We start from the raw sequence: 72089 nt of genomic DNA, 5'->3' as shown, positions 1-72089 counted from the left end.
AAACCGGGTAGTGAAGAATTTAGCCAAATAATGTTATAATGACAATAACTAAGACAATGCAAGTTGATAATAACGGCAATTAAAGAAGATAAAGAAGACACAAATTTAACATGATTCGGTCAAGGTGACCTACGTCCACAAGCGGAGATGAGCAATTAAACTATACCAACAAGAGTACAAAAGAGAGTACAAAATTAGAGTAAATATTCTAATAAGTCCCAAATACCCCAAGAGAATAACCTCACAAGATTACTCCAAAGAAAGGGTTTACACAAGTGTTTCCCAACACTCACTCTCTTACAAAAATACTCTATAATGAAATAAAGGAGGAGAAAGAAAGACAAGAGTGAAAAGCTCTTGAATTGGTGTGTTTACAAATGAGGAGAAACTCCTCGATTTATAACAAGAAATCTTTGGCCTAATAGTGGATATTATGTCATGGCAAATGTCATGAAAATTTGGCCCCCACTTGAGAAGAAGCCAAATTAATGGCCATATTACATGTTTCTTGATGTCCAACCAAGAGCTCAGTTTGTCTCTTAGTTCTGAAATCCACTCACATTTGCCAAAGATATGTTTGTGTCTCTACCTGTGCCTGATCACAGAGGCAGCATTGTTGATCATCTACAGGTATCATTGGCCGAGATAATCTCTCCTTAGTTAGCAGTTTACTTTGACATGCTAACCAAACCACAATTCTTATTATAGGAAGCATAACTGAGCTCCACATTAGATCAGCTTCCCATAGTCTAGGCAAAGGCCTCACCATCACTTGCTATCTCTAAATTTGTCTACTTTTCAGGAATAACTTTTTTTTCCCGCTGACTTACAAATCTGTTCTCATCAATATACAATCAAAATAGCGTTTGGGAATCTACTTTAGTTCAAAAGTATATACAGGTTCTTGAAAAAGTCAATTTTGTTTTCGTTTTTGTACCCGCTTTCATTTGAATATACTAAATTTTTAGTAACAGCGTTTAACTGAATAGGTCATCCCCTTATATGAAACTGCGATACTAGTTTGTCATGGTGGCACTTTTCTTATATACTATCTGGTGGATCATCCTTTCCTGCATAAATCATGAAAAATGTTCAGAATGATAGTAGCCATCCCATCTTTTCTGAAGTTAATTTGACTTATTCATGAAGAATGATCAGAGGTAATCAAATTTTGGTCCCTGATCAATCATATGACCAACCATTAAATAGTAACAGAAAAAGGAAAGAAAGAGTGAGAGCCTTATTATAACATATGCAATGATTACGGGTCATTACAATACAATGTATGAGTTTAACATGATTGTATATCCAGCAACCAATATATTTCGGAGAAATGTTAGAAGAAATTCACAGCCTTTGTGCAAGTTACTCAAAGCTGAAGTGCCAAGTCAGTGTCTACAGGAGCTAACGAACGATATGATGATTGATTGTTGTAAAGGAAAGATGGCATGGTCTGCAGAATGTTTGGGTTCTCCTGAAGAGACAGTGATGGATTCACTTCCCTGCCCATCTTATAGTAATTTCCCTGACCATACAAGGACCTTTCCCTGTAATCTCTCTGCAATCTTGATGCCTCTGACATTTTATTTTGCCTTATTGGATTCATTTGATTTAGCTGAGCTTTCAAGAATGCCATATCAAAAATGAACCTGGAGCTTGTTCTTGCTGGAAATGGCACTACAGGCATTGTCTTGTTCAGTTCCAACTTCAAAGATTGGCTAACTGGCCCAAGAAAACTAAGGTTGCTACCCGAGCTGCTGCCAACATTTTCGTTTTTATCACAAATGACTACTTTCTTTTCAGTCTTTGACCCAAAGCTGTTATTTTTGGTTTGATCTGGAATAGTCCCAGTTAAATTGGACTGAGCTGGAGAAGACTGTGCAATCTTGCTTTGTGATCGTGTGATGCGTGATGATGTGGAATTGGTATTCTTCTTGTTTCTCCACTTCAACTCAGATAGACTTGAATGAGATTGTTCTAGAGCTAGTACAACTGGCAGAACTTTGATTTCTTCCACCTTACTGCTTCTGCCAATTTTCTTCATGGCTGAAGAATTTGTATCTCCTGATTTCCCATTAGTGCAGATATGAGAACCCAAGTTATTGTCTTTACTCTTGCCTCCATTTTGAGTTTTCTTGGCTGCTTCTTCTGTTACTTTATGAACATTCCTTTTGTAGCACAAAATTGATGTGCTTTTCTTCTCTGAATTTTCTGTACGAGGAAGGGGGCCTTTCTGACTGCTCATTCCAGCTATTTTGCTAGTCTCGTCTTCCCTTGCACCATTAGTCAGATCGATCTTATCACTGGTGCTTTTGAGCACTGAGCCAAATCCTCCGACAGGACTAGAGAGTTTCTGAGATGAAGTAAAAACTCCAGTATCAGATTGACTTTGTACGGTGGCAAAGGCAGCGAATCCTAAGCACGTTGGAGGCTGAACTCCATAGTTTAGACTTATATTTGTGTGAGAAGAAAGGAATGAATGGTTTCCTTGCAATTTCCGGTTGGCAACCATTTGTGCTGTTGGTCCTAAATCTATGACAAAGGACATCAAGCTCTCTCGGTAACTACCATCCCTGTTCTACAAATGACAAATTCAATTATTATTGTAATGCACTTATATTTTTGTCATGTATGTTGTAGCTTAGTACAAAATACATGACAAAAAAGTACACTCTCCAAATAAACTGCATGTCAGAGGGGCCAAAGTCTTTGATTTGTGGGCTCCAAAGGAAGCAGGACGGAGAAAATAACTTACAAGAATTAGTGACTGAGGATTCTTGTTACACATAAAAGAGTCGGTCTCATGGTAAGACGAAGGCCTGCAAGTTTCATATGTAGAACGACGACTAGCATCTAGAGAAGACAACCTTTGGCCATGTCTGTTACCTGTTTAAAGACAGTGAAGCAATAGGAATCAGAATTGTACTACTTGTCCAATTTGAGTACTTATCAAGAGTATAATTTCCGCAGTCAACTCAACTGGTAATAAAAGAAATAAATGTATAAAGCTCAGAGAACACAAGTGTCTTACCTAATAAGAATGCACTGTCAATCGGAGCAGCTCCATTGGTAAATGAAGGTCCTTCTTTGCTGCTTCTCCTAAATGTTGATGAAACACTTTGGCCAAGTCCGATATTTTTGGAAGAATCATCAAGGGCACCATCTGGTATTACACCTCTAGAATGTTTTTCCTTGGCTTCATTTTTCAGTCTCCTCATCGATCTTAGTCTGGTCCACGGAAATTCCACTTCAAAGTTTCCGGGATTAGTTTTTAGAAGATGAAATACTTTCTTAGCTAGTTCATATATAGCACGAGCCTGTAAATCATTAGAATCTGTCACAAATTGTTGGTCCTCTTGATACTTCTAAAAATCAAAATTGTTTGAGACATAGGCAGATGCTTTAAGGGTAATATCCAAATACCTGTCTGAAATAGACAGTACCAGAGGAGTTGAAATGCATCGCATTCTTTGAAATCAGAAATGCATCATGCTGCAGAATCATGAGTTTGAAAAGATGATTAAGGGACAAGCACAATAGAGTTCTGACTTCAAAACTGAGAGCTGCACATTTTCAAGTAGTCAAAATTATTCAGACCAAAGGTCATGTTCCTTAATCTATGATCATAATTCATAACAATGAACACATGCAGTTGATCAGAGAAAATCTGAAAACAGAAAGTTAAACTGCAGATTGTTTCATAAAAAATAAATAGTCAATCAAGTGTCAAAGAAGAAAAAATGACAGAGTGATGTAATAAGAGAAATGGAAATTTAGGGGAAAAAGCAGACCTTAAACTGTTCAAGATTCTGATACATTCCTTCGTGAAGTTTAGCCCTCATTGTACCAAAATCCATAGGCTCTCTAATGATTTCATAGTAATTTTCCACCTTACAAGACGCAGAAAATCTAATCAAATTTTACTCTGTAAGAAGACGTGACCTTCAAGATGTGAAGTCATTCATAAAATCAAACCTCAGTGGGATCAACTGGTTCAGCAAATATTTCATGGGTATCCCTCCTAACATCAAAAAAGAAAAATAAACCAACAAAGTATTACAATGTGAAATAACCATTTATGGTTTCCTTTATTGTACGCTTAATGATGTATGTGGGAATATTGAACTGAGTCAAATGAATACTGACCTTTGCAGCACGTCCAGAATAAGTTCTAGTATACGCTTTTCGGGCAACTTTGTTGGTTTACCTGATAAAAATGGTAGAATCCCAAGTTTGAATGGGAAAATTGAAAATCCAACAAGTTTACATTGCAAGATCATTAAGGTCAGATCAGAGTATACATAAACTTTTCAATACAATAAGTAAATATTAATGTTAAATGCATAACATGTCTGCTTTGAAGAAAAAAGACTTACTGGATGAATTTTCATGATGTGGCTCGCCCTCCTCCTGCAAAAACATTTAAATGAGAGGAAGTAAAAGTTCAATTACATAGTGAAACATCCACAATGGTAAATCTAACCTCAGCAACGCCCTTGTGTTTAGTTGAAACAGAAATACAAATATCTCCAACATCATGGAACTTTCTCTTGATACTTGCCCTTGTGCAGGAAGTTGGTCCTTCAGAATGAGAATGATCCTTCTTCTTTTTCCACCTTTGCATTTTCCTAAACAAAATTCATTATTACTATACCATATCACTTGAGAAAGTGATACTTGGTCAATAATCCAAAACTCATCTGGACATGACACAGAATTTAGGACGCTCTACTATGGAAAGGACCTGGATAATTAATATATAAACATTAAGCAAAAGAAATATACGCAGCATTAATGGATACTGCTCTAAATCTGGTTAAAAAGGATTTAGAATGATTGATCATTGGGTGTTACAAGTTAATTGCCCGCAGCAGTTATGACTAATATTAGGATCTCTGAAAGGAGAAAGGAGTTGAAACAGAAACGCAGCCATACAAAGCTTATTGAATGAAAATCAGATGAAATATATCAAATAAAATCGTTTATTATACATGAGTAAGTGTCAATTTGCTAATAATGCATTACTACAGTTGGAGAGATCATTTCTATTTAAATTTCTTAATGATACATTACTATAGTTGGAGAGATTGTATTTTATTAATTGTATATTGCTACTCTTAAGTAGAACCAGATCTGCAATAAAGCAGCATCTGTATACCTAAGGCTACTAATTACTTTCCAAATTACAGCAATGGTTCAATATTTATCGATGTATGTCAGTTATATGCAGCTTTACGTTAGGGTTCTTTAAACGTAACTGTTCCATTTCAACCAAATGAGTTTATTTGTTCTTTTACTAGTCATTGGAATTCTCTGTAACATGCTCATTTATATCCGTTTACCAAGTAAAATTTCACTATGTATTTATTTCTCAAGATTAGTTACCAGAAAAAGAAATGTGGGATAAGAAAACAGGCCCTACATTTTAAGATCATGATCAAGGTCAAGGTTACCAAGTTTACAAACCTGACTTGTCGACCATCATAAATGTTTTGTTGGAAAACTAGAGCTGAGCTAAATTTGGATGCTCTTTTCCTTCTTCCATTAGAATTGGTAATATCTTGCTTCATAAGAAAATACAAACCTTTTGAAACCAAAGGGGAATTTCCTCACAATTTGTAATGAACTGGTCGGTCATTTTGTGTATTTGAGTCTCGTTCCCCCTATTTGATGCTTCCCGTATGTGTATTTGTTGTTATGTGACTTGTGGGGATGGTTGGTTTGGTTTCGGGGAGGTTTTGGAGTGAATTGGAACACTTAATTCCTTGGTTGAAAACTTAAGTTGTAAGAGTTGACCGAGGGTTGACTTTTATGTAAACGATCCCGGAATGGTATTTTGAGGGTTCGGTAGGTTCGTATGGTGATTTTGGACTTAGGCGTATGTCCGGATTTAGGTTCGGAGGTTCCTAGGTTATTTTGGCTTGAATTGGCGAAAGTTAGAAATTTGAAGGTTGGAAGGTTCATAGGTTTGACCGGGAGTTGGCTTTGATGATATCGAGTTCGGATTTTAGTTCAAGGAGTTGGAATAGGTCCGTTGTGTCATTTTGGACTTGTATGCAAAATTTGAGGTCATTCCGAGTTGTTTAGGCATGCTCGGCGTAAGTTTTGAATTTAAAATTTTGAATTAGTTCATTAAGTTTGGATTGAAGTGTGATTCGTGGTTTTGATATTATTTTGTATGATTGGAGGCCTCGAGTAGGTCCATGTTAAGTTTTAGGACTGGTTGGTGTGATTGGACGGGGTCCCTGGGGTGGACTTGGGTGTGTTTCGGATAGGTTTCAAACCATTTTCCTTTGTTTTGGATTACTGAATTTGTGGTGTCTGGTTTTCTTCATCACGATCGCGACAAGGCACTCGCGTTCGCGGAGGGTTAGTGTGAGCTGCGCAGTCGCCCTTCATCGCATTCACGGTTGGGCGCCACATTCGCGAAGCAACTGGGAGCTAGGAGAGTTTGGCCTACGCGTTTGCAAGGTCCAGGTGGCGTTCGTGTAGGGTCGGGTGAGTTCTTCATCGCGTTCGCGAGTGTATGGTCGTGAATGCGAAGGGTATTTGGAGGATGTCATCATTTTATGCTTCTCGTACGCGAGGCATGCGCCGCATTCGCGAAGGGTATGCCTGGACAGACTCTTAAGTACTCTATTTCGAGTTTTAGTCCTTTTATCACATATTGAGATTGAGAGCTCGGATTTGGGCGATTTTGAGGGAATATTTACGATTTGGATTGGGGTAAGTATTTTTTATTCGGATTTGTTTATTATTCATGATTACAACCTTGATTTTAGTGTTTGACTGGTGAATCTAGGTGAAGAAATTAGGAATTTTGGTAAAAACTTTTCTAAATAAAATTTGAGGATTTGAACCCGGATTCGGAGTCGGAATTGGATGAAACATGTATGGTTGGACTAGTATTCGAATGCGTATTTGGAATGTGTGACTTTTATCGGGTTCCGGAAGGCCAGCTCGGGTTGACTTTTTGACTATTTGATAAAGGTCGAAGTTTTATTGTTTGAGATTGTTTTCTATGGCTTTAGATGTTATTGAGTTATTTTAGCTAGATTCAAGCCGTTCGAAGGTTGATTCACGCGGGAAGGGATTTCTAGAGTACTGATTTGGCTTGCTTGAGGTAAGTATCTTACCTAAACTTAGTTTAGGCACTATTTTTCTGAGTTATTAATGATAGCTACGTGCTATGGGTGGCGCACTTGTGAAGAGTTGAGCTCATGTGCATGCACCAGGGTATTATCCATGCTCGGGGTAGTGCTTAGGCTATGATATGCCTTGAATTGATTGCTAAGCTTTATGTTGTTATGTTTCTTATGCTTGTACCCCTTTTGTGATCTATTTGAACCATGTTTAAGATTACATATAGGTTAATCTCCTCATTGAACATGATAATTGCTACTTTCGTGATGTAATTGCCCGATTTGAGAAATGGTAGCACACTTTGTACATGCATACACCTTAGCATGCCACTTATACTAGTCCATGAGAATAAAACTTGACATCAATTGTTCATCTACATGTAATCTTGTACATCTAATTACTGTGTGATATGGATTGGACTGGTAGCACGTGAGTTGTCCATGCGGTTGAGATATCATAGCACGTGAGTTGTCCATGCGGTTGAGTTATGATAACACGTGAGTTGTCCATGCGGTTGATATTATTAGCAAGTGAGTTGTCCATACGGATCCGAGATATGATAGCACGCGAGTTGTCCGTGCGGTTGATATTATTAGCACGTGAGTTGTCCGTACGATTGAGATATAATAGCATGTGAATTGTCTGTGCGGTTGATATATATGGCACGTGATTTGTCTGTGTAGCATGCGGATAAGGATCTATCCTCCTAGGGTCACCCTCTCATGTTTCTCTTATTGATGGTGTACACACGGTATGAGAATAAACTAATTAGTGGTTTGATTCAATTATTGTATTTTTTCTCTACTTGCAAATTTCCTTGGTTGTATACTTATTTTATGAGCATATCTTCTCTATATGCTGGATTGTTAACTGATACAGAGTTTAGCATATTATCTCTTGTATATCGAGGTGACTTTATCTGTGTTTTCATGATTTGATGATATTATTGTTGTGTACTTGTAGAAATTCATGAGCTGAGAAGGTAATTAGCGAGTATCGTTGATAATTCTTGCCTCTATTACCTCACCGAGGTTAGTTATGGTACTTGCTGTGTACATGGGATCGGTTGTACTCATACTACACTCTGCACTTAATTGTGCAGATCCAAATGTTAGACCGAGCCGTGAGTTAATGTGATTCATGTTGTGCATTTGCCGAGAGACGAGGTAGAGTTGCATTTTGGCCGTAGACTTTGGTGTCTCTTTACATTTCAGTTGTTGTTGTTATTACTTTTAGACATTGTTTTCATTTGTACTTCGGACTTGTACTTCTATGTTAGAGCTTATGACTCTGTATTACTAGTTCTAGGGGATTATATGTATTGATGCAGTTATTTATGTTATCGGCTTTAGACTTGTACTATTTTCATTATTTTTGTTATCTTGTGCGGCTTTTATTATGTTCGGCTTGCCTAGCAAGTGAGTTAGGCGTCATCATGACCGATTGGTGGTTTTGGGTCGTGACAAGTTGGTATTAGAGCCCTAGGTTCATAAGTTCTACGGGTCATGAGCAAGTTTAATAGAGTCTTGTGGATCAGTACGGATACATTTGTACTTATCTTTGAGAGGCTTCCAAACTGTTAGGAAAACTTCACTTTCTTGCATTCTTGTTGTGCGAATTTGTTAATTTTGAAGTTTGAAACTTTACTCTTTTATTCTATCATAGATGGTGAAGACACGTTCAACCAGATCGGACGAGCAGGTACCAGTGCCACCAGTTAGGGCCGCAAGAGGCCTGGCCTGAGGTGGCACTCGCACTACAGCTAGAGCAGCACATGTGGAGCCACTAGTTGCTCTAGTAGAGGAGTAAGTTCCGGATATTGTTGAGCCTGTAGGACCAGCTCAAAAACCGGCGGTGCCTATTGCTATACCTGATCTTCCGGAGACTTTGGCTCAAATCTTGAGTGTGTACACGAGCTTGGCTCATATGGGTATAATACCAGTTGCACCAGCTACCTCACAAGTTGAGGACAAGCCCAGGCTCCTGCCGCCTGTACACTGGAGTAGCTAGCTCAAGGTTACCAGACACCAGGGGGTTTTCGAGTGCACCCAATTGTTTCGGTGCAGGCCGGGGCTGGACCATCTTTGACAGATGAGGAGCAGAAGAGGTTAGAGTGATTTCATAGACTTCGTCTTCCCAAGTTTAGTGGAGGAGAGTCAGAGGATGCTAAGGGTTTTCTTGATTAGTGTCATTGGATTCTTGGCATATCAGGTCTTGTGGACTCCAGTGGAGTTGACTATACTACTTTTCAGTTGACGGGGCCAGCCTACAGGTGGTGGCAGACCTATGAGTCAGGCAGACTAGCTGGCACAACACCACTTGCAAAGCATCATTTCTCTTCCTAAAGAAGTTTGTTTCACAGAGTCATATAGAGGAGTTGCGTAGGGAGTTTGAGCATCTACGCTAGGAGTGTATGACTGTGACCCAGTACGATACGATATTCGCGAAGTTGGCACGTCATATAGTATGTTTGGTCCCTACTGAGAGGGAGAAGATCAAGAGGTTCATTGATGGCCTCAATTATGGTCTACGATATGGTTTGGTTCGAGAGGCTGAGATAGATGCTGGGTTCGACTAGGTGGTTGAGATTGTTAGGCATTTGGAGAATGCCCGCAAGCTTGAGCGAGAGGAGCGGGAGGACAAAAGGCCATGTGGTTTAGGTGGTTTTGGTGCTGCCTCATTTGGAGGCCACACAAATCACAACAGAGGTCGTCCTTTTAGGCTCGCTCAGGCAACTCAGCAGATTCCTCATGGTTCATGAGTTAGCCACAATTTATACAATGCTCGCCCAATTTAGTCATCATTCAGTGTGCTACCGGCAGAGAGTTCTTATCATGCTCCATCTGCGCAGGGTACCACATGCAGTTATTCGGGTTATCAGGGTCAGCAGCCTTGTCTGAGGAAGGGTTGTTTCGAGTGTGGAGGCTTGAGTCATCTCAAGAGGGATCGCCCCAGACTTCTGAGTAGAGTCCCACAGTAGAGCACACAGCCTATGGTTTTAGTACCAGTAGCTACACCACTCGCACAACCAGCTAGGGGTGGGGCTCAGTTGGTTCGAGGTTGTCCTAGAAGGGGAGGTCAGTCAGGTGATGGACATGCCCGTTGCTATGATTTTTTAGCCAAGCCAGAGGCAGTTGCTTCTGACGTCGTGATCACATGTATTGTTTCAGTGTGCCACAGGGATGCTTTATTATTATTTGACCATGGTTCTACTTATTCTTATGTGTTATACTATTTTTCTCATTATTTGAATATGCCTTGTGATTCTCTAGATATTCGTGTTCATGTATCTACACCGGTGGGTGATTCTATTATGGTGGATCGTGTATATCGATCTTGTGTAGTTATCATTGGGGGTTACGAGACTAGAGTTGGTCTTTTGTTGCTCGGTATGGATGATTTGAGGTAATTTTGGGTATGGATTGGCAATGTCGGGGTTGCCTAGGTTGGAGTGGATAGATTCGCCTGGTCACACTCCCAGTAGAGTAATTTCATTTTTGAAGGCTCAACAAATGATTAGGAAGGAGTTTTTGGCATATTTTTCCTTCGTGAGAGATGTTAGCGTTGATACTCCTACTATTGAGTCAGTTTCAGGAGTTACATTCGTAACTTAATGTAATGTTATGTTCACGCAGTGATATTCTATCTTGTAGTGAGGGAGTTCTCAGATGTGTTTCCTGCAAACCTGTCGAGCATGCCACCTGACAGGAATATTGATTTTGGTATTGATTTGGTGTCGGACACTCAGCCCATCTCAATTCCACCATATCGCATGGCACCAGCAGAGCTGAAGAAATTGAAGGAACAGTTACAGGAGTTGCTTGATAAGGGTTTCATCAGGCGTAGTATTCCACCTTAGGGTGCAGCAGTACTATTTGTGAAGAAGAAAAATGGTTCTATGAGAATGTACATTGACTATAGCTTTCAGAAGCTCAAGACTGCCTTGACTATAGCTCCAGTTTTGGTTTTGCCATTGGGATCGTATTCTTATACAGTCTATTGTGATGCCACGAGTTGGCATTGGGTATGTGTTGATGCAGGATGGTAGGGTGATTGCTTATGCTTCGCGTCAATTGAATCCCTATGAGAAGAACTACCCAGTACACGGTTTGGAGTTAGCAGCCATTGTTCACGCGCTCAAGATTTGGAGGCATTATATCTATGGTGTGTCTTGGGAGGTGTTCATAGATCATAGGAGTCTCCAATATCTATTTAGGCAGAAGGATTTGAACTTGAGGCAATGAAGGTGGTTAGAGCTATTGAAAGACTATGATATCACCATTCTTTATCACCCTGGGAAGGCCAATGTGGTGGCCGATAATTTGAGTAGCAAGGCGGACAGCATGGGTAGGCTTGCTTCCATTCCAGCTGGGGAGAGGCCATTAACTTTTGATGTTCAGGCCTTGGCCAATAGGTTCGTGAGGTTAGATATTTAGGAGGCCAGGAGGGTTCTTGCTTGTCTTGTATCACGGTCGTCCTTGTTTGAGCGCATCAATGTGCGTCAGTATGATTATCCCCACTTGTTTGTCCTGAGGGACACGGTGCAACGCCATGATGCTAAGGAGGTTACTATTGGTGATGATGTGGTATTGAGGCTTCAAGGCCGGATTTATGTGCCTAATATGGATGGGTTTGCGAGAGTTGATACTTAAGGAGGTCCATAATTCGTGGTATTCCATGCATTTCGGTGCCCAAAGATGTACCGGGATTTGAGGCAGCATTATTGGTGACGGAGGATGAAGAAGTATATTGTTGAATATGTTGCACAGTGCTTGAATTGTCAGCAGGTTAAGTACGAGCATCAGAGGCCTGGTGGTTTGATTAGGAGGATAATTATTCTAGAATGAAAGTGGGAGCGTATCACTATGGATTTTGTAGTTAGGTTGCCATAGATCTTGAGGAGATTTGATGCGGTGTGGGTCATTGTGGACATACTGACCAAGTCTACACACTTTATTCTAGTCATAACTACCTACTCTTCAAAGCAACTGGCTCAGATTTATCTTCGAGAGATTGTTCGCTTTCATGGTGTGCCTGTGTCGATTATCTCGGATCAAGGCACTCGGTTTACATCACATTTTTGGAGAGCAATGCAGCATGAATTGAGCACACAGGTCGATCTGAGTACGACATTCCATCTCAGACTGACGGGCAGTCTGAGCGTACTATTCAAATATTGGAGGATATGTTACGAGCCTGTGTCATTGATTTCTAGGGTTAGTGAGATCACTTTTTATGGTTAGCAGAGTTTGCCTACAACAAAATCTACCAAACGAGTATCCAGATGGCTCCTTAAGAGGCCTTATATGGGAGGCGACGTCGTTCTCTAGTTGGTTGGTTTGATCCTAGGGAGGCTAGGTTGTTGGGCACTAATTTGGTTCGTGATACTTTGGTGAAGGTGAAATTTATTCAGAAGCATCTTCGTACATCACAATCCAGGCAGAAGGGTTATGTGGATAGGAAGTCTTGTGATGTGGAATTCATGGTGGGTGAGAGGTTTCAACTTAGAGTTTCGCCCATGAAGGGTGTGATGAGGTAAGGGCAAGTTGAGCCCTCGATATATTTGTTACACCCTATACTTCTGTGATGTCGTATATTGCGTAAATGACTTGCTAAGCATGATTTAAATGAGTTTAATGTCATCATATGACTATATATGATGTTTGGATATAGAATATAAAGTTCAGGAAAAATCAGATTTAAGTTGTGGAAAAACCGACTAAGGATTTGCCTTGCAATGAAGCTTTTTGAGCAATTAATTTCGTGTGTTATTATGAGGTATTTTGGGGACATATTATATACCTAATTTAAGGTCTTGGAATGTAGTTTCCAACTCTCTTGACCGTTTGTTCATACGACATCTGGATAAAGAGATATCAGCGTCGGAAGAAGGGCCGATGAAGCACACATGTGGTTGACTTTTCGACCTTAGTATAAATAGAAGACTTAATATTCTTTTTCCTATTTTTCCAAAAAATTCATGCACAAGAAAAGATTCCATAGATCTCCAATAAGTTTCCTAGGGTTTTGAAGCAAGTCCATCATCCGCATATCAACACGATCCTTACGTCATAGGTAAGACTTTGCCGTCCTCCTTTCTCCTTATAACTCGAGTTTTGGAAAGAGCTTAGTGGCTAAGAAATCTTGTAACCTATGTATTTTAGCTATACAAGCATAAGGAAGGGTGTGGATCAAAGGGAACAAGGTTTGGAAGCAAGAACACAAGAGGTATGTAGGGTTTTCGTTTCGTTTTCGTCATGATTTGGTTTGGCTATGTACTAGCCTTTCTTCTTGATCTTTTAAGAGTTATTCAAGGGAAATTACAGAATATGGAGTCTGCACACACCCCAAGTTAGAGCGGTTGATTTATATTGAGGGATGGATCTTCCCTGGACATGGATCTTGTCCGAAGCATTTATACCTGGGGATGGATCTTCCCTACGGGCTGGATTGGCCCTACTCGGTACTGAGTGACTGATGGTCAGTTAATGAATATATTCCGGGATGGATCTTGCTTGGGCCGGATTGGCCATATACAGTACTGAGTGATTGAGCATGATGAGTGGAAAATGTGAGACGGTGAGATTGAGTACTCTGAGCGTGTGAGTACATGAGTTCATCTCTGAGATATATTGCATTGACATGCACACATGAAATACATGCATAGAGATGTATTTTTCCTCATGTTGTACGATATCACGTCATTCATGACTTCTCACACATGTTGACATATGGGCATAGAGATGTATTTTACACATGCTATCTGGAAATAAAAAAATAGAACATCTTATCTATTGTTGAAAGTATTTTTGAAAATAATTACTATTTTCAAAACTTACTCACTTTTTTGGCAACTTCGGTAAACGACTTGGGTTTTCACTAATATACTTGAAAGGCAGAACTATTTTCAAAAATCAGGATTAAGCAGAGCATTCTATCTCTTAGTTACTTCTTTTATTACTTGCTTTACGTTGTAATTGCTTTACGTTGTTGGCTATTGGTGTTGGACCCGACGTACCTACGTTCCGATTGTAGCTGCCTCTTGTTCATGGTAGCCTTATATTCATAAAAATATGTTTATGTACATTTCGAACAAGTGATGCATTTATTTCATACCAGCTTTGTAAATTCTCATCTTAGAAGCTCATGATTTGTACTACCAGTCCTTGGGAAATGTATAAGATTCAGATAATTTCTTTTACTTAATTGTATTATTAAATATTATTGGAATTGGATAGTTATTAGTTGGCTTACCTAGCGGGTTAGGTTAGGTGCCATCACGACTAGTTAGATTTTGGGTCGTGACAAAGACACTCTACTCCAAGCAGTTAAGCAAAGTTAAAATTATACAATTTAAAGTACTTATGCAACAGTCAAAAACTGAGCCTAAGCGTCACAACTAAAGCACTCACCATTCACAAGGCATAACCAAGTCAAGAGATATTGCTTTCGATTAAAATCATAGTGCAAGGGTTCCTATACCTAAAAAAATAAAAACTAACTACACCAGGTTCAAACAAAACCCTTGTAAAAGAACCGCGACACAAAGAAAAACCAAGGGGAAATTATTACACTACCTAACAAAAGAAAATATTTTTGTCTTTTTCTTTCGACTTTAATACCTCAAGAAACCCATCGAATGATAACCATCGTCGGTAAAAGTCAAAAAATTTTAATTTTTTTATTTGGTTTTTCTCATTTTAAATCTAACTACTAAAACAACAAAACTAAATTACTAACATAGATACATACAACATACAATTTTTCCCACCCCACACTTTAAGTTGTGGCATGTCCCCATGACACACAATTAAAATTTTTAAGGTAGAGGAAACTTCCCCGAGTTTTCAGTCGGGGTCTGAGTCGAAGTCGGGCTTCATTCCACGCGCCCGAACCAATGCACATATCCATGCAGACAGCTTCTTCTCAGCCTTCTTGGGGTACACCCCACACTTATCTTTCTCAATCACTGGGACCTTCTCTTTCGAGCTTTTCACTCTCCACTCTACACGTGCAACTAGCTTCTCCTTTCTCACCCCCATCTCAACATTCATCTCGAAAGCCACCGTCTCATCACCCACTCTAAGCATGAGCTTTCTATCATGTATGTCTAATATTGCTCTACCCGTCGCTAAGAATGGTCTTCCTAAAATAAGGGGTCCTCTTTATTCTCCTCCATCTTCACCACTATGAAATCTACAGAAAATACAAACTTATCTACCTGAACTAAGACATCTTCCACTATCCCCTCCGGCATTATAGTTGTTTGGTCTGCCAGCTGCAAAGATATTGGTGCAGACCTTATCTCTCCAAGCTCATTCTCCAGTTTCATGTAAATAGACAAAGGCATTAAATTAATTGAGGCACCAGAATCACACAAAGACTTATCAAAATTAAGAGTGCCTAACGAGCAAGGTATAGTAAAACTGCCTGGTCTCCACACTTTTGTGGGAGTTTATTTTGCAAGATCGCGCTGCAATGCTCTATGAGCTTGACCACTAAGGCTTTTTATATCTTCCTCTTCTTCATCAGGATTTCCTTCAAGAACTTAGCATAAGCTTGCATTTGGGAGAGAAACTCAGTAAATGGAAAATTTACATTAACTTGTTTCAACATATACAGAAATCTCTCAAATTACTTGTCCATCTTCTCTCTATAAAGCTTTTGGGGAAAAGGTAAAGCAAGCATGTGCTTGCTCACATCATTGGATTCATCCCTTCTTGAATTCTCTTGCTTCTTCTTTTTCTCAGCTCCCTTCTTGCCTTTCGTCTTCTCAGTCTTTTTATCATCTTCAATTTTCAGCTCTTTCCCACTTTCTTTTTCAAGCGCAGCTTCTTTGTGAATTTGAGTGGGATCTTTTAACACTTTTCTGCTTCTCAAAGTTGCAACATTTACCATTTCTTTGGGATTCTTTTCAGTATTAGCTGGTAGAGTACCTGAGATTCTCTCAGATAATATAGTTACAATTTATCTCGCTTGTCTCTCCAAGTTACGCAAACCTATCCCAAGTTCTTTGATAACTGCACCATGAGCATCCAATCTCTCATTAGTATTGACAATAAAGGATTTCATCAGATCTTCTAACCCAGACTGAATTGGCTATTGAGGCTGAAACAACGGCCTAGGCTGATTCCCAAAACTAGGAGCTCCTTGAAATCTAGAGTTATTTTGTTTCCATGCATTTGCTGTACCCCAGGTGAACTCCATGAAAAATCTGGTTGCTTATGACCCATTGCATTAAAGTTATAATTACCCACAGCATTAGCTTCCTCAGTTGAGGCTTGACACTCATGAGTAGGGTGTCCTCTTCCACATACATCACATGCTGCGTGATTCTCACTTTCTGTAGAAGCTAAGGTCAGCTTCCTTATCTACTTCATCATGGCATCAAGTTGTACCCACAAAGATGTGTTAGCATCACCTTGGTGAACACCATTTGATCTTTTTCTTTCAGCAATTTCAAAGGGCCACTGATTTGCATCTTCAGACAATTCATCGAGAATAGTGACTATCTTCTCTGGTGCCTTCTTCATCAACGGACCTCCAGCTGTGTTGCTCAATGTTCTACATGAAGCCGATGTCAATCCATCCCAAAAATATTGGAGTTGCATCCAGAGTTAAATTCTGCTATGTTGACACTTTCGCACTACCTCCTTAAACCTCTCCCAAGCTTCAAACACCGTTTCAGTCTCACTCTGGCAGAAGTTATGGATTTCGCTTCTAAACTTGCCCATTTTAGCTGAGGAGAAATATTTAGCAAATAATCTTTTGGTCATCTCCTCACATATTCTAATCGATTCTTGGGGCAAGCATCGAAGCCAGTGCTTTGCATCATCTTTAAGTGTGAAGGGGAATACCCTTAGGTAAACTGCATCTTGTGACACACCATTGTATTGAAAGGTGTTCATAATCTCTTCGAAGTCCATTAGATGATTGTTTGGATCTTCGTTCATCTTTCCTCTAAGAACGCAGCTATTTTGAAGTGTTTGGAGCAACCTTTGCTTCGGCTCAAAATTATTAGCTGCCACTGGAGGTGGCCTCACACTTGACAGGCCTTGGTTGTAGACCGGTCTAGAATAATTACCAAGTGGTCTCCCTTGGTCGGGAGCTATGTTTTTGAACTGATCTGCACCCACAAGCTGATTCTGAGCCATTCTTCGAGCCCTCTCCTCCTCATAAGCAATTTGTGCATCTCTAAGTATTGCTTCTTCAGCATCCCTTGTAGCTTACTCTCTGAGTTGGGCTGCCTCTCTTGTAGCCTAATCAACATTATCATCATCTCCGACCATATCTTCCTTGGTTGAGGATTGCCTAACCTTATTTACTTTCTCTGCGAGATTTCTTTCCTTCCTCAACTATCGCAGTTGTTTCTTGATTTCTGGTTTGTATGGTTGCAATTCCTTACCAGAAGGTCGAGTCATGCACCAATCTAACCTATAGCCTGCGCACAGTCAAAGAACACCAAACATAAAAAGAGAAAAATAAAATAAAAAGAACAATTTCTGAATTAGCACTAAAGACTATTTCAAACATTATTTATCGCCAATCCGCAGCAACGACGCCAAATTTGACGAGCGCAAAACAAACACTTAAATATGCTCGCTAGTCGAATATAGTATAATATAACATCGTATCCACATTGAAGTTAAACAGTATTTTCATAGTTTATAGCTTGGTTGCTATCCAAGATGATCAACAATTGAGAATTATGTGATTAAAAACTAAAATTAACTAAGAATCTAGAGCTAATTGACTACGACAATCGCAACAAAAGTAAGCAAGGCAGATATCATTGGGAGAAAATAGGGGTTGATTGGATAGGTGTAAGATAATTGCCCAGGATTTAACTCTAGTTAAATCACTTATAATGTTCAAGTGAGTCTCTTGAATTCACTCAGTTATTAGTTCAAACGTTTAGTAGAAACTCCTCTCTCGATTAAGTCTCAACCTCACAAGATGAACCAATTTTAAGTACGTGAAGATATGCAAGAATTCGAAGTGGATTGGTCTTTAGGAGAACCTCTCTCGATTATCCTCCTAATTTAGTTTAATCAACAATTCAAATAGCCTCTTCCGATTACTAAGAAGAATTAATGACTTCAACCAACAAAATATAATGCAACAATATCAAAAGGTATGCCTCTCTCGATTACATTAACAATTCAATATAGATGCAACAATTAAAACAACCAAAATGATTCAATACATAAAACTAGAGTTAATTATTCACAAACAAGTATCAATACACCAAATCCATCAAACCCTAAAGAGAACTACTCCATGGATATGGAGTAATTCATCTTAACATTGTTTAAGGTAAAGGAAAACATAAAACAATCCAAACCCTTGTCTTTAGTGAGGAATGAATGATGAAATCCTTGAGCTTTTGCTTCTCCACCTCCTCCTTGGCTTACATAGGTCTAAGATGTGTCAAAAGTCAATAAAATAACGTTTTTACATGTATTTTTACTAAGTAGGGTCGGGCCCAGACGAAAACACCTTTTCCTGCGAAATATGAAAATACTTTGTAAACATTGCACAGGTCAGGGCGGTTGTGGAGAAATCCAGAGAGCTTGTTCTGATAGGCCGCATGAAATTTGGGCAGCCGCGGTTGTGGTCAATTCTCAGAGTAATTCGTTTTGCTCGCTTTTTGATATCCAGGCTCGGTCCCTGACCCCCGAACACAGTCCCGGCTTAATTCCTACAAGGCATAAAATACACAATTAGTGCATAACACTAGCTATTAAAGCTCAAACTCAATTAAAGTGCAGTAAATTTTAGTGCAATAAGCGACTAAAACACGAGATTATAGCCTACCATCAACACCCCACACTTAAACCATTGCTCATCCTCGAGCAATCAAACTACACTTTATAAAGACACGACCTTATTAAGCATCTCTCCCAACACATTATACCAATAATATTTAAAATAGATTAAGCACAATAGTGTAACATCTTCACCTCAAGATTTGACACAAAAGTACCATGCATTATTCACAACTCACTCACTTACTCAACATAGAAGTCAATGACATTACCTTTCCTTCATGAATCATGTGTCCTCACCACAATAAAGAGTATTTCCACGCACCATAAAATTTAAGAACAATTATGAACTCAGAATAGAAAGAATTCACTCATTCTCAGAAACAACATTCATATGCCACAAAAGATGAACCATAGGCTTTCCCGTAGTGTACTTCTCTACTAATCGAGCTCATTCGGTCAAGGATCAACTAGGACTATAATTGGTTGTAATGTAGGTTGCAGGACGGGTAGGATACATTTAGATATAAGAGTGACTACACCTACCTAAGCACTTTAATACGCACAATTTATCATTCAAAACCCCACACTTACGTCAAACCATACTCCAGCTTAACATCATTATACATTAACTCCCATTTCTTTAAGCATAATTACAGCAAGCGTCACCACTTATCAATGAATATTTTTCACGACAATACAATTATTTTTTTCTTTCTCTTACAATTCAAGTGGCTCTTACTTTTTCAAAATAGTGTACCTTTCTCCTTATTTCATTACTTCCACTCAAAAGCCAAACCAATTACCCCATACTTCAACTTTTACAAAGTTCATAAAAAATTTAAGTGCACATGAGAGGTACAAGGTTCAAATATATGGTCAATTCAAACAAATAGGTAGGGTTTGCACTGTGGTTGCCAAAGAAACAGGATTACAGGCTCAACGAGGTTAACTAAGATACATCACAATTAGGTGGGTAATAACATATAATTGTCTAAACAAAGAAACGCCTATATCACTTCCAAGACTGAACGAAACTACTATTTCGCGTTGCAAACACACGGGGAATGTTCTAGACATCAAATGCAATGCACAAAATACAACAAATCCTCATACGCACATGGCACATAACTCACTCAATATTGGACTATCAAGACACACTAGTCCAAGCAGTTAAGCAAAGTTAAAATTATACAATTTAAAGTACTTATGCGAGAGTCAAAAACTGAGCCTAAGCGTCACAACTAAAGCACTCACTATTCTCAAGGCATAACCAAGTCAAGAGATATTGCTTTCAATTCAAATTATAGCACAAGGGTTCCTACACCTAACAAAAATAAAAACTAACTACATCCGGTTCAAATAATACCCTTGGAAAAGAATCGCGGCACAAAGAAAAACCAAGGGAAAATTACAATACAACTTTTTGTCTTTTCCTTTCGACTTTAATACCTCAAGAAACCCGTCGAATGATATCTATCGTCAGGTAAAGTCGAAAATTTTAAATCTTTTTTTGGTTTTTCTCATTTTTTCTATCTCTAACTACTAAAATAACAAAAATAAATTACTAACACAGATACATATAACATATAATTTTCTCCACCCCACACTTTAAGTTGTGGCATGTCCCCATGACACACAATAAAAAAGCATAGGGTAGAGGAAACATCCCTGAGTTTTCAGTTGGGGTCAGAATCAAAGTCGGGCTCCATTCCACGCATTCGAACCAATGCACATGTAAGGCCCCGTAAACTTTTTACTAAAATCCCGAATTCTGTGATGCCGAAATAGGCGAAGAGGTCGAGGTCAGAGTCAAAGTCGAACTTTTTGGATTGAACAGTGTGCTGGGAGTTGAAGGAAAATATTGGGCTGAAGTAGGCATTTTTGCGGTCGTTCTTGGACTGCAGAACCACTATTTGGACCGCAGAATGGCCGCAGAGTGGAGCTGTCTTTTGGGAAATTTTTAATGTAATTTTTTCGGCCCATTATACGACCGCATAACCATGTTGCAAGCCGCACTCTTGTCGCATATCCCGCTTTGAGATTTTTCGGAGGGAGGTTCTGTGGTGCACTATGCGACCGCAGAACCGTTCTGCGGTGCATTACGCGACCGAAGAACATGTCTGCGTTCGCATAGTGACCGTAGACCTGGTCAGTTCCTTTCCAGTTTTGGCACCTAAATTTCACGATCATTTCGCGGACCGCATAATCATTATGCGGTCGCGTATGAGACCGCAGAACCTGTTCCGGAGCTTCATTTTTTGGGTTTTTAAACCTGACCCTATTCCGTTAAAATACATCCCATAGACCATTTTGAGCTTATTTTTGATATCTAGAGTGGGAGAGAAAGTCCTAGAGGGAGAAAGTGATCTTCATCAAAATTTCTCTTCAATTCTTGCTTAAACCTTTGAAGATTAGCAAGAGAAGCACCCTAGGTCTTCATCCCAAGAGGTAAGAATCTATGCCCTAGCTCTTAATTTTGAAAATTTACAAAACATTGGGTAATTAGGGAGACAATTATTGGGTTTGAGGGTTGTTGTCTTGCATGCATGTATTCTTGAAGTATGTGGAAAGGTTGTGAGCTAAAAATAGTAGACAATGGGTTGGGGAATGATGGAATCTTCCACAAAGAGCCTTAAAACATTGATGCTCACCTAGTGTTTGATTATATGCTCAAATGAACTAGAATCATGACCATCTCCCTAATTTTGGTTCAACTTGTTATATTTTCAAAATAGATTGAAGTTTCTAAGAATTTCTGAACATTTTAAAAGTTCAAGGAAGCTCAATTGAGGTATGTTAGCTAAACCCCTTCTTCTTAGAATTGAATCCCACTGTGTTCATGTAATTGGTGTAAGTTCCAAATTGATCATTATAGAACTGGCTATTCCTAATGTGTTTGTGTTGAAGGATGTATGTTCAATATTTATTCTAAATGTTTCATCGTGTCATCTTGTCCTTTGAGGATGTGTTCAAAATGTGGAATATGTGTTAGAAATGTTGATACTTCATGTCAAGAGCGAATAAAAGTTGTTATGCCAAATTGTATGAAAAGCCTCTATGTGCCTAAGATTCCCAAATTGCTCATATGTGAATTTAATATCTTGAATGGGAAGCCTTATTATTTTTGATAATGTTAATGATGTTTGAATGTGGAAAAGAACCCGAATCATGAATTACGGCCAAGCGCCAAGAATAACTTTATAATTGGGGCCACTCATGTCATTGTATTGAAAAGATGGGAAAGAAATATGAAGTGAGATGACTGATTGAAAAGGGGTGATATATCGAATGAGATGGCTTAGCCGATCAGGCCGAGATCGTACTCCGTATAAGAACATGGTGGTATTGTGGATGAAATTGTGAATATGGTTGACGTCTCAGATGAGATGGCCTAGCCGGATCGGACCGAGATCGGACTCCGTGTAAGAACACGGTGGTATTTTGGATTGTTGCATATTGGCACTAAAAACCATCCAACCTAATAATGCGGGAATTGACTTAAAAATCTATGTGTTCCTTAACTTGATGTTTTAGTGTTATTTGTCGCACCCCTTTTTCTCGCGAAATCGGGCTTCGGCATGTGACAACTCTTTTAAAGAGGTATTAAAAGAGGAGAGTTGCCACCTAACGGTTTAAGGTGCGCTAGGGCACCCATTATGCAGATAACTCTATTTTTACTAGTCAATGCCACCAAAGATCGGGTAAGGGCTCAAGTTACATCAAAGAGAAGGTGTTAGGCACTCCTCGAGGTTCACAACTGTGGGTCCCGACCGAACTTAAGATTATGTGGATTACGATTAAGCTAGGTGATCAACTAAACAAAGGGAATTCAGAAGTCACGGGACTTTATTACAACATGATTAATACAAGTCTTAGTGCGAATATAGGGATACAACTATTTAGATCTAATAACAACATATAAAGAGGAGGGGGGGCTAAGTTTTTTAGCCTAAAGAATCACTCCGTGCAACATAAATAATACTTCATAACTTCCCCAAGATGGGGTGTTACTCATGTTATTCAACGGGCATAAACTATCATCTCCTGCTGCCCGATTACTATGTTAAAGTTGTTACCTAAAGCGCACTAATTCAAAATAGGTCGTACCTTATGCGTGCACTACCCGTTCCATAACTATGGTCCAGGAGGGCATTGGACCTCTATTTAGGGTGGTTCTAGACTTAAACTTAAGCTGCTCAAAATGATAAAACTAGGAGACATACAAAACACATTGGACTTCAAATATGGCAATAAAGGGGGCTCAAGTTTGCCTCCCCGCTTAAGCACTAAATGCACGCAAACACATATGCCAATCAGGAATCTGCAGAATCCTATAGACATCATTTCTAGGCGATCAAAGTATGCAAGTAATTTCATATGCAGGATATAGCTTGTAGACAGAATCATGCAGGTATCATAAGCTAATTGTTGAGAGTTTTAAGCTGCCAATCCTATATGTGTGATGCCTATGTGATCTACGCAGTTGGGTACAACAGAATCTGCTAAGGAAAGAGTCCTAGAATTATTCATACGATGTGCATAAAGCAATGTTTGAATGGTCTAGCATTAACTAATTATAACGAGCAATTATTTCCTATAGGCAGATCTCTAATGCATAGTACTTCAGAGCTTGTTTTATTTATACTTAGTCCTATAAACAAGATTTCTATTGATCAATATGGTACAATAGCAAATGAAGTGATCAAAAATCCTATAGACATAATTTCTAGTGAATAACTGAAGCGAATTGAAGGAAAATTCATCTGTTCCTATAGGCATGTTTCTAGTATATTCGAAAGTAATCATGCAAGTTGAAGGGGTGCTTACTCCCTATAACCATGTTGTCTATAAACACGTAGCAGTAGACATAGCATTTGAACTCATTATTAATAGTAAACAAGTAATGTGTGTGTGTGTGCTCACAGTAGGCCCAAATAAAATAACTAAATACCCAGCCTTACTGGGCCTTCAACAAAGAGCCACGTTCAATACACGATCATGGGTCCATAAAAGAGCTCATACCAATTTAATGAGCCACAGCACCAAGTGTTGCACCACTTGGAACAACCAATATAGATATACAGTACATGACAGGGAAATAGAGTATTAGGGACAGTTTTGGAGGTTGAAAGAATGACTAGGATCAGGCCCTAGTGTGTCAGAGTTCACAAGGGTCTCAATTAGACCCCGAGCAGTGCTCACACTAGGGAGGTCAACAATAGAACCTAGATAGCCTTGGCTTTCAGCCGGCTAAGAATGAGAATTTAGAATAGCATGAGTAGCAAATAAGGAGAGTGGATAGTGATAGAGGGACAGAAATTAAGTACAACACCAAGTTAAGCATATAGAGCAACTAATCAAGCAGGCCAGCAGGTTCAGCAAGACAGCAAAGCACCACATAGATAGTCTCATGTTGAAAGAAATTGGGGAAGCAACAAGTTTGCAAGATATACATAGAATATCATTTATGACATTAAACCAATTGAGACCTAAAAGGTTTGGATAAAGCTAAGCATACATCTTAGGGTCATACTAATCAGTATTTAGACATTGTGATAAACACTGGAAGAGGCAAGATATCAAATGAACAAAAACAGACTAGAAAAACATATTAGATGGAAGCGAGATCATAGTTGAGGCAAAAATGAATGTTTATCTTAAAATACTAAGTGATGCTAGGGATCAGGATAGCAAGGAAAACATGTTTAGAGTAAACCTTAAAGCAGTGTTCCATATAGTTGTGGCTAGTACACAAAGAACAGTCAATCAGACACAAGACTCAACACTAAATGATTCATTCAAAGTAGAGGGGGATTTCCATATAGTTGTAGTAGTATCCAAAGCAAGGTATGAAGAAATTCTATAATTAACAACATATAGTCACAACAGTCAGATTTAGATCAAAATAGGCACGCATTGAAACTCAAAACTGAAACATATTCAGATGCTAGAGGTACAGAACTGATTCCAGAAGAAAACAAAGGATCAACATAGAAGTGCAGACCATAGTGAAGAACACACACCAGCCTAACACAGACTAAGGACAAAGCAGTAAACTATCTCATGCATTCAACTATCATAGGATGACAAAAGAGTATTGAGCATTATCGAAATAGTGCAATATCGGGGATTCACAACTAAATCATACTCATATAATTCAAACACATATAGGTATGCAGAAGGAAAGAAAGAAAATTAACATTGCAGGGGTTAAAAGCACTAACCAGTGGAAAAATTATACGAACAAAAGAATAGTAAAGAGCTTAATAGCAAGAAACCCAGATCTTTGATGCTTCAGAGTTCACAAGAGCCTCGAGAAGGGCTCCGAGCAGTTCTTGCACCGATGGAGGTCGTTTAATGGCCTTGGCTTTCAGCCGGCCCAGAATTCAACAATTTCACAAAATATTCGAGTGTAACAGAGTGAATGAGTAAGTGAAAGAGGAGAATAATGAGAATAATAGCAGCGATTAGGAGATTCCAAGGTCCATTCAAGGGGTTTTAGGGGAGGGGTTTATATAGTAGCAGATTTAACACATAAAATAGGGAAACACGGTAAATTAAACACAGAATAAGGAAAATATGGCAAGCCAGAATCAATTAGAGTCAATTTAGGGCAAATAATACATATAATAGGAAGTTCGGTAAATTAAACAGAGAATAAGGAAAAATAACATGCAAATAACACTTAAAATAAGGGAATACAATAGATTGAACAGAGAATAAGGAAAATATAGCATGCGAGAATCAATCAGAGTCAGTTTTAGGGCAAATAACACATAAAATAAGGAGGTACAGTAGATTAAACAAAAAATAAGGAAAAAATCAGTCAAACACAAGAAAGGGAAGAATATCAATCGAAAATCGGTAACGAAGAAAAAAAAGGGAAGTCTCAAACCCTAGTTGGGACTGATGACTTGAATCGAACCAATAATGCAAGAATCGTTCAATATAACATGTATATAGACAAAAGATCATCCATATCTTCACAAAATCAAAGTAAATTGTCCGTTCTTGAGAAGTAGTTCTTGCCAAAAATAGAGCAAGAACTAAGTGATACCATAAACATGGGTATAATGATAGAGTAACACAAAATAGGTAAGTAAATCATAGATTGATTCCATGTTTGGGTTGGAATCGGAGAAGGTTAGGGATATAGCGGGTAGGGTTTAACATAGGCGGGTGGAGTGATGAGAGAATGGTAAGGCGGCTGGGCAGTGGAAAATGGGTCTTTAGGGTTTAGGGTGAGGGGTAATATAACACGGATAGGTTAATTATGGGTCGTTAATCATTTAAGATCAACGGCCAGGATTACAAGGGAAACGGGAGAGGGGGGAGGGGGGGTTATTTGAGACGGGTTCCGTCCGAGTTTGAGACTAAGGGTCGTTTGGCTTTGGGATGGGATAGACTGGGCTAAGGTTTGGGTAGTTTTGGGCCACCAATGTGGTCCAACATTGGTTAAAATGGGCTATTATTTAAATACCCAAAATGTTATCAAAATGATTTATAAAAAATGCTTAATAAATAAATGAAAATATTATTTATGCACTGAAATACTTAAGATAATAATTTAGTATTCTAAAAATATAAAATATGCTATTTTGACATAAATAATATAAAATAAAGAGCCCTTATGTATGAATATAGGCCATTATTGCAAAATTAGATAAATAGCTTAAAAATGCTACTGTAATTATATGGAATGAAATAAAATATTCGAAACATAAATCATAGGTGAAAACTAATTATTTTAGGTAACTAAGTCATCACAAAATAATTTAGAAGGATAAATTAAATACAAGGAAAAATTAATTTAAAGCTCTAACAATTATGAAAAATTATAGAAAATGCTTGTATAGGTTTGTGTACTAAATAATGATGCAAATATGCTATTTTGAAGGTATATATATATATTTTGGAAAATATGAGGGCAAAATTGGGTATCAACATTATTTAAATCTCATATTTCATTCTTGACTGTTTCCACCTGTATTATTGTTCATTCTATTGAGACAATGTTTTAGTTTTACATACTAGTACTATTCGACAGTACTAACGTCCCTTTTGCCGGGGGCACTGCATCTTTAAATGGATGCAGGTGGTTCCATAGCAGATAGTGTTGATCACAGATAGTGCTGCATCCTCTTCTCAGCGGACTCGGTGAGCCCCATTTCATTCTGGGGTCACGTATTGTACCTTTTATGTATATAGTGGTCACGTTTTGAGGTATAGCCGGGACCTTGTTGCCGGCACCATCTTTACTCTCTTTTGTATCTTTAGAGGCTCCGTAGACACTATGTGGGTTGTATATGGGTGTTAGAAAGGTCAACAGATCATGTTTTGTTTTGGTCTCTTGTTCCACTCAGTCATAAGGATGTATGTATTTTGAAACTTAACAATGATGTAACATAACGAAACGACTTAGTAATGTATATATGTATGAACTTTCTACTGCCTAACAAAAGGCAGCATGCCTTCTCTGGATCATAGGCGAGTCGGGTAGATAGTGTCTAACAGGCTTGCTCGACTGGGTCCACTCGGTTGAGCGCCAGTCGCGCTCCCCGAGGTTGGAGCGTGACAAACTTGGTATCAGAGCCTAAGGTTTTAAAGTATCTTAGGATGTCTCGGAGCCGTGTCTGGTAGAGTCCTTCTTATCGGTATATTGTCGACCACATCTATAAGTTGGAGGCTACTTGGACATTTAGGAACAATACCCTTCTTTGATATTCTGGATCATGCGATGAAACTAATTGTGAAATTGTTCCTCCTCTAAATCGTGCATTCCTTTAACTTTTAGTATATGGCACCTAAGAAGAGAGCAAGAACTGGCGAAGGGGCCAATGCTGCTTCAGGAGTGGTAGTTGACCCGCTATTTGATGATGCGGGTGAATACCCGAGGGGTGAGGATAATCCCCGACTGCTTCACTGCCTGATTCCACTACACCTGGCCAGGCCACACCAGTCCCTAGACCTACTGAGGGTGCGACGGTTCCTCCACCTGATATTCAGGTTCCACCTCCAGCCCCAGCTTTCGGTTCTGGTATTTCTGATGGGGATCTTAGTGGAGCTACTCAGATGCTGACTCAGATAGTGGCTTCTCAGGCCTAAAGGTCGAATGTTGCACCCAGACCTTCTAGCCCACAAGGGAATTCTACTAGTTATAGGGTGAATAGATTTTTGCAGTTGGATCCTTCGGTGTTCACGGGTGCTAATCTCAAGGAGGACCCACAGGACTTCATTGATGAGATGAATAAGACTCTCCGAGTTATGCACGCTACTGAGACGGAGGGAGTGGAGTTGGCCGCCTACCACCTGAAAGGGGTGGCCTATTCTTTGTTCGAGCTATGGGAGGACTCTCGGGAGGGGGGGAGCCCTCCAGCGAGGTGGAGTGAGTTTGCTGATGCTTTCATGGACCATTTCTTTCCGGCCGAGACTAGGGCTGCTCGTGCCACAGAGTTTGAGAACTTTAAACAAGGAAGTAAGAGTGTGTAGGAGTATCACATGGAGTTTGCGCGTCTGTCTAAATATGCTATTCACATGATGCCCACTATGGAGGCCATAGTGCATCGGTTTGTGCAGGGCCTTAGCCCTTTGGTTATTAATGAGGCTGCCATAACTGCCTTGAATTCAGATATGAATTATGGGAAAATGGTAGCATTTTCTCAAGCTACAGAGGACCGTAAGTTGAAGAACAGAAAGGACGAGAGGGTATCAGCAAGGCCCGGTACGCGGGCAACCCTGGAGATTCATTTGGTGATGGAAGATCAATTTTTAGGGGAGGGTCATCAGGGCCATCCCAGTTTTATGCTTAGTCTTCAGCCAGTGCACCACCAGTGGGGCACAATCAGCAGCAGGGGAGTCGCTTCAGGCCCAATCAGGATAGCAGGGGGCCCCACGATCAGGGCTGATCAGGAGGGAGATTCCAACAGCAGCGGAGGCCCCCATGCCCCAAGTATGGGAGGATACATATGGGGATCTACTACCAGGACCTGCCGGTATGTTACGGGTGCGGAATGAGGGGTCATATTCAGAGGGAGTGTCGTTTATCCCGCCAGGGTGCAGGCAGGGGCACAACATAGCCATCTAGTTCTGCAGCTGCTACATCTTCAGCACCCCCTCCAGCTCGAGGCACTCCGGCACCAGCAGGGCGTCGTGCAGCTAGGGGTGATGCGCAAAGTTCAGGAGGACTCAGCCGTTTCTATGCTATGAGTGGTCGCTAGAGTGCAGAGGCTTCTCCAGATGTTGTCACAGGTATATCAACTATCCAAACTCATGATGTATATGCTCTTATTGATCCCGGTTCCACCTTGTCCTATGTTACCCCTTATGTTGCTATGGAATTTGGGATAGAACCGGAATAGCTTCATGAGCCGTTCTCTGTATCTACTATGGTTTGCGAATCTATTGTGGCCGTACGGGTTTATAGGGATTGTATTGTCACGTACGTGGTCGAGAGACCGTAGCTGATCTCATTGAATTGGGGATGGTCAATTTTGATGTAATAATGGGGATGGATTGGCTTTACTCGTGTTTTGCCAAGCTCGATTTCCAAACTAGAACTGTAAGGTTTGAATTTCCAAGTGAGCCAGTTGTTGAGTGTAAGGGGGATAATGTGGTGCTGAAGGGTATGTTTATTTCTTACCTTAAGGCCACGAAGATTATTAACAAGGGGCGTATCTATCACTTGGTTTGGGTTACGGACACCGATGCTGAGGCACCTATACTCGAGTCTGTGCCAGATATGAATGAATTTCCAGAGGTCTTTCCTGATGAACTACTTGGGATTCTGCCAGATAGGGAGATTGATTTTGGGATTGATGTGATGTCAAGCACGCAGCCTATATCTATTCCGCCCTACAAGATGGCACCAGCAGAATTGAAGGAAATAAAGGAGAAATTGAAGTATTTATTAGAAAAGGGTTTTATCCGACCGAGTGTGTTACCATGGGGCGCATCGGTCCTTTTTCTGAGGAAAAAAGACGGATCACTGAGGATGTGTATTGACTACCGGCAGCTCAATAAAGTCACAATCAAAAATAAGTACCAGTTACCAAGAATAGATGATTTATTTGATCAGTTTCAGGGCCTTTATGATAGTGTTCATCGACGATATTCTTGTGTATTCACGAGGTGAGGAGGACCATGCCGATTACCTCAGGGCAGTGTTGCAGACTCTTCATCAGCACCAATTGTACGCGAAATTTTCAAAGTGTGAATTTTTGCTCGAATCTATCACGTTCTTGGGTCATGTTGTCTCTAGAGAAGGAATTAAGGTTGATCCTCAAAAGATTTCAGCAGTAAAGAATTGGCCTAGTCCTACAATGCCAACCAAGATTCGCAGCTTCTTGGGCTTACTAGGGTATTACAGGAAGTTTGTGGAGGGGTTCTCTTCTTTTGCCTCTCCATTAACTAAATTGACTCAGAAAGCGATTATGTTCCAATGGTCCGATGCTTGTGAAAGAAGCTTCCAGGAGTTAAAATCAAGATTGACTACGACCAGTGTTGACCCTGCCAGAGGGTACAGAAGGGTTTGTGGTATATTGCGATTCTTCAAGGATCAGGCTTGGGTGTGTATTAATGCAACACGGTAAGGTTATAGCTTATGCTTCTAGGAAACTCAAGAATCATGAAAAGAACTATCCAACTCATGACGTAGAACTTGCGGCAGTGGTTTTTTGCATTGAAGATTTGGCGTCATTAATTGTATGGGGTCCATGTATCTATATTCACGGACCACAAGAGTCTCCAATCTATTTTCAAGCAAAAGGAGCTGAATCTGAGGCAGAGAAGATGGCTTGAGTTACTCAAGGATTACGACCTCGATATTCAGTATCACCCCGGGAAAGCCAATGTTGTGGTGGATGCTCTTAGCCGGAAATCTATGGGTGGTTTGGCTCACTTGGAGTCATGTCAAAGGTCGTTGGCCAGGGAGGTTCATCAGCTAGCCAGTTTGGGAGTTCGTCTTGCGGACTCTAGTGAAGGAAGGGTAATTGTGCAAAATAGGGCTGAATCATCACTTGTTGTGGAAGTCAAAGAAAAGTAATACAATGATCCATTGTTGGTACAACTGAAGGAGGGGATTCATAGACATAAGACTATGGCTTTTGCGCTTGGCATGGATGATGGAACACTGAGGTACCAAGGGCGACTATGTGTTCCGAATGTAGATGGTCTTCGGGAAAGAATCATGACTGAGGCTCACGCTTCTAGATATTCGGTGCATCCAGGTTCAACAAATATGTATCACGATCTCAAGGAAGTCTATTGGTGGAATGACATGAAAAGGAATATGGCGGACTTTGTGGCAAGGTGTCCGAATTGTCAGCAAGTGAAGGTCAAACATCAACGGCCTGGTGGGTTGGCACAAAACATAAAAATTCCAATGTGGAAATGGGAGATGATTAATATGGATTTTGTGGTAGGATTACCATGCACTCCACGCAAGTTTGACTTAATTTGGGTGATTGTGGATCGGCTCACGAAATCAGCACATTTCTTGCCAGTTAAATCTACCGACACAGCGGAACAATATGCTCAATTGTACATCAAGGAAATAGTCAGGATGCATGGCACTCCAGTTTCTATCATCTCCGATCATGGGGTTGAGCTCACGGAAAACTTTTTGAAGAAATTTCAGCAAGGTTTGGGTACTCAGGTGAATCTTAGTACAACCTTCCATCCATAGACTTGCGGGCAAGCAGAGCGGACTATTCAGATGCTTGAGGACATGTTGCGTGCTTTGTGTTCTCGATTTCAAGGGTAGCTGGGATGATCATTTGCCACTCATAGAGTTTGCTTATAATAACAGCTTTCATTCTAGTATTCAGATGGCACCCTTTGAGGCATTGTATAGTAGGAGATGTAGATATCCCATTGGGTGGTTCAAAATTGGGGAAGCAGAGTTGATAGGGCAAGACCTCGTGCATCAGGCTATGAAAAAAGTTAAGACTATTAAGGAGCGGTTGAAGACTGCTCAGAGTCATCAGAAGTCCTATTCGGATGTTCGTCGTAGGGATTTGGAGTTCAAAGAAGATGATTGGGTATTCTTGAAAATTTTCCCCATGAAAGGCATAATGCGATTTGGTAAGAAAGGGAAATTGAGTCTGAGGTATGTCAGATCGTACAGAATCATTCAGAGGATTGGTGAGGTGGTGTACAAGCTTGAGCTACCACCCAAGATGTCGTTAGTGCACCCGGTATTCCATGTGTCCATGTTGAAGAAGGTAGTTGGAGATCCATCTGCTATTGTGCCGATTGAGACCATTGAAGTTAATGAAGAATTTTCATATGAAGCAATTCCAGTTGCCATTCTTGATAGACAAGTCCGAAAGTTGAGAAATAAAGAAATTGCCTCCGTGAAAGTTTTATGGCAAAACCAGCGGGTTGAAGAGGCCACTTGGGAGGCCGAGGAAGAGATGAAGAAGAAGTATCCTTACTTGTTTGAATAGCTCTGTAATCCTTTTTATGAAATTGTCGCCTATGAATTTTGTATCACTTGTTCAGTTAATATAAAGGTGTTCCTTTTGATTATATGCTAGTTACATAAGGCCACAGTTGGTATTGTTATGATTTATGTTACATCGTTGGTTCGTGTACATGTTTTTAGGATGTGATTCTGGGCTCTCTGACAGGTGGATTGGCCTAGTTACAAAGGAAACTCTGGCAAAATTTTTGGAAATTTAGGGAGTTAGTTAAATTTGGGGTTGCTGATGTGGGGTATGAAAAACTGAGTAGTATAAGGTGCTAATAGTGAACCTTGATCCTCATTCGAGGACGAATGATCTTAAGTGGGGGAGGATGTAAGGCCCCGTAAAATTTTTCCAAAAAATCCGGATTTCGTGATGCCGAAGTAGGCATAGAGGTTCGGAATTTTTGGATTGAAGAGTGCGCTGGGGAGTTGAAGGAAAATGTTGGGCAGAAGTAGGCATTTATGCGGCCCGTTCTTCGACTGCAGAGCCACTATGCGGACCGCAGAATGGCCGCAGAGTCGAACAGTCTTTTGGGCCATTTTTAATGTCATTTTTGCGGCCCATTATGCAACCGCATAACTATTTCGCGGGCCGCACTCTTGTGGCATATCATGCTTTGGGAATTTTCGGAGGGAGGTTCTGTGGTACACTATGCGACCGCAAAACCATTCTGCGGTGCATTATCCGACCGCAGAACAAGTGTGCGAGCTGCATAGTGACCGCAGACCTGGTCAGTTCCTTTCCAGTTTTGGCACCCAAATTTCGCGGTCATTTCGCAGACCGCATAATCATTATGTGGTCGCGTATGCGACCGCAGAACCTGTTCCGGAGCTTTATTTTTTGTGTTTTTAAATCCGACCCTATACCGTTAAAATACATCCCATAGACCATTTTGAGCTTATTTTTGATATCTAGAGTGGGAGAGAAAGTCCTAGAGGGAGAAAGTGATCTTAATCAAAAGTTTCTCTTCAATTCTTGCTTAAACCTTTGAAGATTAGCAAGAGAAGCACCCTAGGTCTTCATCCCAAGAGGTAAGAATCTATGCCCTAGCTCTTAATTTCAAAAATTTACAAAAAATGGGGTAATTAGGGAGACAATTATTCAATATGAGGGTTGGTGTCTTGCATGCATGTATTCTTGAATTATGTGGGAAGGTTGTGAGCTAAACATGGTAGAGAATGGGCTGGGGAATGATGGAATCTTCTGCAAAGGGCCTTAAAACATTGATGCTTACTTAGTGTTTGATAATATGCTCAAATGAGCTAGAATCATGACCATCTCCCTAATTTTGGTTAAACTTGTTATATTTTCAAAATAGATTGAAGTTTCTATGAATTCTGGAACGTTTTAAAAGTTTAAGGAAGTTCAATTGAGGTATGTTGGCTAAACCCCTTCTTCTTAGAATCGCATCCCACGGTATTCATGTAATTGGTGTAAGTCCCAAATTGATCATTATAGAATTGGCTATTCCTAATGTTTTTGTGTTGAAGGATATAGGTTCAATATTTATTCTAAATGCTTCATCATGTCATCTTGTCATTTGAGGATGTGTTCAAAATGTAGAATATATGTTAGAAATGTTGATACTTCATGTTAAGATCGAATAAAGGTTGTTATGCCAAATTGTATGAAAAGCCTCTATGTGCCTGAGATTATCAAATTTCTCATATGTTAATTTAATGTCTTGAATGGGACGCCTTATTGTTGTTGATAATGTTAATGATGTTTGAATGTGGAAAAGAACCTTAATCATGAAATACGGCCAAGCGCCAATAATAACTTTGTAATTGGGGCCGCTCGTGCCATTGTATTGAAAAGATGGGAAAGAAATATAAAGTGAGATGACTGATTGAAAAGGGGTGATGTCTCGAATGAGATGGCTTAGCCGATCGAGCCGAGATCGGACTCCGTGTAAGAACACGGTGGTATTGTGGATGAAATTGTGAATATGGATGATGTCTCAGATGCGATGGCCTAGCCGATCAGGCCGAGATCGGACTCCGTGTAAGAACACTGTGGTATTGTGGATTGTGGCATATTGGCACTAAAAACCATCCAACCTAATAATGCGGGATTTGACTTAAAAATCTATGTGATCCTTAACTTGATGTTTTAGTGTTATTTAAAGCTCATATTTCATTCTTGACTGTTTCCCCCTGTATTATTATTCATTCTATTAAGACAGTGTTTTAGTTTTACATACTAGTACTATTCGATAGTACTAACATCCCTTTTGCCAGGGGTGCTGCATCTTTAAATGGATGCAAGTGGTTCCATAGCAGATAGTATTGATCATAGATAGTGCTGCATCCTCTTTTCAACGGACTCGGTGAGCCCCATTTCATTCCCGGGTCATGTATTGTACCTTTTGTTTATATTGTGGTCACTTTTTTAGGTATAGCCGGGGCCTTGTTGCCGGCACCATCTTTACTCTCTTTTGTATCTTTAGAGGCTCCGTAGACACTATATGGGTTGTATATGGGTGTTAGAAAGGTCAAAAGATCATGTTGTGTTTTGGTCTCTTGTTCCACTCAGTCATAAGGATGTATGTATTTTGAAACTTAACAATGATTTAACAAAACGAAACGACTTAGTAATGTATATATGTATGCACTTTCTACTGCCTAACTAATGTCAGAATGCCATCTCTGGATCATAGGTGAGTCGGGTAGATAGTGTCTAACAGGCTTGCTCGACCTGGTCCACTCGGTTGAGCGTCGGTCATGCTCCCCAAGGTTGGGGCATGACAACACACATCCACGCAAACAGCTTCTTCTCAGCCTTCTTGGGGTACACCCCACACTTATGTTTCTCAATCACTGGGACATTTTATTTCGAGCTTTTCACTCTCCACTCTACACTTGCAGTTGGCTTCTCCTTTCTCACCCCATCTCCACATTCATCTCGAAAGTCACCACCTCATCACCCACTCTAAGAATAAGCTTTCTATCATGTATGTCTAATATTTCTCTGCTCGTGGCTAAGAATGGTCTTCCTAAAATAAGGGGGACCTCTTTATTCTCCTCCATCTTCACCACTATGAAATCTACAGGAAATACAAACTTATCTACCTGAACTAAGATATCTTCCACTATCCCCTCAGGTATTATAGTTGTTTGGTCTACCAGCTGCAAAGATATTAGTGCAGACCTTATCTCTCCAAGCTCATTCTCTAGTTTTATGTAAATAGACAAAGGAATTAAATTAATTGAGGCACCAGAATCACACAAAGACTTATCAAAATTAAGAGTGCCTAACGAGCAAGGTATAATAAAACTTCATGGTCTCCACACTTTTGTGGGAGTTTGTTTTGCAAGATCGCGTTGCAATACTCTGTGAGCTTGACCACTAAGGTCTCTTCTATCTTCTTCTTCTTCGTCAGGATTTCCTTCAAGAACTTAGCATAAACTGGCATTTGGGAGAGAAATTCAGTAAATGGCAAATTTACATTAACTTGTTTCAGCATATCTAAAAATCTCTCAAATTGCTTGTCAATGTTCTCTCTATAAAGCTTTTGGGGAAAAGGTAAAGCAGGCATGTGCTTGCTCATATCATCAGATTCATCCCTTATTGAATTCTTTTCCTTCTTCTTTTTCTCAGCTTCCTTCTTGCATTTCTTCTTCTCAGTCTTTTTATCATCTTCAATTTTTAGCTCCTCCCCACTTTCTTTTTCAAGCGCAGCTTCTTTGTGAATTGGAGTAGGATCTTTTAACACTTGTCCACTTCTCAAAGTTACAGCATTTACTGTTTCTTTGGGATTTTTTTCAGTATCAGCTGGCAAAGTACCTAGGATTCTCTCATATAATATGGTTGCAATTTATCTCGCTTGTCTCTCCAAGTTACGCAAAATTGTCCCAAGTTATTTGATAGCTGCATCATGAGCATCCAATCTCTAATCAGTCTTGATAATAAAGGATTTCCTCAGATCTTCTAACCCAGACTGAATTGGTTGTTGAGGTTGAAACTGTGGCCTCGGCTGATTCCCAAAACCAGGAGCTCTTGAAATCTGGAGTTATTTTGTTGCCATGCATTTGTTGTACCCCCAGGTGAACTCCATGAAATATCAGGGTGCTTCTGACCCATTGCATTGAAGTTATAATTACCCACATCATTAACTTCCTCGGTTGAGGCTTGACACTCATGAGTAGGGTATCCTCTTCCACATATATCACATGTTGCGTGATTCTCACTTTGTATAGAAAATAAGGTCAGCTTCCTTATCTCCTTCGCCATAGCATCAAGTTGTACCTGCACAGATGTGTTAGCATCAACCTGGTGAACACCATTTGACCTTCTTCTTTCAGTAAATTCATAGGGCCACTGATTTGCATCTTCAAACAATTCATCGAGAATAGTGACTATCTCCTCTGGTGTTTTCTTCATTAACGGACCTTCAACTGCGTTGCTCAATGTTCTGCGTGAAACCGGTGTCAATCCATCCCAAAAATCATGGAGTTGCATTCAGAGTTCAATTCCGTTATATTGACACTTTTGGACTATCTCCTTAAACCTCTCCCAAGCTTCAAACACCGTTTCAGTCTCACTCTGGAAGAAGTTATGGAACTCTCTTCTAAACTTGCCCGTTTTAGCTAGGAGTAATATTTAGCAAGAAATTTTCTAGTTATGGATCCCTGAGGCAAGCTTCGAAGCCAGTGCTTTGCATCATCTTTAAGTGTGAAGGGGAATGCCCTTAGGTAAACTGCATCTTGTGACACACCATTGTATTGAAAGGTGTTCATAATCTCTTCGAAGTCCATTAGATGATTGTTTGGATCTTCGTTCATCTTTTCTCTGAAAACGCAACTGTTTTGAAGCGTTTGGAGCAACCCTTGCTTCAGCTCAAAATTATTAGCTGCCACTGGAGGTGGCCTCACACTTGATAGGCCTTGGTTGTAGACTGGTCTAGCATAATCACCAAGTGGTCTCCCTTGGCCGGGAGCTATGTTTCCAAACTCGTCTGCACCCACGGGCAGATTCTGAGCCATTCTTCTAGCCCTCTCCTCCTCATAAGCAATTTGTGAATCTCTAAGTGTTGCTTCTTCAGCATCCCTTGTAGCTTTCTCTCTAAGTTGGACTGCCTCTCTTGCAACCAAATCAACATTATCATTATCTCCATACATATCTTCCTTGGTTGAGGATTGCCCAACCTTATCTACTTTCTCGGTGAGATTTCCTTCCTTCCTCAACTATCGCAGTTGTTTCTCGTTCGTATGGTTGCAATTCCTTACCAGAAGATCGAGTCATGCACCAATCAAACCTATAGCCTGCGCACAGTCAAAGAACACCAAACATAAAAAAGGAAAAATAAAATAAAATAAAAATAACAGTTCCTGAATTAGCACTATAGACTATTTCAAACACTATTGATTGCCAATCCCTGGTAACGATGCCAAATTTGACTAGCGCAAAACACACACTTGAATATGCTCGCTAGTCGAATTTAGTATAATATAATATCATACCCACAGGGATTGGAGTTAAACATTATTTCGTAGTTTATAGCTTGGTTGCTATCCAAGATGATCAATAGTTGAGAATTATGGGATTAAAAACTAAAATTAACTAAGAATCTAGAGCTAATTAATTATGACAATCGCAACAAAAGTAAGCAAGGCAGATATCAATGGGAGAAAATAAGGGTTGATTAGATAGCTGCAAGATAATTGTCCAGGATTTAAGTCTAGTTAATTCACTTCTAATGTTGAAGTGAGTCTCTTGAATTCACTCAATTATTAGTTCAAACGTTTAGTAGAAACTCCTCTCTCGATTAAGTGTCAACCTCACAAGATGAACCAATTTTAAGCACGTGAAGATATGCAAGAATTTGTAGTGGATTGGTCTTTAGGAGAACCTCTCTCGATTATCCTCCTAATTTAGTTTAATCAACAATACAACTAGCCTCTTCCGATTGGTAAGAAGAATAAATTACTTCAACCAACAAAATATAATGCAACAATATCACAAGTTATGCCTCTCTCGATTACATTAACAAGTGAATATAGATGCAACAACTAAAACAACCATAACGATTCAATACATAAAACTAGAGTTAATTATCCAAAAACAATATACACCAAATCTATCAAACCCTAAAGAGAACTACTCCATGGATATGGAGTAATTCATCTTAACAATGTTTAATTTAAACCAAAACATATCTTGAATGAGGATTGAATGATGAAATCCTTGAGCTTTTGCTTCTTCACCTCCTCCTTGGCTTACTTAAGTCTAAGATATGTCAAAAGTCCATAAAATAATGTTTTTATATGTATTTATACTAAGTAGGGTCGGGCCTAGATGAAAATATCTTTTCCTGCACGAAATAGAAAAATACTCTGTAAAAATTACACAGGCGCACGCATGGGGCGACACGCTATGCGGGGCGGTTATGGAGAAATCCAAAGAGCTTGTTCTGACAGGCCACAGCAATTTTAGGCAGCTAGGCGCCCCACACGCCGCGGCTATGGTAAATTCTCAGAGTAATTCGTTTTGCTCACTTTTTGATATCCAGGCTCGGTCCTTGACCCCCGAACGCGATCCCGGCTTAATTCATTACGCTTTTACTCAGACTTCAAAGCTCAAAATCACTCGAATTAGCTCCATAACATTTACATAGCTCAGAATCCTCCTACAAGGCATAAAATACACAATTAGTGCAGAATATTAGCTATTAAAGCTCAAACTCAATTAAAGTGCAGTAAATTTGAGTGCAATAAGCGACTAAAACACTAGATTATAGCCTACCATCATAGGCCCAAGCAACAGGCTCACCACAAAACAACTAGAGTGCCCCCTGAATCATGTGACCAAGTCCAACAACACATATAGCCCCCTCCCAAGCCTAACAAAAAACTTATTTACCCAAATGGATGCCAAATTTGACCAAACGAGTAACAAATGACTCATAGAATTAACTGAACAACTTAACCACTCAATTCTTAAAAATGTAACTAGCAGCAGCTCTAGTCAAGGTATATAAACAAGATCATGCTAAATTTGAAGGCATACAAGACACATATAAGGCAAGTTTATGCTTGTCATTCCAGAACAGAGATTAAGCGCAACATGATTAACCATCGTAGGATAGTAGACTATTTCAAACAAAGTTTCAAGAAAAAGCATGGTCCAGAATTATCCTAAAAGCCTTAGTCAGGGGTTTGAACATGAGAATCTAGCAGTGTTATAGACAAGAGAAATTGAAGTACAGTCTTAACATGGAGGCTTTAACATGAGAACCTAATGAAAATGTGACAGCATAAGAACATGCTAGTGGGCATAGTTTGGCAGACATATCACTTAATTGAATCATGGGGCTTAACATACTGAGCATAGATCATAGCACAAAGACTCTAAAAGCTCATGATAGGTAAAAGACTAAAAGCATACATATATTCTAGGCTAACAGGGGAAACAGACACCAGGATTTATGCTAGTTGACTATACATAAGAGAAGAAGCTAAAATTTAAAATATACCCTAGAGATTTTAGGCGGTGCTAAAGGATACAGGATTAACAAGTCGAGGAGTACAATCACCAGAATTGCAAATAGCAGAAAAACATGTTCAGCTGGATATTAAGACAGTATTGTAACATGGGATTCACATGGTCATGGTCAGTTTGTAAAGAAACAGTTAATTAAACATAAAAGACTCAGCATAAAGGAATTCATTCAAGTAAGGAGATGACCCCCTAAGAGTTTCATTATAAGAACCCAAGTCAAGGTATGAGAAGGATCTTATAACAAACAATAGGTAATCAGAATAGTCGAAATTATTAAATTTGCACACATATAATAGGCATGAACACGAGCAAAAATGAAATTGTGAGAGTCTCAGTACTTACCAGTTTACAGAACTAAAGAGCAAATAAGGTTGAAAACTAAATGCCAACAGCAATCTTGCTTATCAGTAGCAAAGAGAGAACGGCAGAAACCCTAAAATTCCCAGTGTGTCAGAGTTCCCAAGGGTCTTAGATGAACCCCGGGCAGTGCTCACACTGAGAGAGGTTAAGAAATCGCGTTTTGGTGGCCTTTGCTTTCAGTAGGCCAAGAACAATAGATTCAGAATAGCATCGAGTGAGTGATAGTATGAGAGAATAGTTCTTCCGGTCCGTTAAAGGGGATTATGGGAGGGGTTTATATAGTAGTGGAAATCCAACAAGCAAACATATAAAATAATTAATCAATCACAAAATAAGGAAAGAATATCACATACAATCAGTAATAGAACCGGTAAAGGGGAAATCAAAATTTTGAACCCTAGTTGAGTCCAATGGCCATGAATCTGGTCAGAAATGTGAGAATCGTTCATTGTAGAGTATATATAGATGAAATATCACTAGATCTTCACAAAATCGGAGTCCATCAGGCCTTTTTTTGAAAGGAGTTCTTGCCAAAAATAGATCAAGAACTAAGTAACACCACAGATGCGTATACAATAGCAAAGTATCACAAAATAGGTAAGTAAATCATGGATTGATTCCATTTTTAGGTTGGAATCAGAGAGAAATCAGGAGGCGGACGCTACGGCTTCTCAGAAGAGGAAAGGGGTTGAGTGGTTTTGAGGGCGGCTGATAGGGGAAAATGGGATTAGGGTTTGGGTCATGGGGATATAAGGAAAGGTGGGGAATTATTATGGGTCGTTGATCTCAAAGGCGGGTCAGGAGATGGGTATAGGATAGTGGGTTGCTGGTGCTCGGTTAAAGGGTATTGGGCCAAGGTTTTTGGTCCAAAAATTGGCCCTATATTGGGCTAATAATTAAATACACAAAAATTGTTAAAAGAAAATTTATAAAAATAATTAATAGATAATAAAATATTAATTGTGCAATAAAATAATTGAAAATATTAGTGTAACATTTATAAAAATATAAAAATTCTATTTTAGCATGAATAATGTAATAAATGTAATTATGCATGGAATATAGGATATTATTGTAAAATTATGTAAATGGCTCAAAAATGCAAAGATAACTATATGAAATGAAGTAAAATATTATAAAATATATATTTAGATGTAAATAATAAATTTAGATGATTAAGTCATCACAAAATAATTTGAAAGGGTAGTATATATATATTTAAGTAATTTAAATGCAAGAAAATTAATTCTAAAGCTTTAAAAATTATAGAAAATACTTGTATAACTCTTGTAAATTAAGTATGATACAAAATGGTATTTTAAAAGTATATATACTATTTAAAAAAATGAGGGCAAAATTGGGTGTCAACAGCTGCCCCTCTTTACTCGGGAATGATAAAAGAATTCTCGGATAAAGAAAAAATGATGACCAATTTTGTCCGAACTGAGTGAGGAATGATGTGTTTTGAAAAAATGGGGGTCGAACTCTGGTTCTTGAGTTCCCTACATATTCCTGGTGTTACGGGAATCAGGTCGTGTGTAGTTCTATAACCAACGGCGAACAAAACCGATGGAGTTTTTATAAGAGTGGTCGTATGTTTCAAAAAAGGATCATTTGGGTAGGATAGTGTCGTAAGTAATAGATAATTTTAGGTGGGGTTATGAATGAAAAAAGGACGTTACGCGTGTACAAAGCAGGTATTCGAATGGTTATAGAACAAAAGGTAATCGATTGCTAATCATGGGTTACGTTTGAGATAGCCAAAGGATATGAACGTTGTGAACGGAAACCTGTTTATAGAAAGGTTACCTCCTGAGTTACCTGCAAAACTTAAAACATGATGCACGCGAATATATGAGATTATTGGTTAATTTAAACATGATGCAAATTCCCTTTGGACCATGAAGGTTGTCTTCAGACGATTAGGATGATGTCCTTAGACCATGACGTCCTGGGCCATGAAGTGTATGATAAGGGATTCGCATGCCATGGGATGGTGTCCTCGGGCCATGAGGATGGTTCCTCCGAACTATGACGCCTTTGAATAATGATATGAAATTTCGAGAGATCCTCAGGCCATGGCATGGTGTCTTCAGGCTATGAGGATGGTGCCTTTGGACTATGATTCCGTCGGATAATGTGGCGATGTTTCAGCCCATGAAATGCAAGTATGTGTTACTATCGATTGATTGATAAAGGAAACAGATGATGCTCAGTTATATGCGAGAACGAGATGACACAAGGCTTAGTCTCGTATGGGATGAGGGCAGTGTTTTAACCCGATACAAAGAGTGGAGACAATGCTTAATCTCTTGCAAGGAAAGGCAGTGCTTAGCCTTATGTAGTATAGAGGCAGTGCTTTGCCTCATGCAGAGACTGGGGGCGGTGTTTAGTCTCATGCAAGTAGAGGCAGTGTTTAGCCTTATGTGATATGGAGGCAGCGTTTGGCCTCATGTGAGGAATAGAGACAATGCTTAGTCTCATGCAAAGAAAGGCAATGCTTGGCCTTATGCGGTGTGAAGGTAGTGCTTAGCCTTATGTAGTATGGAGGCAGTGCTCTGCCCCATGCAAAGGATGGAGACAATGCTTAGTCTCATGCAGGGTGAGGGCAGTGTTTAGCCTTCTGCAGTGTGGTGGTAGCACTTAGCCTCATGCAAGGAATGGAGACAGTGCTTAGTCTTATGCAAGTAATGGATACAGTGCTTAGTCTCATGAAAGGAAAGGCGATGCTTAGCCTTATGCAGTGTGGAGGTAGTGCTTAGCCTCGTGCAAGGAAAGGCAGTGCTTAGCCTTATGCAATGTGGAGGCAGTGCTTAGTTTCATGCAAGGAAAGGCAGTGCTTAGCCTTATGCAGTATGGAGGCCGTGCTTAGCCTCATGCGAGGGATAGAGACAGTGCTTAGTCTCATGCAAGGAAAGGCAATGCTTAGCCTTATGTAATAATGGAGGCAATGTTTTGCCTCATGCCATGGTGAGGGTAGTGTTTAGCCCTATGCAAGGAGTAGAGACAGTGTTTTAGTCTCATGCAAGGAGTAGAGACAGTGTTTGATCTCATGCAATGAGTAGAGACAATGTTTAGTCTCACGGAAGGAAAGGCAGCGTTTAGCCTTATGCGATGATGAGGGCAGTGCTTAGCCCTATGCAAGAAAAGCAATGATTAAATGTGATAGGGCAAAGTATTTCTTAGCTTGATGCGTTTGCGTTTGGCGACTTCTGTTGGTGCGAAGATAGTAATCTTGTTGTGTGTATATTTGCGGACGTTCTTGTTATATACATTGTGCCTGTATCAAAAGGAAAATTGTGAGTTTGGAGGAGGGGGGGAAGGTGTAAGGCCCCGTGAAAATTTTACCTAAAATCTCGGGTTTCGTGATGTCTGGGTGGACTTGGGGAGTTGACGGAATTGTGTTGCAGACTATGGCATTTCTGCGGTCCACTATGCGACCGCAAAATCACTCTGTGGGCTGCAGAGTGAAGCAAAAACTTGAGCTAAATTTTGAGACCATTACGCGGTCCATTATGCGGCCGCAAAACTGTATTACAGGCCGCAGATCCCATCACAGAATCAACACGGATCGCAGAAGCATTATGCGGTCTCATATGCAACCGCAGATCTACGTTGGGGCTTCAATTTTTCTAATTTTAAACTCGACCCTATTTCGATATATTGAAGTAGAGGGACTTTTTTAAAGCAAAAATCTGATATTTTAGAGAGAAGTGAGAGTGTTCTAGAGAGAGGGGAACCCTAGGCTAATTGTTCATCAATCCTTGCTCAAGACTTGGAGAATTCACAAGAAAAACTCACAAGATCTTCATCAAAGAGGTAAGGTTTAAACCCTAGTCTTGAATTTCGAGTTTGGGTATAAGATGGGTAATTTGGGATATGATTTTTGAGTATGGAAGTTGTAATTTATGCATGCATGTAGCTATGAGGATGGAGTGGAGGAAATTTAACTAGTATGAGTAAACTGTTGGTGTTGAATTAGTTGTGGAGTGAAGGAAATCTTGTAGAAGAACATTGTAATCAAATTCGCACACCTAGTGTTTGATAAAATAATCCAATGAGCTGATACCATGAATATCTTCCTAATTTGTGTTCATCTTTGCTATGTCTCTAAATAGATCAAAGTTACTAGGTTTTTCGGAACTGTGTAGTGAATTAAGGGAAGCTCAAAGCGAGGTATGAAGGCTAAATTCTTTTTTCTGGTATTGGAATTCCCGTGTTATTACAAAAATCCATCGTGTAAAGTTCGAACATGGAATGCTATTGATGTGGAGTATTCAAACTAGTAGAATTGATGCCTAATTGGCATAACGTGTTAGAACCCTCGTGTGTTAATGATTCTCTATTTTTGACTTACTTATGTTATACCCCTTTGGGAAGAAGATCTTGTATGAAATCAATGTGATTAAACATTTATTTCTCATGTGATGAAACTTTATGAAATTACACTTGCTAAGGCCAAAAGTGCCAAAGAGTTGATTAAAAGGGAACTCTTTTGTACATATTATTACCAATTTGGGAACTCGAGCTGTAGCATTGTGGTTACACCTCCACTCGCATACGTTGGTGTGAGGCAGCGGGGTCGCTTTGTGTGGAGCTGTGGTATTGTGATTACACTTCCACCCGCATACGTTGGGGTGAGGTGGCGTGGCCACTTTATGTATAGTTGTGGTCTTGTGAATACACCTCCACCCGCATACATTGGGGTGAGGCGGCGGGGCCTCTTTGTGTAGAGTTTTTGGTATTGTGATTGCACCTCCACCCGCATACATTGGGGTGAGGCGGCAAGGCCGCTCTATGTAAAGGTAGTTGTACAGGATTCTCGACTTGACATTTATACGTGTTATTGGAAGTTCTTAATAAATATGTAAATAGCCATTTGCTACATAAGCCCTATGATTGTTACCATGATTCATCATATTCATGTTGCATTTCTAAGTCCTTGAATAGGTGTTTTGGTTTTCATAATAGTACTATTCGACATGTACTAACATCCATTTTGCCGGGGGCGCTGCATCTTTAATGGATGTAGGTGGTTCCACAACAGGAGGCGTTGACCAGTGATAGCAGTACACTTTTTCCTAGCTGACTTGGTGAGCCCCACTTCATTCCGGAGTTGTGCATATTTTGTTCCGTGTGTATTATGTTTTGAGGTATAGTCGGAGCCTTGTTACCGGCACCATCATTGTACTCTTTTATATCTATTAGAGGCTTCATAGACATAGTGTGAGTTGTGTATTAGTGTGGGAAAGTTAAACTAAAGATGTCGTAGTTGTATCACATGCTTCCACTGTAAAACTATGGTTGTGAAATATATTGTTTTGGAGACTTATAAATGAAGTAACTAATGGAGATGGACCTAGTGTTGTTCATGAACCCTCGTGGTATTAATTAATGAAGTTAATATTCTCTTTATTTATGGGTGAGTTGGGTAGAAGGAAATCCAGCAGGCTTGCTCGGCCAGGTTATCTCGGTTGGGCGTCGGTCGCGCTCCCCGAGGTCGGGGCATGACATAAGGTTGGTTCGTGCTCTCAATTCCTTGCTTTGCCTTTGCTTCTATCTTGAGGTCCTGTTTGAGTCATCCTGGGTAACGTCTGGCTACTATAGAAAGAATGAAATTTTCGAAAAAACATGCATTTGTGATAAATTGTTTATATTAAAATGTAGTTGTTTGAAATATGTGATAATGCATGAGAGAAGATAATTTTGTCAAATTGGTGACTTTTGAGACATTGCAGCCTCCTTAACTCGAAATTTTGAGGATCCTCCTCAAAATTTTGCCCCAGTTTAAATGCATACTTCTGGCGAAACATTCCTTGGCGATTATAAACATGATGAGATCGGGCAAACTCGAGTTCTTGCCCCGATTTCTGACCATAGGGGGAATGAAGATTTTATTATGTTATGACCGAACCCACAGGGCTGCCTACGTATCCCCTCTTAAACGGGAATCAGGTCAAGCGTAGTTCAGTTTACATCAAATAGAAAGTGCAAACATAGTCTTAAACATAGTATCTCTTGACTACGTCCGAATTGATGGGTTTTTGACAAATCTTTCCATCCATTTCTGCAAGTATAAGTGCTCCTCCTGTTAGTACTCGGTGAACCATGTAAGGGCCTTGCCAGTTGGGTGAGAATTTCACTTTTGCTTCATCACCAATTTCCCCGGTGTGAATTTCCTTGACCTAACCTTTTTGTTGAAAGCTCTTGCCATTCTATTCTAGTAGAGTTGACCGTGACACACTTCGTTCATTCTTTTTCCATCAATGAGAGCTAGTTGTTCATATCAGTTTCATACCCATTCTGCGTCGCTGAGCTCGGCTTCCTGTATGATTATTAAGGAAGGGATCTCTACTTTGGCGGGAATAACGGCTTGAGTACCATAAACCATTAGATAGGGAGTTGCCCCAGTTGATGTACGAACTGTGGTTCGATACCCGAGTAAAGAAAATGGTAGCTTTTGGTGCCATTGTTTTTAGTTGTCCACCATCTTCCTCAATATTTTCTTGATGTTCTTGTTGGCAGCCTCTACGGCTCTGTTCATTTGTGGCCTATATGCTGTAGAGTTTCGATGCTTGATCTTGAATGTTTCACACATAGCTTTCATCAAGTCATTGTTGAGATTGGCGGCATTGTCAGTAATGATTGATTCAGGTACTCCAAATCAACAAAGAATGCGATGTCGAACAAAATCTGCAATGACATTCTTAGTTACAGCCTTATAGGATGCGGCTTCAACCCATCTTGTGAAGTAGTCTATAGCCTCCAGAATGAACCTATGTCCGTTTGAAGTAGCAGGTTCGATTGGTTCGATGACATCCATGCCCTAGGGAGAGAAAGGACAAGGCGAACTCGTTGCATTGAGTTTGTTGGGTGGCACTCATATCATATCAGCATGTATCGGGCATTGGTGACACCTTTGAACATATTTTATGCAGTTTGTTTCCATAGTCATCTAGAAATACCCTGCTCTTAATATCCTCTTGGCCAAAACGAAACCATTCATGTGAGATCTGCAAGTTCTGGCATGTATTTCCTCGAGCAATCTAGATGCCTCCTTGGTATCGACACATCGTAGTAATCCCAGGTCGGGAGCTCTTCTATACAGAATTCCTCCGCTTTGAAAGAAGTGGTTGGCCAATCTTCAAAGCCTGCACTTCTGAGTGTGTGTAGAGTGTTTTGGATATTCTCCCTTTTCCAAGTATTACTTGATGTTGTGGAACCACGGATTTCCGTCAATCTCTTCTTCAACATGTGCGCAATAAGTTGGCTGCTTATGAATTCCTATTGGGATAGGAATTCAGATAATTATCAGTTTAATATTATATCTTATTCTATAATTCTATTAAATTGTCAATGTGTGTTAGGCTTACCCAGTCTTAGAGACTAGGTGCCATCACGATTACCTAAGGTGGGAATTTGGGGCCATGACATTATTGGAACTTGAAGTCTCTATTTGATGTGTTGAACTTGAAATCACAGTTAAATTGATAAAACCATGTTTAGGTGATTTCTATGGAAGAATTTATGCCTTAATTATTATTCTTGAAAAGCATGCTCATTTTCTTTCTTATTGTGAAAAGGTTGAATCTAATATTGCTTGAGCTACTTTTCCTTTTGTCATTATTATACCGTTATTATTGTTATTGGCTGTTGGAAATGAATATTGGACCTTTCTAAGCTCGTCACTACTTTCAGCCCGAGGTTATGCTTGTTACTTATTGAGTATATATGGTCGGTTGTACTCATACTACACTCCAAATTTTATGTCCAGATCCACTGTTGAAAGAGCTGATTGCTAGAATGGCACCGGTACTAGTCTTCGAGATTTCGAGGTAGTTGTTGTTTCTGTTTGCATGCCTTGAAGACCTTTTCTCTTAGTTTTGTTATTACAGTACTATCTTTCAGACAGTACTGTATTTTGGTGACCAGACTTTGTATTTACACTCTGTAGTGCTTATGTACTCCGTGATACCAGGTCATGGGATAATTTTAATTGTATTATTGCTATTGACTTCAGTTGTTTATGATTATTTTCATGTTGACACTATTTAATACTGTTATTTAAGTTTGTTTTTGCTTATTGATTGATGGCTTGCCTAGAAAGCAGTGTTAGGCACCGTCACGACTCCGGTGGGATTTTTGGATCGTGACAAGTTATTATCAGAGTACTACGTTGTTTAGGTCTCACGAGTCATGATCAAGTCTAGTAGAGTCAAGTGGATCGGTACGGAGATATATGTACTTATATTCGAGAGGCTGCATGTAACACCACATATTTTTGTACGTAAAAGTACGTCATACGTCACTTGTTATAAGCTCGAAAATGAGATCATCTTTGAAAGCACATAAAGTAAGTTAGTCATGTTACCTTGGAGGTTAAAAATATTTAAGATCATGAACTATAAGTACCAAGAGGGTTGGAAGGTTTAGAAGCTAAACGAATCGAAGAAAATAAGTTTCATCGAAAGTCAGCAAGTTGAGAATGTTATAACCCATAATTTTGGGGTGAGACTAGGGTGCATAAAATTATAAGAAGGTTATTTTATGAGGTACTTTAGTCGTATGATAGTCATGTGTTACGTTTTGAAGTCAAACGAGTTGTGCAACAAAAGTCGACGAAAGTCATCACAAGTTACGTTCATAAATGGTACTAAATTTTGGGTCTAATGTCACTTGAGTTTTTATACCAGTATAATTAGATTTAAGGGGTTATACACCCACCAAATTGAATATTTGTGAGTCTAGTTTCCAACACATTAAACCTTTTGTAGATACGATATCGGAGTAGAGAGATATTCGCATTTTTGCGAGACTGCGCAAGCAGCTCCCTTTGGGACCCACAAGGTCAGTTGCGAATTATCTAGCTATATAAAGTTGTGGCCTTCGTATCCAAACCTTATTTTCGATCCAAATTAGATCTAAAACGGCCTCCTAAACATATACTAAGGGTTTGGAAGCCATATCAAAGGTGGAGAAGGTGAAACAAGAGGATTCAAGCATAATGAATCGAAACTAGCCGATAGTTTGCCTCTTTCTCTATTCGTGGTTGATTGCGGAAGGAATTACAACGAAGTAAGCTCTGAATATTGGGGATTTGTATGCTATAAGGTATTTATTCACCCCTCTTCTTGGATTGAGTATGTTTGAGGTGTTGTGCGTATGGGACTGTTTTGGAAGGTTTTTAAGCTGGGTTTTGGCTGGTTCATGATGTAGTAGCTTGGATGTGTTGTTGTTCTTGTCGTTTTTTATATTGCTTTGAATTGAAAGGAAGTATATAGGTGCTGCCAAATTTTCTAAAAATCGTAGGTGTGTTGTTGTTGATTGTTGGACTATTTGGGAGGCTTAATATGATTATTGTTCAGTTTTAGGTCTGATTTGGGTCGAAAATAAAGCTTGGAGACGAAGTTTATAACTTTATATAGCAAGACATATCTCAACCGACCTTGCGGGTCTCAAAGGGAGCTGCTTGTGCAGTCTCGCAAAAATGCGAATATCTCTCCATTACGATATCGTATTAGCAAATGGTTTAATGAGTAGGAGACTAGACACATAGATATTCAGTTTGCTGGATCTATCACCTCCTAACTCGAAGTATATTAGTAGAAAAACTCACTGACATTAAACCTAAATTTCAATACAATTTATGAACGTAACTTGTGACAACTTTCGTCGAATTTTGTTTTACTACTCGCTTGACTTCAAAATATAACACACGACTATCATACGACTAAAATACCTAATAAAATCCCCTTCTTATCATGTTAATCACCTTAGTCTAACCCAAATATTACGAGTTATAACATTTTCAACTTGCTGACTTTTGACGAAGCTTATTTTCTTTGATTTGTTTAGCTTCTAAACTTTCCAACCCTTTTGGTACTTGAAGTTGATGATATTAAATATTTGTAACCTCCAAGGTAACATGAATAACTTATTTTATATGCTTTCAAAGATGATGTCATTTTCGAGCTTACATCAATTGACTTACGACGTACTTTTACGTACGAAAACATGGGGTGTAATCTCATTTCCCCCTTTGGAACATTCGTCCTCGAATGTTAACTGATGCGCTTATCAGTCTCATAACCTACAACTCTTAAGAATAATTTAATACTATCCTTGCCATCTAGGAAACTGTTCTGTGAATAAATCCAAAGGCCAAGGCATTCCCCCCTTAGGACTCTTTCTCACACCATGACCTGTGATCGGAATTCTTCCAATCTCGTAACTATTACTATCTTCTGTCATGCAGCCTGTACGACTTTTTCCTTGTACACATGCCTATGTGACTCCTCTTCTTTTTCCTCCAGCTTTTAGTCAATCTCTAGGCCTCATTTTGTGAACATATACAAGACTATGACATATTGTCCCTCTAGGCCTCTATAGGTGTACTGAAGTTCTTCACTTAGTACTTTGTCAAACTTACGACTATTGCTATATTTTGTTTTATAGACTCGGTTGTCTATCCTTGTGGCTTTACTGCATCTAGGCAGGTCATACTATACCATAACACTTACTTCAGTTTATTATTACCAAGGTCTGCTACCCAACTCCATGTTACTCTCCCGCTGCTTATCCTATATGTATAATTCTAAGTCCTTTAATGATTCCTTATTACTGTTCATCTTAAGAATGACAGCCTAGTCGCATCTCATACTTTGTAACTTTTATCCATCTATTATTGATTCACCTTAATGTTTATCTATAACCTACCACTGATAACTTGAACCTCTTACATAATACATTGTCACTAGGGCTCACGTCATATCGAGGAACATCTGAAGTTATTTGCCTGATCCACCTAGGGACAATACTATTCTTCAATAACCGTTTTTCATAGCAACTCAACATTATTCATCTTATAGGGGGTTATTCTAATCCCATGCAATTCATAAAATCCCTTCTCCTTGAATCATTACGCAATCGAAGGCCTAAACGTCATCCTCTTATAATTTATCACAATTACATTCTTATTCTACTATCAGGACAGCATTCCATATCCTCTAGATGCTCCTAGTCTTAAACTCCTCCGAGTTCATTCAGGCTATACTGAGCTTTCTATAACTTATGGAAACCATCAACTTTCTTGTTTTGATGCACTTAGTTCCGAGGCCTTACCTATTCTCGTCACCTTCTCACTCATCTTTTCTTATCCCCACTCCTATCTACCTAAAACCTTGTCTCTCTACCATAATTTATCTTGCGACCTGCACATATCTATTTATACAACTCGCAACCTTCCTTTACTTGGTAGCACCATAGATTTCCTTATGATATTCTGGAACCTCAAGCGAAACATCACGTCATCTCTAACTCTTCTTTACTCTCTTAACTAGACCTCTCGGTACCTAGAAACCATAGACTGGAAGATATGCTACTGATGACACCACTATCATTTCTGGATACTGAATCATGATACTTCTAGCCCTCAATCTGAAGTCTGGACTATTCATAACCTTCTTCACTTGAGTATCTCGTACCTTCTTCACCTTTACCTTACATACCTTTAAATCTCACATCGTATTTTCTGTCGCTTTCATAACCTTCCTTCCATATAGGTGGAATTCACATCCATACCTTAAAGCTCTACTACAATACTTGCACCTCTAGTGCGTACACAATCTGGCGGGAGCTTCTAATTGACTTCTTAGGACTTAATTCTATGGCACGATCTGGAAATGAAAGAAGGGTAACACTTAGAAATGCCTTGTACCACTCTGTAACTCATGATCGTTTGATGAAAAATAGAACATACATAGGCCGCCTTGGTTGAACTCATTATTTTTGTAACTATCATAGGCAAACATGGCCATAAATCGTAATGTATAACTGTAAGCGGGCAACGCTGTATTAGCCATCGTACTCAAAACATGAATACACATAGGTCGCCAAGGACTCTCACATACTGTACATAATGAACCTGTGTCTACAAAGCCTCTAAGAATATTAGACATCGAAACCTGGTTGAGACAAGGCCCCAGCCTACCCATAAGTCTATAGAAAAACTCTGACACGATGACTTATAGACTCGGCTGCACTTTGAATGAAGTGGAGTCTTACCGATCCTTCGCTGAATGCTAATCTCGTCTACTATGAGGTCTCGTCAAACTAATTACCTACAACTGCAGGCATGAATGCAGCGTCCAAAACGAAAAGGACTTCAGTACGAATAACGTACCGAGTATGTAAGGTAGAACTGAAACATAACAATAAGTCAATATTCATGAGAGAGATATAAGAATCAACCTGAACCTCTGAAGTGAAACTATGGGCCATGGTATGTATACTAGTTATACCTATATATTTAATGCCTCTACATATATATTTAATGCCTCTATTTTGGACTATTATCCATATTGTAACATGACTGCCCAACTGATAAGTGGTAACTACCAGACTAACCGTAGCGCGATAGTAAATGCATGACTGCCCGACCGGCCATAGATCGATGGTAAATGCATGACTGCTCAACCGGCTGTAGCTCGGTGGTAAATGCGTAACTTCCCAACCGGCCATAACTCGGTGGTAAATGAAGATGCATATAATATTACATTAGGAACATTAACATCGTCAAATGTAGAATCATATTTCTACGTCAACCCTCATACATTGGGGTGAGACGGCTTAGCTGATCGGGCAAACATCAGACTCCGTGCCACGTGCGTGGTGGTGTGTCGATACTAAGGATCTCCCAACTAAAAATATTAATGCTTACTTGAAGGTTTACTTTGTTTTAACTTGGAATTTAAACATTACTAATTTACCTTACTACTTCCATGTTTCTCTCCTTTTATGTTGGCATTCGATTCCATGAGAGGGTATTTAGCTTTATATACTAGTACTATTCCATATGTGCTAACATCCCTTTTGTCGGGGGCACTGCATCTTTAATGGATGCAGGTGGTTCTTCAGCAGGCGGCACTGATCATTGATAGCAGCATACCCTCTTCTCAACTGACTTGGTGACCCCTACTCCATATCAGGGCCTTGTGTCATTTTGATTCTTGTACATTGTATTTTAAGGTATAGCCGGGGCCTTATCACTGGCACTTCTATATTGTACTCAGCTTCACTTAGAGGCTCCGAAGACATACTGTGGGTTGTGTTTTGATTGGGGAAACAAACTAAAAATGTTGTAGTTGTCGGACATTTTTCCACTTTTAAATATGATCTTGTAATCATTGGGTAATTATCAATGAAGCTCCTTTAAGTAATGAAATGTGATGTTGTTCCATTTATCCTCTCATTATCTATCTCTTGTCATTTATTCGCAAATTATTCATGGGAAAAGTTGAATGGTAGGCATTAAGTAGGCTTGCTTGACCAGGGTAACTTGGTTGAGCGCATGTCCCGCTCTCCAAGGTCGGGATGTGACAGCAGGGCTGTTAAGAAACTTCACTTTCTTCCATTCTCTATCATGTAGATTTTTTCACCCCTGTAATTCTAAATCTTTGATTTTTATTCCCTCACAGATGGTAAGAACACGATCTTAGAGCGCAACTGAGCAGGCGTCGGTACCCCAGGCTAGGGCCTTGAGAGGCCGGGGTCGAGGCAGAGGTAGTGGCAGAGCACGCATCGCAGCTAGAGCCCCTACTCGTGCAGCTATTATGGAGTCTCCAGTAGCTCCTGTTGAGGAGCAGGTTCATGATTATGTGGAGCCGGAGGTACCAGCTTAGGTTCCCCAAAGCTTATTTGTTTCACCAACTGTTCAAGATGCCTTGATCCGCATGGTTGGATTGTTCGACGGTTTGGATCAGGCTGGAGCATTTCCTACTGTACCAGCTACTTCCCAGGTAGGGGGTGGAGTACAGACTCCAGCTACTCGTACCCCAAAGTATGTGGCCCATGGTTATCAGACCCCTGCATTATTACTAGTTTGGGAGTTCAGCCTACTATTGCTGTGAAACTTGAGAATAGGCCCGCGATATCAGTTGATGAGCTGAAGAGGTTAGATAAATTCATGCAGATGCATTCACCTCACTTTAGTTGTACACCTCCAAAAGATGCTCAGGGACTCTTGGATCATTGTCAAGAGATTCTACGCAATTTGGGACTAGTCGAGTCCAATGGAGTTGACTTTACCGCCTTCTATATGTAGGGTACGGCCAAGAGATGGTGGCAGGTTTATGAGATGGGTCGACCAACAGGATCACCTCCTCAAACATGGGCTCAGTTCTCTAGAGTCTTCTTGGAGTAGTTTGTGCCATGCACTAGGAGAGAGGAGCTGAGGAGGCAGTTTGAGTACCTTCAGTAGGGTCAGATGTTAGTTACTGAGTACGAGATGAGGTTTACTGAGTTGTCATGTCATGCTACTACTTTGATTCCCACTAAAGAGGAGAGTGAGGAGATTCATTTAGGGCCTTCACTACAGTATTCACCTTGCTATAGTTAGAGAGTCGGAGACTGTAACTTTATTTTACCAGGTGGTAGAGATAGCGCATCGTGTTGAGCACATCCGTAGTCAGACTAGGGAAATGCTACAGGGTAGGGACAAGAGGTTCGAGACATTCAGGTAGCTTCGGTGGTGCCTCATCTGGCTGCCGAGGTCAGTTTGGGAGAGGCCATTCTAGCAGGCCATTTTATCATTCACCACCACCTAGTTGAGGAGCTTCTATTAAGTCTTTGTTCAGTGCACTTCCAGCACAGAGTTCTTAGTGCGCTCCATCTGTTCAGGGTTCGTTAGTATCGAGCTCTTCTAGTTGTTATTCTGGTTTATGGTGTCTGGCTCTGGCCTCGTAGTTATTTCCGGTCAGAGGTTGTTGTGAGTGTGGAGAGTTAGGGCATGTTAGGAAATACTGCCCCCGTCTTCGCAGAGGTCTAGTGTAGTAGGGAGGTCAGACTATGATTCCCGCACCGGTTGCTACACTACCCACTCAGCCAGCTTGGGGTGGATGTCATCTAGGACGTGGTCATCCTATAGGGGGAGCTTAGTCTAGTGGATGTTAGGCCAAACGCTATGCGTTTCCAGGGAGGAACGAGGTCGTTGCTTCTGATGTAGCGATTACAGGTATTATTTTTGTGTGCCACAAGGATGCTTCAGTATTGTTTTATCCTAGTTCTACCTATTCATATATGTCATCATACTTTTCTTTTTGTCTGAATATGTCTCGTGGTTCTGTTGATGCTCATGTGCATGTGTCTAAACATGTTGGTGATTCTGTTATGGTAGGTCGAGTTTATCGGTCATGTGTGGTCACTATTTGTGGTTTTGTGACAAGGGCATACTTTCTATTGTTAGATATGGTAGAATTTGATGTGCTCTTGGGTATGGATTGGTTATCTTTGTACCATATTATTCTAGATTGTCACGATAAGACCATGACATTGGCGATGGCGGGGTTGCTGAGGTTAGAGTGGAAGGGTTCTCTTGGTTGCACTTCTAACATAGTGATTTCATTCTTAAAGGCTCAATGTATGGTTGAGAAGGGATGCTTGGTGTACCTAGCTTTTGTCAAAGATGTTAATGCTAATACTCATACTGCTGCGTCAATTCCAGTAGTGAGGGAGTTTTTAGATGTTGTTTGTTAAGAAAAAGGATGGGTCTATGAGAATGTGTATTGAATATCAACAATTGAACAAGGTGACCATCAAGAACAAGTATCCAGTGTCATGCATTAATGATTTGTTTGATTAGTTTCAGGATGCTAGAGTGTTCTCAAAGATTGACTTGAGGTCGGGGTATCACCAGTTCAGATCAAGGCTTCAGAAATTTCAAAGACTATTTTTCGGACTCGATATGGGCATTATGAGTTCTTGGTGATGTTGTTTTGGTTTACTAATGCCCCAGCAGCTTTCATGCATTTGATGAATAATGTTCTCCATCCCTATCAGGATTCTTTTGCCATTGTATTCATTGATGATATATTGGTGTATTCCCGTAATATCGAGGAGCATGAGCAGCATTTGAGGATCGTGCTCCAGACTTCAAGGGAGAAGAAGTTGTATGCTAAGTTCTCCAAGTGCGAGTTTCTGTTGGACTAGGTGGTATTGGGATCAAGGTGGACCCAAACAAGATTGAGGTAGTTCACAGTTGGCCTAGACCCTCTACCGCTACAGAGATCAGGAGCTTTTTGGGTTTAGCTGGTTACTACCGTGACTTTGTAGAGGGATTTTCATCTATTGCAACCCCATTGATGAAGTTGAATCAGAAAGGCACTTGGTTCAGGTGGTCAAATAAGTGTTAGGAGAGCTTTTAGTAGCTCAAGACAGCTTTGGCTATAACTCCAGTGTTGGTTTTGCCTTTGGGATTGGGATCATATATGGTTTATTGTGATGCCTCACCAGTTGGTATTGAGTGTGTGTTGATGTAGGACGGTAGGGTGATTGCTTATGTGTCGCGCCAATTGAAGCCCCATGAAAAGCACTATCTAGTGCATAATTTGGAGATAGCAGCTATTGTACACGCGTTAAGATTTGGTGGCATTACTTATATGGCGTGTCTTTTGAGGTGTATATTGATCATCGGAGTGTCCAACATCTATTCATATAAAAAGATTTTAATTTGAGGAAGCGGAGATGGTTGGAGCTATTGAAGGATTATGATATCACTATTCTTTGTCATCTAGTAAACGCCTTGAGTAGAAAGGCAGAGAGTATGGGGAGTTTAGCATTTATTCCAGCTGGGAGAGGCCTTTGGCTATAGATGCTCAGGCTTTGACCAATAGTTCGTGAGATTGGATATATCGGAGCCTAGTAGAGTCCTTACTTGTGTTGTATCTCAGTCATCTTTGTTTGAGCGCATTAAGGCTCATCAGTATGATGATCCCCACTTACTTGTCCTTAAGGACATAGTGCAGCGAGGTGGTTCTAAGGAGGTGATGATTGTGTATTGCGGCTTCAAGGTCGAATTTGTGTTCCTAACGTGGATGGGTTGAGAGAGTTAATCCTTGAGGAGGCTCATAGTTTGTGGTATTCTATTTATTCGGGTGCTGCAAAGATGTGCCGTGATTTGAAGCAGCATTATTGGTGGCGGAGGATGAAGAAAGACATTGTTGGATATGTTTCTCAGTGTTTGAATTATCAGCAGGTCAAGTAAAAGTATAGGTGACCTGGAAGTTTGCTTCAGAAGATTGACATACAGAATGGAAGTGGGAGCATATCACTATGGACTTTGGGGTAGGTTTGCCATGAACATTGAGGAGATTTGACGCAGTTTAGGTCACTGTGGAAAGACTAACCAATTCTACACATTTCATTCCAATCATGATTTCCAACACTTCGGAGTATTTGGCTAAGATCTACATCAAGGAGATTGTCTAATTGTATGGTGTACTTATTTCTATCATCTCAGATCGCGACACTTAGTTTACTTCGCATTTCTGGAGAGCGATTCAGCGTGAGTTGGGCATACAAGTTGAGTTAAGCACTGCATATCACCCTCAAACTGATGGGCAGTCCGAGCAGACAATTCAAATTTTGGAGGATATATTAAAAGCCTGTGTCATAGATATCGGCTGCCAGTGGGATCAGTTTCTACCTTTAGCGGAGTTTGGCTACAACAACAGCTACCAGTCTAGTATCTAGATGGCTCTGTATGAGGCCTTATATGGGAGGCAATGTGTTTCTTTTATTGGTTAGTTTGAGCCGTGTGAGACTAGGCTATTAGGCACAGATTTGGTTCGTGATGCCTTAGAGAAGGTAAAATTGAGTTAGGAGCGGCATCGTATAGCGCAGTCCAGGCAAAAGAGTTATGATGATAGGAAGGCTTGCGATGTGGCATTCATGGAGGGTGAGGAGGTTTTACTCAGAGTTTCGCCCGTGAAGGGCGTGGTGATACTTGGGAAGAAGGCAAAGTTAAGCCCTTGGTATATTGGCTTTTTGAGGTATTAGAGAGGGTTAGTGAGGTGGCCTACAAAATTACTTTCCCAACAACTTATCGAGAGTCCATCCGGTGTTTTATGTTTCTATACTTCAGACTGAATTTCAGCTTGGTGCAGTTGGACAAGGATTTGACTTATAATGAGGAGCCAGTGGCCATTTTGGATAGGTAGGTTAGAAAGATGAGGTCAAAGAATATTACATCAGTGAAGGTTCATTGGAGAGGTCAACCAGCTGAGGAGGCGACTTGCGATACTGAGCATGATATGTAGAGCAGATATCATTACCTTTTTGATATCCCAGGTATGATTCTGGACTCGTTCGCGGACGAACATTTATTTATGAGGAGGAGAATGTAATGACCCAGCCGATTGTTTTGTGTATTTGAGCCCTCTTCCCATATTTGATCCTACCCATATGTGTATTTTTTGGTATGTGACTTGCGGGGATGGTTGATTTGGTTTCGGAGTGAATTAGAACAATTGGTTCTAAGGTTGGAAGCTTAAGTTATAAGAGTTTACTAAGGTTTGACTTTGGTGTAAACGACCTCAGATTCATGTTTTGATGGTTCCAGCAGGTTCGTATGGTGGACTTAGGCGTCTGCCTAGATTTGGATTAGGAGGTTCCTAGGTTGATTTGGCTCTAATTGTCGAAAGTTAGAAATTTAAAGGTTTGGAAAGTTCATAGGTTTGACTAAGAGTTGACTTTGAGGCTACCGGGTAGGATTGTTATTCTGGGACATCGAATAAGTTCATTATGTTATTTGGGACTTATGTGCAAAGTGTGGTTGCATTCCGAGTTGGTTTGATAGGAATCAGATGTTTGTATAGAAGTTAGAAGCTTATGAACTTAAGAGAAGTTCAATTGATGGTTTGGTCATTGATTCGTAGATGTGGTGATCGTGCATGTGTTTGGAGGATTTGGTTAGGTTCGTGTAGTGTTTACGGACTTATTGTTATGATTGGACCGGGTCCCGGGTGGCTCGGGTGAGTTTCAGACCACCTAGAGCTTAGTTGGACTGCTGAAGATTGGTGGTGTTTGGTGTGCTTCGCTATCGTAGAGCAGGTCTCGCAATCGCGGAGTAGGTCTTGCGATCGCAGAGACTTATTTGGGGGAAATGCATTTTTCTTCTTCGCATTCGCGACACGTGGGTAGTGTTCGGGATGGGTGAATCAGCTTGGCCTTCGCGTTTGCGACCTAGGCATCGCATTCGTGTAGAGTGAGGCAGGATGGGATAGGTCAGGTGCTTGGCCTTCGCGTTCGCGTGAAGGCGACCGAGTTCGCGTGAAGGTGACAGCATTCGCGTAGGCCAGTGGGACCATGTGCATCGCGTTGGCGGGCTGCGGGCTGCATTCACGAAGGGTTAATTCTGGCAGGGTGAGTTTTCGCTTCGCGAACGCGAGGGGTACCACTGGGTAGATTTTTTAAGAATTGTATTTCGGGACTTGGACACATTATTTCATATTTTGAGCCCTAGACTTGGGTAAGGGAAATTGTTGAAGGGGATTTTCACACAAGGCAAGAGGGTAAGTGATTTCAACTTGATTTTAACAATATATCTTGTTTACCCATGGAGTATTACCTATAGAATATGGGATTTGAAGGAGAAATTTTGGGATTTCTACTATGTATTGGAGATTGAAAAATGGTGATTTGAACCCTGATACGGAGTCGGATTTGGATTAAACTTGTATATTTGGACTCGTATTCGAATGAGTAGTGTTGATACTAAAATTTGACCTTCCTTATTTAAAAATTAACTTCTGCAAGCTTCCTAGTCAATAAATGATAAAAAATATAATTTTTTACACATTATTTAGGTTTAATACAATTTATTGATAATTATTTTAATTTCACAAAATATAGGAAATTTTATCATTTTATTGCAATCAGTTAAATACTATCATGTTTTGAATTTTTCTAAATTTGAAAATAATTTATTAATAATTATCCTATTTTTCAAATATTAGGATTTTCTATCAATTTATTGTCTTGTAAAAAATAGTGATAGTAAAAATTACTACAACACTATTATATCAGTTGATATTTCAATAAATACTACTCCCTCCATTCCAGTTTATATGAACCTATTTCCTTTTTGGTTCGTTCCAAAAAGAATGACCCCTTTCTAAATTTGGAAATAATTTAGTTTAAACTTTCAATTCTACCCTTAATGAGAAGCTTCTATAACCACACAAATACTCTGGACCCCTTTTTGACTTGTTTAGGACCACAAATTCTAAAAGTCTTTATTTTTTCTTAAACTACGTGCCCAGTCAAATAAGTTCACATAAATTGGAACGGAGGGAATACAAGATTTCCTAATTAAATATTTTTTTTAATTTATAGCATAGTCTAGTAAATATATGAAAGCCGATAGAATTTATTTCAAAATACGGATCAAGTTCAATCAAATCCAATGTCCCGTCAACATATGATGTGAAGACACACTTGATGTGACATGACATCCTTATGTGACTTGATATGACTTGATCTGACTTGACATTCTTTTATCCAAGGTAAACTTTCTACCCAATGGGTAAATACCACTATTTTGTCTTTTGCTATAAGTTAAATAAATTGCACTGATATATATATATATATATATATATACATACACAGATAAAATAAAGAATACATGGTTTTTGCCCCATGGCCTTGCCTATGTTTTCAAAGAAAGTGGTTTTATTCTAGACCACATGTTTTAGTTTTTACATTGTCTTTTATTTTCATCTAAAATTAAGACCACACATTCTTTTACATATACCCATTGTATTACCCACCTACATTTACACACTACTTCCATTAGATATCTTAAAGCGGTCAATAAACCCTAAACATTTTCATTCTCATCTCCCTCTTTTGAGAGACAAGAGGGCAGCCACCTAAACCATCTCTCCTCTCTGTATTACATTTGTTCCCCCTTTGTGTTCATCACTGTCGCTAATCACCAGAGCTCTGTCGAGACACCGACCAGTGGCCAAAATCTGGCCATCTCCTTCATGGCCTTCCTCTTTGACAACCAGGGTCACTCCAACAGCCAGCCCTGTTGCCTACTGCACTCTCCCTTCTCCATATGTTTCTTCGTCTGTTAATCTCGCCGCCTGCCGAATTTGACCACCGGCGATGGTAGGCGATGTCATTGCTGCCTCACTTCCCCCTTATCCCTCTTTCTAGTTTTTGGTACTTTTCTAGAGCAAAAGAACAGATCTGGACGGATCTTTTAATTTCTGGTGAAATATGGCGGGACAAATCAGTTTTGGCCAGGGGATGACCTTTTCCGTTGAGTCTTTTTGACCTACTGTTTCTGTTTTTGTGCTTGATTTCCCGCGACCTCCGTTAAAATTGACACCGTGTTTCTCTGTTTTTTATATTTGGGGAATTGTATAACGATCATATCTTTATTAATCCTAATTGGTTTTTCTTACATTGTTTGATAATATTATGTCATTGTTTGTTAGATTTGAGCCGTGCGGAGGCAAATTTTAAGGGAAAAGCTATTTTTGAGTGTTGATTTTGTAACACTCCAAAGATTTTAGACTAATATTTGTGTTCTCAATTGACCATCTTTATAATGAGGATAGATTTTACTTCACACTTCCTAAACGTGAATTTGATAATATAGGAAAATTGCTTACTTTAGATTGTAGTAATATTGACAAAGAAGTTCCATGGTGTTGTTATGTGTAACACTTAATATCATTTTGATGAATTGTTATGAAATATATTAGATATTTAAGATTTTGGGTTGCACCCTTTTGTATTTATCCAAAGAAGAAAAAATTTGGGCAGCCACCTTTTGTTCATCCTTATCCAAGGTGATATATACTATCATCCTTGTGAGATATCCTTAAGGACCTACTCTAATTTAGTTTTTTCCAGAAAAATAAAACCTCAAAAACTCCTCTTCGCTCATAAAATTCTCCCACCAAGTCACCAACAAGACTTGTCTTGGTTGAGCCACAAGTTACTTCTTACCTTTGAGGTAAGTTTACCAAACTCATTTTTGAACTGGCATACTGTTAGTAGTTTTTGCATATCTCTTTCTATAAAACTCCTTTTTAAGTGAACCAACCATTTTTAGAAATATATTTCATAGCTCTATAACTTTTGTTCAGGATCCAAAACCTACTGTTTCTTGTAATTACCCGAAAAGAAGTAATGAAGTACAGGGCAAGGGCTGCCCAGATTTTCAGTTTACAAACCCTCCATGTCCTACTGTTAGTTTTGTTAGCATAACCTATTGTACGAAACTGATATTAGGGTGATTCAAGATTTCATGAAACCCTAAGACATATATTTACAACTTTGATAAAGGGCACACAGTCTACTTTGTTCTTTTATATCTTCAAAACTGAGTCACAACACAAGGCAATGGTACTGTCCAGAATTTCTATTTCAAATGTTTAGGTTGATTTTCACCAATATCATGTTTAGTTCGACATGTTGAAATTGCTGAACTTATACAGATATTTGATTATGTATTTAAGGTATATATACCCATGTAAAACCTAAGGGTAAGTGCTTGAGGAAGTGGACGGGTTTGGTTGGTCTATGGTGTAGACGATTCGAACGTCTTTAAGTTGTGGTTGAACTGTTTTGTGGTAAAACACCAAGGTTTGTATATAAACTTGAAGTTGTACTATTTTTACTTGTTGGAATGTATTGAAATAACTTGAGCTTTTTTTTTCCCTTAGCTTCAATTTATATCGTTGTATTCGTGTTTTATCAAGTATTGCAAGATATTCGCTAACTCGCCCACTTGTATGGATTGCTTGATCATTTTGCATCCACTATTAAATTATTATATAGAACCGTCCCAAAGGGATTGCTACAAATTTTTGTATCAGAGCCTTAGGTTTGTGATTCTAGGACTTTTGTTGTGACTTGTTAATGTACTTGTTTCTTTTTAACATGCTTTGTTGCGTGTATTGTGTATATGCATCTTGTACATGTCCCTACATCTCATGAGGATTCAGATAACTCTTATGTCCAACCTCACTTATAGGAAGGGGTTGGAGAACATAATTTTGATCTTAATTTTCCTCGTATTAGTGGATATGAAGTGGGAAATAATTAGGGTCCAAGAGTTAGGCCACATCCTCATATGAGTCACAGTGCTCCTATTGTTAATCCTCCTTTTTAGCAAATGGCTGATTTCTTTCATCGCTTGGCTAGAATAATGTCCGACTATAATGAAATGACCTTTGATAAAATGAGAAAAATGGGTGGAGTTGAGTTTTAAGGCACCGTTGATTCTACTAAAGCTGAATAATGACTTGAGCGCATATAGAGTATTTGAGCAATTAGAGTGTCCGGAAGTTGCCAAATTTAAGTATGCCATCTCACTGTACAAAGGGATGCTTATGACTAGTGGGTAAATGTACCAAATGCCAAACCAAAACCTCTGCTGCTTGCTTGGGATGATTTTGTCAAAGAATTCCACATGAAGTATGTCCCACCTGCTTATTGTGATGCGAAGAAAAAGGAGATTCTAGATCTAAAGCAAAAGGGTATGTCGATTGCTGAATATCAACAAAAGTTTCTCAGGCTTTCTCATTATGCTGGAGGTATTATCGATGATGAAAAAGAGAAGTAAGGCAATTCGAAGATGGTTTGAATGATTGTATCTGAAAGTCTGTGGCAGTCCTGCAACATGAAAACTTTTCTAAACTAGTTACAGCTGCTCTTACTTGGGAAAGGCTTGACAAGGAACATGCTAGTAGAAATGAAAACTGGTTTAGAAAAGCTAATTCAGATTATGGCGGTCCCTCCAAAAGGGGGAAGTTTGATAATTCCAAGACTGGTAGTGTTCACAGTCAGCTCAACGTAATCAAAATAGATCCAATATTTCTACTGGTAGCACTCCAGGTTATGACCAAGGCAAGACTCGTATACCCACGTGTGCACAATGTGGGAAGAATCACTATGGTACTTGCATAAGAGTTTTTGGTGCTTGTTTTAATTGTGGGAGATTTTATCACAAAGTGAAGTATTATCCTAATCCTAACCCTATTTCTTCTCCACGTACTGAAACTGCCGCTCTTTCTCAAGGGAATAGAGATGCAAGATCTAGAAATACCCAAACAACATGTGCAGGTGGAGCGAATCAAGCAAGTGGGTCAAGAGCTACAACACGAGCTTATGCTATGAGACAGAGGGATGACCAAGATTTGACAGACGTGGTTGTTGGTAAATTTAACTTATATGGATTATGTGTTGTTACACTATTTGATCCAGGTTCTACACATTCCTATGTTTGCTCATCACTTGTTTCTCTTTAAAATGCGAAATCTATAAGACTTGATTGTGTTGTTCTTGTCAAATATTCTTTGGGTCATCAGGTTGTTTGTAATCAGATCTATCGAGGTTGTCCCTTCGAGATTGAAAATATAGCCTTCCCTGCAGATTTGATTGAAATCATCATTGGTATGGATTGGCTTCACAGATACCATGCACTAGTTGATTGTAGGTCCAAAAGTTTGACCTTTAAAGCTCCTACATTTTCACACGTTATTATTCAAGGATCACTAACATATAATATTATATATGCGGTCTAGGCAAGAAAGATGATTAGTCAGAGTTGTGAAGCTTATCTTGCTCATATGGTTGATACACAACTAGAAAGTCTAAGCGTTAAAGATATACCAGTCGTATGTGAATTTCCTGATGTTTTCCCTCAAATTCTTCCTGGGCTGCCCTCGGAAAGGGAAGTTGAATTTCCTATAGAGATTATTCCTGGAAGTACTCCTATTTCTATAACTCCTTACTGAATGGCTCTAGCATAACTGAAGGAGTTGAAAATTCAATTGCAAGAACTTCTTGAGAAGGATTTTATTTGCCCAATATTTCTCCTTTGGGAGCTCCTGATTTATTTGTGAAAAGGAAAGATGGCTATCTTCGGCTTTGTATTGATTACCGACAATTGAATAAGATAACAAATAAGAATAGATATCCATTGCCTAGGATCGGTGATTTATTTTACCTGCTAAAGGGTGATCGGTTATTCTCAAAAATTGACTTGAGGTCTGGATATTACCAAGTGTGAGTAAGTGAGGAAGATGTTCCTAACACTGCTTTTCGGACTCGGTATGGTCATTATGAATTTTTAGTGATGCCATTTGGGTTGACAAATGCTCCTGCAGTGTTCATGAATCTAATGAATCGTATTTTCAAGCCTTATCTTGATCAATTTGTGGTGGTATTTATTGATGACATTTTAATATATTCCAAGAATAGTGAAGATCATGATAAATATCTCCGAATTGTTTTGCAAATTTTGGAGGAGAAAGGCTCTATGCCAAGGTTTCCAAATGTGAATTTTGGCTTAGTAAAGTGGCTTTTCTGGGGCATGTGGTGTCAGCTGAAGGTGTGAAAGTTGATCCTAGTAAGATTCAAGCAATTGTTGAATGGAAACCGCCCAAAAGTTCAACTGAAATAAGATGTTTCTTGGGCTTATCGGGATACCATAGAAGGTTTGTCAAAGACTTCTCCATTATAGCCTCTCCTTTGACTAAACTTTCGAGGAAGGACATCAAGGTCGTTGTCACGACCCAAACCGATGGACCGCGATGGGAACCCGGTGCCTTACTCAACCGAGTACCAATATTACATATCATTCTTATCGTACTGACATTGGCAAATGGGCCAAATGAGCCGTCATGGGCTAACCAGAATATACATAAGGGAATACTCAATATAAGATGACCCAATATGATATAAAAACTTATACATGTGTCATAGGGCCTATAAGACCAAAATTACATTAAATATAGGCTGACAAGGCCGTACAATCTTTCACGTACACGATATATGTCTACAAGCCTCTAAGGATACATAAATATCATAAAGGTTGGGACAGAGCCCTTCCATACCAATCAACATATGTCCCAATCATACTGACCAATAGCAACTCCGGAGCAAATGGAGCGCACCAACATCTTCCGATGAGTTTATAGCCTACTTGGAGGACTCTCGGCCTCTCTATCGGGACCTGCGGGCATGAAACGCAGCGTCCCCAGGCAAAAGGGACGTTAGTACAAATAATGTACCGAGTATGTAAGGAATAAAAATCAGTAAACAATAGATATGAGAAAAACATGGAGTAAAAGACTCGACATGTATGTCTGAATAACTCTGTGAATCATTAATATTTACAATGCCATGCATATGCGTAGAAATATCATACCATGCTTAGGTATATGCATTCATAACATCATCAAGCCTCTGAGGGCATCCCATAATATCATCTCGGCCATTGTGGGCAAATCATCAACGTATACTAGCTGATTAAGTGGTGGTGCGTATATAACGTCGTAACCTTTTCCCATATCCCATATACATATAATATGTGCGTATATAATGCCATCTGGTCATGGGTCAATGTACATGTATAAATGAATGAAATGCATATGAAATACGTCAATAAAATCTTTCGGAATGTCATAAGACCATTATGTATTTGATTAAAATCATGAAATAAATTTATCAACTTATGTATTTTCTGAAACACATGAACAGACGATAGAATAATAAGACATATGGGAATTTAAGAACATAGGCACCTCTAATACTTCTATGAATAGAGTCATTTATGGAAGTTGTGCATTTGCTCATTTCGTTTGTGTCGTATAGATCATACCAAAAGGAAAGAAGGGATAGCCTTCACATACCTGAGCCGATTTTCTTGATCCCTCTAACATACGTCAATTGCGACAAAATACGTAACAACGGATCGGAGTAGGAAAAAATCCGTATGATGTTCTTGAGAAAGATTGTACCGTACTCCCTTAAAATTATATGATCTCACGTTGCTAAGATGCTAAGAGATCTTGCTTGAATTTTTATTTCAAGAGAATCACGTCACAACCATATGAATCCTTGTATGAATTGACTGAAGATTTAATCCCTCATATTGTAGAGACATCAGATCTCCTTAAATGATTTAGAGAGATTTTTGTTTGAATTGTTGAAGATGCTCACGTTTTGAATTCTTAAATAACCTATGAAATCTCACATTGCTTATGAAGTTCACCTTGCTGAAGCCTTTCTTGGATGTAATACCCTTCATTTTGAATTAGAGAATGAATCTAAGTCTTGGTGGTGTGGGCCCCACCTTTCAAGACTTGGTGTCACATTTGTTTCCTTAAAATGTGCCACCTTTCGATCTTTATTAAGAGTCATTAGATGGGAAGGGGTGCTGCCACGTTGGGCGGGGGCTAAGTTATCCAAAATCATTAATTAATTAGGTAATCTCCCATTACCCAATAATTAACCAATTACACACATAATTAAAAATTATCTCAAATTACTTAAAATATTACTCACTTTTAACACACTTTATGTACCCTACTATCGCGGTCATGGGGTACCTTGTATGGCATTAGTCCATAAATACCGCGTATTATGGCTCGGACCATATTTTATCCCAAAATGTCAAACTTCGACGAAATTCATTTTCTTCAATTTGCTTACCCTCTCACCTTCATGAATTTACTCATCACTTGTCTGAAACAGCAAAATGCTTATAATCTCAAAATAATCTCATTCCCGAACTGATGTCAATTATCTTATGACAAATTCAACGTATAATACTAAAGGGTGTAACATCGTCGTAATAAAATACTGCGGAGCGTAACATCATCGTAATATAATACTGTAAAGCGTAACATCATCGTAATGTAATACTGTGAAGCGTAACATTATCGTAATATAATACTGTGAAGCGTAACATCATAGTAATAAAATATTACAGAGCGTAAAATCGGCATAATACTGCGGGGTGTAACATTCGTGTGGGATGACAAATACCAAGAGAGCTTTGAAAAGATTAAATCTTTATTAACTAAAGCTCATATACTTACTCTACCAATTGAAGGGAAAGAGTATGTGATATATAGTGATTCTTCTCATCATTGTTTTGGGTTGTGTTTTGATGCAAGAAGGGAAAGTGATTGTGCATGCCTCTCGAAAATTGAAACCACATGAGTTAAATTATCCTACTCATGACCTTGAGCTTGCTGCCATAGTGTTCGCTTTGAAAATTTGAAGACATTACTTGTATGGAAAAAATTGTCATATATTTACTGATCACAAGAGTTTGAAGTACTCTGGTACACATAAAGAATTGAATTTGAGATAGCATAGATGGCTTGAGCTTATCAAAGATTATGACTGCGCAATTGACTATCATCCGGGTAAAGCCAATATTGTTGCCTATGCTCTAAGTCGCAAATCCTTTGCCGGTTTATCTCTAAGTCCATTGCCTTTGTTTCTTTAATTGAGAGCCATGAATGTATGTCTTGCATTTAAAGCTGGTGGTTCTATTATTGCTAGTTTGCAAGTCTAGCCAGTTCTACTTGAACAGATAAAAGAAGCATCGCAATTGGATGAGAAGCTTGTGAAACTGATCAAAGAAGTTCAAAATGGAGAAAATCTTGATTTTAAATTGAGGGAGGATGGTGTCCTATTTTATCAAAATAGGTTATGTATTCCTAAGGATGATAAATTGAGAAAAGAAATTCTAAATAAAGCACATACGTCACCATATCAATGCATCTTGGAGGCACTAAAATGTACGAAACCATCAAAGAACACTACTGGTGGAATGGTATGAAGAAAGATATTGTAGAGTTTATCTCTAAATGATGGATTTGTCAACAAATAAAGGCCGAGCATCAAGTTTCAGCTGGCTTATTATAGCCCTTGTCCATACCAGAGTGGAAATAGGAGAGAATAACAATGGACTTTGTTTCTGGGCTTCCACGCACTCAAAGAAATCATGATGCAATTTGTGTTATAGTTGATAGACTAACCAAGAGTGCTCCTTTTTTGGCAATTAGAATGGACTACACACTTGAACGTTTGGCAGAATTGTACGTTAATGAGATTGTGAGGCTGCATGGGGTTCCTGTTTCTATTGTATCTGACTGAGACCCAAGGTTTACATCCAGATTCTGGACTAGCTTGCAAGAAGCTTTGGGTACTAGGTTGAATTTTAGTACTTATTTCCATCCTCAGACAGACGGGCAGTCCGAGAGGGTAATACAAATCTTGGAAGATATGCTTCGAGCCTATATTATTGAGTTTGAAGGTAGTTGGGACAAACACTTAGCCTTGATAGAATTTGCTTACCATAACAGCTACCAATAAAGTATAGGCATGCCTCCTTATGAAGCTTTATATGGGAGAAAATGTAGAACGCCTCTTTGTTGGAATGAGGTTGGTGAAAGGAAATTTGTGGGTCTTGAGATTGTGCAACAAACTGAAGATAAGGTAAAAATAATGAAGGATCGCTTAAAAATTGCTTCAGATAGACAAAAGTCTTATGTTGATCTTAAGAGCCATGAAATTGAGTATCAAGCGAGCGATAAGGTATTCCTAAAGGTTTCTCCATGGAAGAAGAATATGATATTTGGCCAAAAAGGTAAACTTAGTACTCGATTTATTGGACCTTATGAAGTGCTTGAGAGAGTTGGCCTAGTTGCTTATAAACTATCTCTTACACCTGGGTTAAAAAATATCTATAACATTTTTTATGTTTCTATGCTTAGAAGATACCGCTAAGATCTATCTCATGTTCTTCCTATTGAATCTATTGAGGTCAATCCTGATTTGACATATGAAGAAGAACAAATCCAAATCTTAGCGTGTGAGTTAAAAGAGTATAGAAATAATAAAGTCCCCTTAGTGAATGTACTTTGGAGAAATTATTATGACAAGGAAGCTACTTGAGAGCGAGAAGAGGATATGCGAGTTCGATATCCACATTTGTTTCGGCACTAGTATAAGGTAAATTTCGGGATAAAATTTATTTAAGGGAAAAAGAGTTGTAACATCCCAAAGTTTTTAGACTAATATTTGAATTCTCTATTGACCATCTTTATAATGAGGATAGATTTTACTTCGCACTTCCTAAATGTAAATTTGACGATATAGGAAAATTGCTTTCTTTAGATTGTTTTAAAAAACAAATTCCATGGTGTTGCTATGTGTAACACTTAATATGATTTTGATGAATTATTATGAAATATATTAGACATTTAAGATTTTGGGCTGCCACCCTTTTGTATTTATCCAAAGAAGAAAAAGTTTGGGCTGCCACCCTTTTGTATTTATCCAAAGAAAAAAAGGTTTGGGCAGCCACGTTTTGTTCATCCTTATCCAAGGTGATATATACTATCATCCTTGTGAGATACCCTTAAGGACCTCCTCTAATTTCATTTTCTCCAGCAAAAGAAAACCTCAAAAAGTCCTCTTCTCTCATAAAATTCTCCCACCAAGTCACCAACAAGACTTGTCTTGGTTGAACCACAAGTTACTTCTCACTTTTGAGGCAAGTTTACCAAACCCGTTTTTGAACTGGAACTATGTTAGTAGTTTTAGCATATCTCTTTTGTATATAACTCCTTTTTAAGTGAGCCAAATATTTCTGAAAATCTATTTCATAGCTCTATAACTTTTGTTTAGGCTCTAAAACCATATTTTTCTTGTATTTACCTGAAAAAGGGTGATGAAGTACAAGGCAGGTGCTGCCCAAATTTTCAGTTTTACTAACCCTCCATGTCCTACTGTTAGTTTTTTATGCATAACTTTTTGTACGAAACTGACATGGGGGTTATTCAGGATTTCATGAAACTCTAAGACATATATCTACAACTTTAATGAAAACCATACAGTATGGTTTGTCCTTTTACCTATTCAAAACGGAGTCACAACACAAGACAGTGGTACTATCCAGAATTTCTGTTTCAAACTTTTAGGTTGATTTTCACTAATATCTTGTTTAGTTCGACATGTTGAAATCACTCAACTAATACAGATATTTGATTTCATATTTATGGTATATATGCCCTTGTAAAATCTAAGAGGAAGTATTTGAGGAAGTGGACGAGTTTGGTTGGTCTATGGTGTAGATGATTCGAACGTCCTCAAGTTGTGGTTGAACTGTTTTGTGGTAAAACACCAAAGTTTGTGTATAAAATTGAAGTTGTACTCTTTTTACTTGCTGGAATATATTGAAATAACTTGAGCTTTTGTTTACCTTGTATTCAATTTATATCATTGTATTCGTGTTATATCAAGTATTGCAAGATATTTGCTAACTCGCCCACTTGTACGTATTGCTTGATCATTTTGCATCCTTGTTAGGACTTTGTCCTTTTTATGGTAGTGTCTTCGTCACCTATATTGGCATGCCTCTTGATTCAGATCTTTTGCCATCTTGACTATTGGGTTTCGACCCTACTTGATTTGGGGCTTCGGTCCATCTTGATATCTGATTATGCTTAGTGTAATGGCATGATGTACATATTGGGCGAAAAATGGATATTTGGCAAACTCTCTTGGATTGATAGTATACGCTTTCTTGACACTTCAATCTTGAATATTGTTATTGATATTTGGAAACATTTCAAAGTTTGATATTTGATACTTTTGATATATTTGTTTACTTGCTTTAAATTTATGTTTCATTTGAGCTACTTATGAATGAAAAGGAAAATTGAAGAATTTAATGGCTCCAAGCCTAAAGTTTATACGCCACTAAGCTTTATGCTTAGCGATAGTTATTTTCTATCGTAGGTAATTTACAGGAGGAGATTTAAAGACGTCCATATGATGTACTATTTTTGGTAGCTTGTATGGAGATCATATTTGCATATGCTTCTAGGTTTTGTATAGTTTTGGGACTTGTGCATAATCTATATGTCACACTTATGTATGTGATTTTGGTGATTTGTTTTTTTGTTTTAGGGTGTGTTAATAACCCAGGTCTTGTAATATGCTAAATTTATACTTTGTCTTATAAATATGTACAAAAGAGAAAACTAGTTTTCCTTTTATGCTCGCTTGTTTGAGATTCATTCACAATACAAACCTGCTATGATGTCAAATGAAAAGTATAATTTCATTAGGAAGTTGCTTTAACGTGTTGATTATTCAAGAAGGGTTGTATTACAGTATCTTGATACTTTGATATTGTATTTCATTTAAGAAATTTTACAAAGATTAAAAATATATGTATATGCAT

At 39.2% G+C, this 72089-nt stretch overlaps 3 protein-coding genes across 3 annotated transcripts; 1 reads left to right on the top strand and 2 right to left on the bottom strand.

The window, feature by feature from the left end:
• Positions 1 to 1369: 1369 nt before the first annotated feature.
• LOC104090186 (uncharacterized) lies at positions 1370 to 4624 on the bottom strand. The gene is made up of 9 exons (XM_033654555.2): positions 4484 to 4624; positions 4377 to 4410; positions 4147 to 4207; positions 3976 to 4021; positions 3792 to 3890; positions 3424 to 3492; positions 3032 to 3317; positions 2756 to 2886; positions 1370 to 2578 (listed from the first exon to the last, which is right to left on the bottom strand). The coding sequence occupies exons 1-9, from the start codon at positions 4622 to 4624 to the stop codon at positions 1370 to 1372; spliced, it is 2076 nt and encodes a 691-aa protein (XP_033510446.1).
• Positions 4625 to 29415: 24791 nt separating this feature from the next.
• On the top strand, positions 29416 to 32359 carry LOC138896068 (uncharacterized). The gene is made up of 3 exons (XM_070180847.1): positions 29416 to 30041; positions 30172 to 30498; positions 31924 to 32359. Exons 1-3 carry the CDS (start codon positions 29416 to 29418, stop codon positions 32357 to 32359), a joined length of 1389 nt encoding a protein of 462 aa, XP_070036948.1.
• A 2903-nt stretch (positions 32360 to 35262) lies between these two features.
• On the bottom strand, positions 35263 to 37500 carry LOC138896067 (uncharacterized). The gene is made up of 4 exons (XM_070180846.1): positions 37098 to 37500; positions 36316 to 36777; positions 35658 to 36166; positions 35263 to 35508 (listed from the first exon to the last, which is right to left on the bottom strand). Exons 1-4 carry the CDS (start codon positions 37498 to 37500, stop codon positions 35263 to 35265), a joined length of 1620 nt encoding a protein of 539 aa, XP_070036947.1.
• Between the last annotated feature and the right edge of the window lie 34589 nt (positions 37501 to 72089).

This window comes from Nicotiana tomentosiformis, chromosome 7, assembly GCF_000390325.3.
Source record: "Nicotiana tomentosiformis chromosome 7, ASM39032v3, whole genome shotgun sequence".
In the NCBI taxonomy this organism is placed as follows: Eukaryota; Viridiplantae; Streptophyta; class Magnoliopsida; order Solanales; family Solanaceae; genus Nicotiana; species Nicotiana tomentosiformis.
This window is presented reverse-complemented; position numbering and strand designations above follow the sequence as displayed.

Coding starts and splice junctions, on each gene's coding strand:
- LOC104090186 (XM_033654555.2), bottom strand. CDS start 4,624: ATGCAAAGGTGGAAAAAGAAGAAGGATCATTCTCATTCTGAAGGACCA. Junction 4,411..4,483: donor AACACAAGGGCGTTGCTGAG/GTTAGATTTACC, acceptor ATGTTTTTGCAG/GAGGAGGGCGAGCCACATCA. Junction 4,022..4,146: donor ATTCTGGACGTGCTGCAAAG/GTCAGTATTCAT, acceptor TTTTGATGTTAG/GAGGGATACCCATGAAATAT.
- LOC138896068 (XM_070180847.1), top strand. CDS start 29,416: ATGGGGATGGATTGGCTTTACTCGTGTTTTGCCAAGCTCGATTTCCAA. Junction 30,042..30,171: donor TATTCTTGTGTATTCACGAG/GTGAGGAGGACC, acceptor TGTTGTCTCTAG/AGAAGGAATTAAGGTTGATC. Junction 30,499..31,923: donor GTGTGTATTAATGCAACACG/GTAAGGTTATAG, acceptor TGTTCGTCGTAG/GGATTTGGAGTTCAAAGAAG.
- LOC138896067 (XM_070180846.1), bottom strand. CDS start 37,500: ATGTATGGAGATAATGATAATGTTGATTTGGTTGCAAGAGAGGCAGTC. Junction 36,778..37,097: donor GAACACCTTTCAATACAATG/GTGTGTCACAAG, acceptor TGAGCAACGCAG/TTGAAGGTCCGTTAATGAAG. Junction 35,509..35,657: donor AAAAGTGTGGAGACCATGAA/GTTTTATTATAC, acceptor ATATCTTTGCAG/CTGGTAGACCAAACAACTAT.